The 61683-nt window shown below is 39.7% G+C and overlaps 5 protein-coding genes across 11 annotated transcripts in view; 1 reads left to right on the top strand and 4 right to left on the bottom strand.

The window, feature by feature from the left end:
• Window positions 1–1799: 1799 nt before the first annotated feature.
• LOC128610086 (calpain-5-like) lies at window positions 1800–15190 on the bottom strand. Its single transcript, XM_053629165.1, has 13 exons — window positions 14849–15190; window positions 10875–13943; window positions 8880–9011; window positions 8565–8776; window positions 6935–7127; window positions 6538–6731; window positions 6020–6097; window positions 4820–5300; window positions 4454–4576; window positions 3944–4140; window positions 3546–3664; window positions 2869–3005; window positions 1800–2736 (listed from the first exon to the last, which is right to left on the bottom strand). Exons 2-13 carry the CDS (start codon window positions 11097–11099, stop codon window positions 2572–2574), a joined length of 2256 nt encoding a protein of 751 aa, XP_053485140.1. The 5' UTR covers window positions 11100–13943; window positions 14849–15190; the 3' UTR covers window positions 1800–2571.
• Window positions 15191–15307: 117 nt separating this feature from the next.
• Window positions 15308–40043, bottom strand: phka1a (phosphorylase kinase, alpha 1a (muscle)). Of its 5 annotated transcripts, none has more exons than XM_053629158.1 (33): window positions 39313–40034; window positions 37410–37568; window positions 36627–36674; window positions 36001–36169; window positions 35065–35147; window positions 33785–33865; window positions 31955–32053; window positions 31334–31480; window positions 31193–31246; window positions 30880–31002; window positions 30173–30268; window positions 29973–30080; window positions 29806–29884; window positions 29557–29691; window positions 29367–29476; window positions 29083–29227; window positions 28109–28187; window positions 27860–28023; window positions 27002–27172; window positions 26828–26916; window positions 26606–26751; window positions 22978–23131; window positions 22730–22809; window positions 22513–22591; window positions 22285–22414; window positions 22088–22189; window positions 20386–20492; window positions 20213–20251; window positions 19849–19893; window positions 19453–19614; window positions 18113–18166; window positions 17688–17888; window positions 15308–16200 (listed from the first exon to the last, which is right to left on the bottom strand). In XM_053629158.1, the coding sequence occupies exons 1-33, from the start codon at window positions 39388–39390 to the stop codon at window positions 16027–16029; spliced, it is 3690 nt and encodes a 1229-aa protein (XP_053485133.1). In that variant the 5' UTR covers window positions 39391–40034; the 3' UTR covers window positions 15308–16026. The 5 variants fall into 5 exon arrangements, with proteins under 5 accessions (XP_053485133.1, XP_053485135.1, XP_053485134.1 ...); XM_053629160.1 differs by having other exon boundaries at window positions 27953–28023; window positions 39313–40033; XM_053629159.1 differs by lacking the exon at window positions 20213–20251 and having other exon boundaries at window positions 39313–40033.
• Window positions 40044–42695: 2652 nt separating this feature from the next.
• Window positions 42696–44553, bottom strand: leap2 (liver-expressed antimicrobial peptide 2). The gene is made up of 3 exons (XM_053629152.1): window positions 44159–44553; window positions 43801–43970; window positions 42696–43694 (listed from the first exon to the last, which is right to left on the bottom strand). The coding sequence occupies exons 1-3, from the start codon at window positions 44231–44233 to the stop codon at window positions 43655–43657; spliced, it is 285 nt and encodes a 94-aa protein (XP_053485127.1). The 5' UTR covers window positions 44234–44553; the 3' UTR covers window positions 42696–43654.
• A 4356-nt stretch (window positions 44554–48909) lies between these two features.
• bmp15 (bone morphogenetic protein 15) lies at window positions 48910–54660 on the bottom strand. The gene is made up of 2 exons (XM_053629154.1): window positions 54044–54660; window positions 48910–53774 (listed from the first exon to the last, which is right to left on the bottom strand). Exons 1-2 carry the CDS (start codon window positions 54498–54500, stop codon window positions 52945–52947), a joined length of 1287 nt encoding a protein of 428 aa, XP_053485129.1. The 5' UTR covers window positions 54501–54660; the 3' UTR covers window positions 48910–52944.
• Window positions 54661–58019: 3359 nt separating this feature from the next.
• Window positions 58020–61683, top strand: part of shroom4 (shroom family member 4) — a 42622-nt gene continuing 38958 nt past the window's right edge. For all 3 annotated transcript variants that reach the window (XM_053629142.1, XM_053629141.1, XM_053629140.1), the window contains exon 1: window positions 58020–59421. In XM_053629142.1, coding sequence (XP_053485117.1) covers window positions 59299–59421 — 123 coding nt within the window. In that variant the 5' untranslated portion in view covers window positions 58020–59298. The remainder of the gene's footprint in view (window positions 59422–61683) is intronic.

Genomic DNA, 61683 nt, shown 5'->3' with positions numbered 1-61683 from the left:
GTACACCCCTAAGTAAAAATGTCCAAACTGGGCCCAAAGTGTCAATATTTTGTGTGGCACCATTATTTTCCAGCACCACCTTAACCCTCTTGGGCATGGAGTTCACCAGAGCTTCACAGGTTGCCACTGGAGTCCTCTTCCACTCCTCCATGACGACATCACAGAGCTGGTGGATGTTAGAGACCTTGTGCTCCTCCACCTTCCATTTGAGGATGCCCCACAGATGCTCAATAGGGTTTAGGTCTGGAGACATGCTTGGCCAGTCCATCACCTTCACCCTCAGCTTCTTTAGTGTGTTTGGGGTCATTATCATGCTGGAATACTGCCCTGGGGCCCAGTTTCCAAAGGGAGGGGATCATGCTCTGCTTCAGTATGTCACAGTGCATGTTGGCATTCATGGTTCCCTCAATGAACTGTAGCTCCCCAGTGCCGGCAGCACTCATGCAGCCCCGGACCATGACACTCCCACCACCATGCTTGACTGTAGGCAAGACACACTTGTCTTTGTACTCCTCACCTGGTTGCCGCCACACACGCTTGACACCACCTGAACCAAATAAGTTTATCTTGGTCTCATCAGACCACAGGACATGGTTCCAGTAATGTCCTTAGTCTGCTTGTCTTCAGCAAACTGTTTGCGGGCTTTCTTGTGCATCATCAGAAGAGGCTTCTGGTCTGAGCACGGACAGGCTGACCCCCACCCCTTCAACCTCTGCAGCAAGGCTGGCAGCACTCATGCCTCTATTTCCCAAAGACAACCTCTGGATATGACGCTGAGCACATGCACTCAACTTCTTTGGTCGACCATGGCGAGGCCTGTTCTGAGTGGAACCTGTCCTGTTAAACCGTTGTATGGTCTTGGCCACCGTGCTGCAGCTCAGTGTCAGGGTCTTGGCAATCTTCTTATAGCCTATCTTTATGTAGAGCAACAATTCTTTTTTCAGATCCTCAGAGAGTTGGCCATGAGGTGCCATGTTGAACTTCCAGTGACCAGTATGAGGGAGTGTGAGTGCGATGACACCAAATTTAACACACCTGCTGCCCATTCACACCTGAGACCTTGTAGCACTAACAAGTCACATGACACCGGGGAGGGAAAATGGCTAATTGGGCCAAATTTGGACATTTTCACTTAGGGGTGTACTCATTTTTGTTGCCAGCAGTTTAGACATTAATGGCTGTATGTTGAGTTATTTTGAGGGGACAGCAAATTTACGCTGTTACACAAGCTGTACACTCACTACTTTACATTGTAGCAAAGTGTCATTTCTTCAATGTTGTCACATGAAAAGATATAATCAAATATTTACAAAAATGTGAGGGGTGTACTCACTTTTGTGAGATACTCTCTCTCTCTCTCTATCTCTCTATCTATCTATCTATCTATCTATCTATCTATCTATCTATATATATATATATATATATGTGTGTGTGTGTGTGTGTGTGTGTGTGTGTGAGAGAGAGAGAGAGAGAACTACCAGTCCAACAAAAAGTCCATCAAAAACCACCAAGCACGCAGACATTAACACACTCGTTCACACCTAGGGGCAATTTAGCATAACCAATGTACCTACCAGCATATAAGTGCAAAGAAACCAGAGAATCCAGAGGAAACCCACAAGAAGATGGAGAGAGCATGCACAGAAACTTCACATAGACAACAACCTGAGGTCAGGATAAAACTCAGGACCTTGGACTTGTGAAGCAACAATTCAAGCCACTACATCCCCATATCTGCAAAATCATACATTAAGAAATACAAAAATTATAGGATGAACAAATGAGTTCAAAAATTATGGCAACATGTTTTGTATTTATTGGACTCTATGACAGATGACACACGCACACACTATGAAGGGAACTGAGGATTAAAGATTTTTAAAAATCAGAAGCGATGACATCCAAGTTTGGTTTGTAGCTCAAACTACTCCACAACAGTTCCTAGATCAGAAAGGGGAAAATGTGCTCTTTTGTTGTTCATTTGTATGTGACAAGTATGCAAAATACTATTTGATTACCCAGAATAGAAACATACCTTTATTCAGAGAAAACAGAAATGCTGCTATCTTTGTTGTTTAAAAAAGGAGCTAGACAATGATTGAGAAATGTTTTCAGAGGCCTGGTTACATGAACATCATTGTCAACAGCAAACGTGGCCTAATGTGAATTCTGCTTTTAATATCTGACCAGCGGATAACTATGCTACCTAAACTAACTGCAAGCCTAACACACAATAGCAAATGCTCTTTTACTTTCTTTGGACTATTCAAAAGCACAGCATTTTGTGAGGACTGTTTTAATAGCTACAACGTTCCCTCCCTAACGCAAGGCTGACATGGATTACTGACCTACAATCACAACAAAAGACATTAACTACACATAGTCAGGCTACAGGACTTGCTATACCACTCAACAGAAGCAGCAGGTCTCATGACCAATCAGAAGCAGGCACGTGCATGACAATACCAGACTGTAAAGGAGAAACTTGCAGAAGTCTGGTCCCAAGCCTGGCTTTTGTAGTCAGTTTTCAGATTTTAGTAATAGCTCAGTTCCACTAAGTCAATGGAAAAGTCATAAGTCTGTCAGGCACTGACTGGTGGAAGTCTCTACATAGATGCAGCCGCGAGACTGACCACCTTGCAGTTCAATCACTCTGGTCCGTCCTCGTTCAGTGGCCCCTGTTTGGAGATGAGCTCTTCCCAGGAAGGAGTCAAATAGCAAACCTCTTCCCCATAGCTAGATGAATACAAACACACACACACACACACACACACACACACACACACACACACACACACACACACACACTGCTGAATGTTTCTATATTACTGAGACTTCTGTGCAAATTGTTGAAGAATCACATCTCACCTCTATGCAGATATTACTCTTAGGTTTCCTCCTGTAGAAAATGGCTTTAGTGTTAAATTCAGGACTTCCATCTTTTTTAAATACCCGTGTCCTTACAGTGACCTCCTCGCACCTAATGACGGCATATACATCTGGAGCTGTGAGAAAGAAAAATGGTAAGAGACTTAAAAGTAACAGTTCATACAGATGACTTAAAATTAATTTATGGGACATTTCAAGAAGTACTTTGTTTTGTTTTCAAGGACTAGTCAGGAGATGTAATTCATCAACCGACAGCCGAGGGCATCAGGTGCCAGTATTAGGTCTGTGTGAGTCCAAGTACAGAATGTACACAGGATGTCCTGCAGGATTTGCTACTGTCTTTGTGCCAAACGGAGTGGTTTTTCTTTTTTCAGTCATTCTGGATTAAAGTGTCTGCTAAATGACTAGATGTAAAAGCTAATAAGTAAAGTGTTTCCCAAAATCAGGAAATTAACACAAATTTTAAACTTATTATGAATGACACAATGACGCATATAAAAGGTCTTACTTTATTTTAAGCATCTTCAAGCATGAATTAACAATAAGTGCTGCTTTAAGCTTTCCAGATACCTTGTATAAATGATGTATTATGAAGAGAAATATGAGGGTGTTACTGTTGTATAACAATAGTAGTGTGGTGGTGAATTTGTAGCAACCTGGATGTTTGGGCTTGCTGACTGTGGAGGCTCTGTGAAGGTACACTGTAACAACAGCACATGGCTGAGGCACACAACACTGCCACAGAGAGGGAACAGGCAACTCCTCTTTCAGCTCCCTACAGAGAGAGAGAGAGAGAGCACTGGACCATTCACTCTTATAACGGTCATGTGTATTGGGAGACAAATGAACGTTGATTGGAGGGAAACTATACATTACATTACATTACATTTATTCATTTAGCAGACACTTTTATCCAAAGCGACTTACAAATGAGAAAATACAAGCAATACATTATGTAGCTTTACAAAATATCAAACTGCTGATAACTCATGTATTATGTGGATTCATTCTGCTGCACTCTGATGCAGTGTACGCATGGCCTGCAGCATCTCACCTGAGTTTCACATGGGTGTGTGAGAAGAGGCGGAGAAGGAAGCGGCCAGGAACCCCAGGCTGGAAAGTGGTGGGTATGAGGGCATAGCGCCCAGGGTCAAGGATTACACGCAGGGTAATACTGCGTGAGTCCATGTAGACTGAACTGGCTGCCTGCTCAGAAAAACACTGCACCCTACTCACACGGTTCACCTCGACCTGAAACAGCATTAAAAACAAAGACAATTTGAAAGGTAACGCTATAGTCACAGCAGCACATGAAAGGATGACCTAGCCATTTATATCTTCTGTATACACGTGTGTTTGGAGACAGTGACAGTGGCAACAGGCCAGCTTTATGAATATTACACAAAATGTGATAAAGCAGGGAACTCGTTGTTCCCCTCTACTATGTGGTTCCTATTAACATTTGGTTCCTATTAACATATTTGAACCTCATAAATCTGCAGGTAAAGTATATGCCTAGAAGTGATAACAGTAGCAGTAACAGATTGGACGCAGACTCTCTTACCCTCAGCACCTCAAAGCCGATTGGAAGATTTTCACCTGCTCCTTCCCTCCGTTTCATCCTTCTGTCCTCTTGCTGCAGGCATATGAGCACCTCATCCCCCTCTCCTCCCAACTCAAACATGAACTGAAGGAGAGAATATTGTGGAGCAGAAGTGAAAGCGTGGCACTTATGTGGCTAAAGGAATGATGCAAAAAAGTAATGACATTAGAAAATGTATTTTATCTGTGAAATTTTAAAGATCCTTCATGGTGCCTGTTCATTTACAGAGTATTACCATTAATTTTACTAAATCGCATGTTTTACATGGCAGCAGTCTAACTTTCTTCATATAAAGTTATATATTCACTAGTGACCAGTCTGCTGTACCTGAGGATTATGAAGAAATGTCTTTCTGTGGTTAATACATCCCCCACACCTACTTCTCCTGTCCATCTCTCTCTCCCAACTTTCCTCCACCACTCCTTCCTCTTTTCCCTGAAACTCATCTTCATTTTCCTTTGTTGTCCTGTTTCCTCTTTGTGTTAGCCCAGCTTTCTGTTCACCTTTAGCTTTCTTCTCTTTCACTGTGTGGTCCCTCCTCTCATGCAGCTGCCTTTCACTCAGCCTTTCTTCTTTCCTATTTCCTCTTGGGGCAGTAGTTGGACGAGACCACTGGGAACTTGAGGAGACCTTCTGGGTGTTGGAGGATTGAGAAGCAGTCAGTCTTGTTGAGTCTAGAGGAGCATGAGTCCACTCTCCAGAACAATGCGTTTCTCTCCAGTGACCCAAATGCCAGAACAGGCATTGTTCCACCAGCCTGCACACCACCATATCTGTGAAGTAGTGGCAGAAGTCCTCAAACTCCATCCTGGTGAGGGAAACACACAAAGGTCTGCCATAACCTATAAGAAGTTAAGATGTTTTTTTTTGTTTGTTTTTTTATCATAGAACGTAACAAGAAATACTTTAAAGTATAAGTACATTGTTTTTTGATACTTGCCAATACCAACAGCAATAGCTACTGATGCCGAAATATGTAACTACTTAGTTTTAAGAAATCAGGAACATCATGGAACATTTTATTTAGCTCTATGTATGTTGGTTGCTGCAATGAACTGCTAGCAATGAATACTTCATGAGGAGTTTTATGTTTAAGATGTTATCATTGATATAGAGCGTGAGGGAGGTTGAACTGAGCATGTAGAGCAGAATAAGTGACCACAAAGTGCCATGAATCATACTTTGAATTGTACCTCATGAGCAAAGTGTAAACAGTGGTGAGCAAGAGGAAATAAAAACATGCATCACAGTTGCTCACAGAACCCACAGCAGTGCTCTCACATCTAACAGGTTCACTACATCTTTGTGTAATCACATTCAGCACACAATTAAGTTCATTAGCACAACATACTCTACTGTAGGTTTATATTACATAGTATAACATGGTATCTGATGAGTACAAGCATGAGTAAATGGCCAAAGCATCGGACCCCATATCAGTATCATTACTGATGCATCCCTACTTTAAATTCTGCTCAGTTCTGTAGAAAACAGTCACTTTGTCAAGAATAACACTTGAATCATTACCAAAATTCGCCCACATCTCTGACAATCAGCCCCATCTTCTCTCTCTCACAGCGGCCCACCTGCTGCCATTCCTGTGACCTGCAGATGGCACCAAAATATGCAAATGATTTAGAATACACTGCAGAAACGGACAATTTACCAAGTGAGAATATCTCGAATATAGTCAGATTTGTCTAGTATTTCCTGAGATTACAATAAACCAAATATAAAATTATTGAAGCTATTTCAAGACATTTTTGCTCATAAAATAGGTTAGAAATAGGTTTAATAATCTTACGGTATATTTGGTTTACGTTAATCTCAGAATAGGAAATACTAGATAAATATGACTATTTACAAGATATTTTCACTTGCTAAGGTGTCATTTTTTGCAGTGTAATAAAACACTGACTCAAAAATAAATATACTACTTTGGTCATATCAGTGTATGGACAACCAAAATGAATGCATATGAGCCAAAAATATTAGTGCCTTGAATGACCCACATCTGCCTGCAGATATGATAGATTACTTGTTACCCCTGGCTCCAGGCCCCTGTCCAGTCCGCTGTGCCCCATGGGTTCCTCATGCGCACCATGTACAGCCGGGATGTTCCACAAACAGGTAACAGATTTTCCCCAACACGGATCTTCCTAAGTGCAGTTACACCATACGCGTGACCCTTCACTAAACCACATTCCAGCACAGACTCAACCTGCTCTCCTTCTGCTGGCTGCATAAATACAGACAGAGAGAGAAATTAAATAGTTATTTGAAGGTCAAAAAAATAAGAGAGATCAACTATGTTTAACCATTTCAACTTGCTGCTTCATTGGTGTGGGTTCTTTGGGTGTTCAGGCCTGCATATATCATTGAATCCTGTAGGAATGTGTTTGCTTTTTGCTGTCAGAGCTTTATTTACTTATTTTTTTTTACCCGTATGGAGCATGTGATGAGAGCTTTACAGCTGTGTGCTCTGGCTAGCGTCTGGAACAGCACCCTCCTTTGGTCACCATGCTGGCTCAGTGTCTCTCCATCCAAACTCAGTGGTTCAGATACTCCTCCAGTGAAATCTACCAGAGCTTCTGCAGTGTTTCCTCCCTCTAAGGCTTCATAACAGCCATTGAGCCTAACAGAAAAAGAATGAGAGGTAATTCTTACATTATTACTGCAGTATCAGTAAACTGAATCACAATAAAATATACTGATAAAATATCACACAAATAGTCTTTCTTTGAAGTTGTAGCACCTGAATATATGAATTTTTTTCAGACCACCATGAACTAAAAATGCATGCTTTAATGACAAGTATTATCGCTCATCTCTGTGGTCTAGAGTTCAAAGGAAAATGCTGCGTGTTATCAACCTGATCTAATTCAAGTGTCGAACTGTCACCTGCTATCATCTCTTCTGTCAGTTCAGAAGCACCTTTACATTTGTATCTCTTATGGTACATCCATCCATTTTCTCTACCGCTTATCCTACTGGGTTGTGGGGAACCTGGAGCCTATCCCAGGGAACATCGGGCACAAGGCGGGGTACACCCTGGACGGGGTGTCAATCTATCGCAGGGCACACTCACATACACATTCACACTATGGACATGCCAATCAGCCTAACATGCATGTCTTTGGACATGGGGAGGAAACCGGAGTACCTGGAGGAGAGACGGGGAGAACATGCAGGCTCCGCACAAACAGGGCTCCAGTGGGAATAGAACAGTTCACCTGAAGGTGTGAGGCGAACATGCTAACCACTAAGCCACTGTGCGCCCTCTTATGGGACATGTAGCAACAAATCTATTAACAAATTATTATCTGGAGATGTAATAATTCCGAAGAAAAGGAATGGATTTGAAGAAACGTTGAGATGTTTGTGCATCACTCTGAAAAGAATATTGCCAGGCTGTACTGCAGATGTAACATTAGCCTTGGGGATCTCTTATCTATACCTGCAGTGTTAATGCATAGTAACTAGATGCTGCACATCTAGAAATGTGCTTAGTTGTATATGTCTAATGCATAATTTAAAATGTGTTTTCATAATTAATAAACTTGAAAGAGATGATTCACAGCATGCATAAATGATAGCAAGTCCAAATGTCAATTAGAATGTCATTTGAATCACACTATATGGGCAAAAATATGTGGACACCTGACCATCACAATGTTGGGTCTTCCCCAACCTGTTGCCAGAAATTTGGAAGCACACAGTTGTCTAAAATGTCTTTGCATGCTGCAACTTGTAATGCAATAATTTTTCTTCACTGGAACTGAGGGGCCTAAACATGTTCCAGCATGACAATGCTCCTGTGCACAAAGCAAGGTCTAAAAAGACATGGTTTGCCAAGGTCAGAGTAGAACTCAGGTGGCCTGCACAGAGCCTTGGCTCAGCCTAAATGAACACATTTGGGATGAACTGGAACACAGACTGCACCCCAGGCCTCCTCAGTATTTGAATCACTAATGCTCTTGTAGCTGAATGAGCACAAATTTTACAGCCACGTGCTAAAATCTAATGGAAAGCCTTCACAGAAGATTGGAGGTTAAAATCTAACATGTCATACTTGGCATAAGCTTTCTCCAGCAGGGCACTCCAAAACTCCCGTGGTGTGGCTGAGCGACAGAAGAGCAGAGTTCCATCCTCACTGACCGGTAAGCGGTCATCCACCACCACATCCATCCACTGACCCAATCGCCAGAAGCGGAAGTGAAAAATTCCTGCATACAGGTGTGGGCGCTTGGGGTTCCACTCCTGCTCCATGTGATCTGGGATGACCTGGACATGGACATCATTTGTAGGGAGGTGTGGAAAATGTTAATAAATGGGCGAAAAAGTCTACTTAGCCTCCTTTTCTCAACCTCTCCTTTCACATACGCACTTTCTTCCAAAGCGATGGCTCTGTTGCAAGACAGGAAGTAGCTGCCACCATCCAGCAGTTACCCAGACTGCCCTGGTGCAGATCTCTAGTACTGATTCCATCTACGAAAAGTCTTGGATCTTTACACAGTTCCTGAGCCACAGAGAGAGAGGTAAAGAAGACGTCACAACTGATTCTCCTGGAAGTCAGGATAAATGTCTGCCATTATTTGTCATCCATAGAAGTAAACTAAAGTATAATACATTGACTAAAAGCAGTCTATTAGATTTAGCATAATTTAAAACAGCCATTATTCATATTCTTAAATATTGTGGTTAAATTTTTTGACATTTCTGTGACAGATTCTGATATAGATGTGTGTGTATATAAATGAGTAAAAGAGTGAAGTGCTGTCAGCCAAGACCTGTTCATTTACACACTGACATTGGATCCGGTCTCCAAGGATCGCTTGGTGTCAGGTTACCAATGCCAAACACAGACAAAATTTTATACCATATAATCCACATGCATTTGTTAAAAGGTTTCACAATATATAATCCAAAGATTTTAAGAAGATTACCTTAGAATGTATTAATGATGCCACACTGTGTGTTTGTCTACTCAAGAACATCAAAGTCATCATATCATTTGATCCCGACCTGGATATAAACTGAAAAGGCATTTTTGTGCCACAGAGACTGATGCTGCTTTTAACCTTCCAACGCTATGCACATTGCTCTACTGTTTATTTAACAGATAATCACTAACAAGATGATTATTTCACTCTTTTTATCCCCTTCAGTGATCGCAGTTGCTGCCCTTTAACCCAAGCATCAAGTATCAAGTTGATATCAGTTAACCAGTGTGTCAGACGATGGCGTCCTTAGATATGATCACATTCCTCTGTCCATCTAATTCTTAATGATATAGATGCTTATATTATTAGCTTTATTTACATAAATATTAGATTTATTAAGATAACGAAATATCCCATACCAGTTCTTTTATTAATGTCTTTCATGTTACTTATTATGGAAATGTAGATAAAAGATTTATTCAAGTAACCTGAGCTAATATTATGAAACTATTTGTTAATGAACAATTAAATTAATGTTAAAGACTAGATTAAAGATTAATGCTAGTCAGTATGTAGCTTAGTGCCTACTAGATTGCTAACATCTTGTGAAGTCAAAGCATTAGCGCTCTTTAATAATAAGACCGTCTATGCACAGCAGTTATATTATATTTGCAACCTTATTGATGATGAGTAGCATGGGGTCTTTGGCCAAGCTATAGCTATGTGATTTTATATCAGGTAATTTGATACGGTTCAAGTTAGCTAGCTGTTAGTGCTTTGTGTCCGAGTGTCTAACCTCAGGCCCATTTTCAAACCTCACCCAGGGCTCTACAGACCCACACAGGCAGCCTGTCTACTGCTACATTTGACTAGTCACACTTTAGCAGATACAGACACTATTTTAATCACTGACAATTTCTTTATTTATTTTTTACAGCATAACAAAAACAAACTTTGGTAATGCCTCTGACGCTGACCACACGACAGACACACTTCCAAGGTTTTAAATTGCAATGGGCTGATGCCTTGTCACCATTAGAAAGGCCTTTAACTAATCATATCTGTAATGGCACTGCTGACTGTGTAACCATATTTAGACTGGCAATAACTAGATGTCCACATAAAGACAGGAGAATGGCATGAACGTCTGACGTTCTGAACGTCTTGCCATCTTTAGCCCAAAGAAATAGCAACAATAACTCACTTTTGACAAGGTGGTGATGATGGTTCTCATATATACAGAGAAATTTACGTGTCAGAGGTTCCATATTGGGCCATATTCGTTGCTCAGGGGGCACAAGAGAAGTGGTAAGTACAACTGTACCAACGGGTGTACCATTTTCTATAAAGCCTTGTGAAACTCTAGATTAGCTCAACTTTAACTCTGGGTTAACATGAACTTATTGTCCATTTATTAAATTATTGATTATTTTTCTCACCCGTGGTCTTTTCCATGTGAGTCCTGGAGGTGGTGTTCTCTTGTAGAACAATGACTGAGTACAGGCAGGGAAGTGTGGGTCTTTAAAAAGTGCTCCATGCCTCAAACATGCTCGCTTCAGCTTGTGATAGTTCTGACCATGAAACAGACAAACTCTCTCTGGCATCCTGCAGAGGTGAGGAGACAATGACACAAAGTCAAAACAATAAGACACAAGGCATGACATTTATCTTGTAAAAGCCTCCTTCATTACTACACTTCACTCAATCAGATCTACATCAGTTTATACACACACACACATAGATTTTGTCATAGACAGCATTCAAAACCCCAGGTAACAGGTAAGATGTGTGCAGACCCTTACAGGTGTCCTTACATTTAGCCTTATGTTCAGAGATGATGAGTTTTCATGGTTTCATTTTAGACTAATGTGCATTGCAGTGGAACTGAATGAATCAGGAGTGGGTAATCCCCTTGAGAGTTCCAAAAACTAACTTGGGTTTGCATTCTTGACTGAACAATCATCTTAAATAATCTAAAATTATTAAGTCTAAAATGGGGCACGGTGGCTTAGTGGCTAGCCCGTTTGGCCTATGTGTGCAGAGCTTGCATGTTCTCTGTGCACTTTGGGGGTTTCCTCCAGGTACTCCGGTTTCCTCCACCAGTCCAAAGACAGTTGTAGGCTGACTGGCATTTCCAAATTGTGCGTAGTGGGTGAGTGTGTGTGCGGTTGTGCCACGCAATGGATTGGCACCCCGTCCAGGGTGTCCCCTGCCTTGTTCCCCGAGTCCCCTGGGATAGGCTCCAGGCTCCCCGTGACTCTGTGTAGCATAAGTGGTACAGAAAATGGATGGCTGGATTAAGTCTAAGTAAGGAGCAAGTATAAGTAAACAAAATCATTATGGTTTCTTTACTGGAAACAATCTGAATATAATTGGAAAACGATCATATCACTATGTTTTACCCTCCAAGAGCTCATGCTTTTAATAAAGCACTAATTTAGAATCCTATTAAGTGCTGAAAGTTTGCTAGTTAAATCCTTAAATCCAAGGAATAAAGTATTAGGTGGAACAACTAATTTGATTAAATCTTTGTATAACTGTAATGAAATATTAGAAACTCATGGTTGATTTGACTATGCACCACCAGGTCTGCACCACAAGAGCTCAAGTAAAATGACCAGAAATGTGCTTCCAGGTAATTAGTTGAAGACTGAATAATGGGTAGAGAAACGGAGGCAGTTATGTTTAAGAGGGGCCGTTTTAGCTGTTAAGGGTTTTGGCAGGGGCAAAGAGACAGACCTGGGGCCAGGAGTGAGTGCCAGAATATGATCTAGCACTGCGTCTGTGTCAGTTTATATGCCAGGATAATTTGTGGGTGCAAGAGTGCATGCAAATACCACATAGGCCATCACTAACACCCCACACTCTTCCACCAAACCAACCAACCTATTTACAGACAAACAGCATAAAATGCCTGGTTCCACACTTACCTTAACACACAGTGACTTCAAACGCTGTTCTTTATCACAGCAACACATGCTGGTTACGTTTAAGAAAGCAATAAAATACACTAAAAATTATTATTTTTTTAAAATCTTTTAAAAAACAAATACTTAAAATACGTTAAAAACGTTTAAATAACAATAAAAAAAGACTCAATTGTTTTAGGAAACAATGCAAAAAAAAAAAAGAAGGATGTTACAAGGAGGTTAAAGAAGGGAATTGTAGTAAAACATATATGCAATAGTATTTATTTATAAAAGTATATTTGTGTCCATATTTCATTTTACAGGGAAAGATTTCTATATATTGTACAAAATCTAGCTAAAACTACAAAATACTGTATATAAAAAATACAAACCACATTATATGAAATAACGAATTACAGAAACAAACAAAACTGGTAATGATTTTAGATAGTTTTATACAGTATTTTAAACTGTATGTTAAAAAAACAAACTTTAAAACATTTTAGATTAAACTGTTTATAGTTACAATTAAATTTTTACTATTGATAAACCTCAGAATCAGAGATTAGCCAATTAACAAACTGTTGTCAAACATTTTCTCCATACCTTTTTAAAATATACTGCAAATAAACATATTTTTTAAAAACCTGTATAATTGAAAATGTCATAATACAGTATATCTTATTTATATCTGTCAAAAGAAACACAATACCCACTGCACATGAACAAATATAGATATTTTAGAATCAGATTATTTTCTTAATTTAGACTAATACTTTATACGTGTACACTATAAATTCTACCTAGTTCAGAAAAGTTTGGAAGCCTCATTTTTTCAAAGCAAACTTAAAGAGAAAATTGAAGTTAAATTAGTAATCAGCTGAAAGTAAATTAAGTAATACATATCAAGTTAGTTTAATGTGTCAATTTCAGTTAATATACTATAGAACGTTTGCTAATGTTACTTAAGATTTAATTGTGAGATTACTTAAAACTACATGCAATTGGTTTCCACCTTTTCTTCAAGTAAAGAGAACGTGTTTTTAGTACAACTAGTACTAAGGCATTCAACACAAGTTTGAAATTCTCAACTGTTTATTTTGTAATAAACAGCTAGACAACTCTTTAAGAACATCACAATAATAAAACTATGCTGCTAAAACATCGGTCCGTGTTCTGAGACTCTTAAGCATTTCTTCTTGTTTTTGCTGTTTTAGTTTTGCTGATGTTTTACACACCACAGACTGAAGTAATTAAAATAATGATCCCTAATTATACAGATTATACAGAATAAATTGCCTAAAAAAAGAAGTTGGAATATTTTGAGACATGATAAAGGGAATGTCAAGCTGCCGGATTGAGAATAAACCTTTCAAACATCCTTCTCCAAGTATGATTTTATGCTCTGATGATTACACATTACAGTTATTAGTAAATGTGAAAATGAGCCTTGAAAGAGTGTTAGTCAACACAGACTGAGCGCTCACCCTTTTCCTTTGTCTCGATGACTGTCGTTTCAACGTTTTCTCCCAGAGCTCAGCTATATCCAGCCATCTATACACAGCTTGTCCTTAACATCATGCCATGTTGTTGAAGCTGCTGGTAATAAGAATGAAATGCTCAAAAGGTCTGCTATCTATATTTCAGCTAGACTAAGAACATGACAGGGAAACTGCGTTAGAGAGGTTGAAGAGCAACAAGTGTTTCCTTTCAGATACCTGTCTGCTCGCTGTCACCGTGACGACCAGATCCTGAGCACCAGACCAAGACCAAGTGGTAATTTTCTGAATGGACTGGTGTCCTGGCAGGAGAACACAACGCTGTGTCTAACTACACCCCTGCAGTGAGGTTAGCTTACGACACTCAGGCGCCTGATTAATCGGTACAAGTGGCTTTGCACTTGTACTTTATGTTGCCTTAATCTTACAGAAAACTCAGCACATACACATAGACGAGACATGTCCGTGGAGCTACTTTGTAAAGAGTTCACACAGTGTGTACATTACCAACAGGGGGGATCTACACTTGCAATTGTAACATCATCTCTCCTGCCACACTATCTCAGTTAACAATGTCATGACAGTTTGTCACGTCTAACTGTCTGACTATCAAATTTTGCTACATCGATGTGCAGTCCAGCGAATATTGTAGTATTTAGCAATAAGCAACAAGATAGAACCTGTTCCGGAAAGCATGTACAATCAAGCAAGAGGCATACAGACCATGTACATGTACCATCTGCTCTGTTCCTCATATTAATGATCTACTGTATATTTGACTGAGTCACTTTCACACCCACTCTCACAGTGCATTTGTTGACCTGAAGCAACGTGCTGACCAAGATCTCTGACCAAGATCCCTCTCCTCAATCTGTCGCACTACCCCATAGTCCATAACTCAGTTTAAACACACACCAGCACCTCATTCACTGCTACGTCCATTTGGCATGAAGCAATTCTCATTCCCTGGCATACACACTCAAACAAATTCAAAGTCACACTTACGTCTTTCTCACTTTTTCTCGTCTGTTCGCTCATTCACCACTCGTCCCTGTCTGTTTTTCTCATCCCCACTCTCCTGGCAAATCCATCATGCCATATCTGTTGTCATCAAACGCGTGGCAGTGACACCCGAGTCCTCCAGGGGCCTCCAGCCGTGCAACACACACACACACACACACACACACACCTTTGAGGGATATTTCCATTTACTTGATTTATTGCAGCTTCCTGAAAACCCGTAGTTTATAAATCCACATCACAATTTGGCCATGTGAAGGGTTTTCCCCAGGTTGCCACATACATAGTACAAAAATAAAAACTATTATATATTTTTTTTTCCTAGTCATTTTAATTACAGTTGTCTTGTTGACTTACATAATGGTGTCATGGATAAACATAGTATAACTCCAAACAGAAATATCACAGGAAAACTTGAGCAATAATCTCATGCTACTGAACAAATCGTGCAATATGAGCATTTATTAATTGATTATTTAAATTAACAAAACAGACTACACAAGATCCTCTTGTAAAATATCTATTCATTTTCTCTGTAACTCAATATAATGTACTACAAATAAATTATCCGTACCATGGTAAGTCAGTACCATTTCAAACATCACAAGATCTATTTTTTATTTATTTCACCACATATAAAGATATTTACTAACTTCTAAATGCATGTTCAAAGTATTTGCTTTAAAAAGAAATGATTTTGCTGATGAGGCTGAAGTAATTAAAATAATGTTTTAACTAGTAAAAGCCATCATGATCTCTGAATTATACATAATTAGATGACAAGTAAACATGCTGGGCAAAAAAATAATCAAACTCCATATATAAAATATTCCTTTGTCAATTAAGATTTTAGACTGTTATGCGTTGAAAAGGAAAAACTGAAACAGAGGACTCTCCTCTTTGTCTGACGGAACAGCTGCCTTTTCATGCAACCAACCTCATTCACATATGATCAGTAAACAAACAGTACATGATATAATAAATGAAGATGCACACAGTCAAATGTACTCACAGAGAAACTTTGCTATCACTCACAATGGCTATAAAAACTGAAACGGTTTACAGCTTGAAAACAATGAATGTTTAAACACTGTACAAATCACCTAAACAGATACGAGTTTCTTTCACATCTTTAAAGCCATGTTCTCTCTAAACTTAAGACATCACTGCAAAGCACATGAGCCACTGGGCAGAAAGTCCTGTACGTAGATAGCCACCGCCTTGGTGAGGTATGTCATTGTTCCGAAGCGGCCACTGGGTGCACTATCATACAGGAGCCGGCAGATGCCTGTGGACGTGTCTCTTTCTAAAATGCTCTCTTCAGCATTAAGAGCTTTCTGCAAGAAATAATAAGGAATTTGCAGTGTTAGTGATGAGGGTCTGTTAAACAAGGTGTCCCAAAAGTCTCTATACATAGGGGCAATTAACACTTTTTAAGCTATTTTATATATATATATATATATATATATATATATATATATATATATATATATATATATATATATATATATATATATATATATATAGACAGGATATAATCGGCCCTGATCATCGAATGTTTAAGCTATATATATATATATATATATAGCTTAAACATCCGATGATCAGGGCCGATTATATCCTGTCAATAAAAAGAGGGCAGGAACACACATCGAATTCGTGCTGTGTAAAGATGTCTCTTGTGTGAAATGATGACAAAACTGCAGTTTGTAAGCTCTGTAATCTCTGCACTGCTAAAAATTTTACACTGGAAGTGAGCAGCAGTGAAGCGGGAGATTCGGCATGGTTGAGAAATCTTACTTTAATCTTCAGAATTTAGTTCATGTTTTAATGTTAATGGGAGTAGTATGTTATCTGTTTCTGAGACCAGTTACTGTGAAACAACTTGTTGAAATGGAGAGAATAAAGTTTTTATTTGCATTTCCTTCAGAATTGTTTAATTAATTATTATTCATTTAAAAGAAGGCATAAAAGGCAGAACTATCGGTATCGGTTATCAGTATCGGCCGATATCACTCTGAATAATTGGTATCAGCTGAGAAATTTAGTGCCGGTGCATCTCTTATGTTTATATATATACGTACACACACACACACACACACACACACACACACACACACATATATATATATATATATATATATATATATATATATATATATATATATATACACACACACACACACACACACACACACACACACACACACACATATATAAAATGTGTGTGTGTGTATGTGTGTGTGTAAATACATTTTATATATATATATATATATTAGATAGATAGATAGATAGATAGATAGATAGATATAAAAAGAGATGCACCAATGTATCGGCCAGTAAAGGCTATTTTTCCCGCTATTGGCCAATAAACATCCGATGATCAGGGCCGATTATATACTGAGAAAAATAGGGCGGGAAAACACATCAATTTTCTAAAGATGATGTCTCTTGTCTGGAATGATGACAAAACTGCAGTTTGTAAGCTCTGCACTGCTAAAAAATTTACACCGGAAGTCGCAGCAGTGAAACGAGTCCACTTAAGAGTTCCACTCAAGAGTTCCACTCAAGAGAGATAAACATGACCTGTGTGAGTTCATGTGTGTGGTGTACAGATCTTCCTTCAGTATTAGAACTGACTTTTAATTACATTTTCTAACAATAGCGCTACCTGCTAAAAACGTTCATATACAGCTCCGTGCTGGGTGTGTACCTAAAACATTGCTGCAAACGTTATGCTATTTAAACCAGTTCAGTAGCAGAAGGCTTTTACATCATGAATGGTATTACATCTACAAATATACACACATGCGCACACAAGTACCTGGTCCTGGTAGAACACGTCATTCGCAATGTGGACGATCTTCTCCACATGGATGATGCTGCCGAAGCTTTGGATATCAACTTCAGCCAGCATGGTGAGCACCAGGATCGCCTCCACAAGCAGCTGCCTGTACTCGGGCTGGGGCACTCGGTTCAGTACCGTCTCCACATGCACAGCAAACTTAATCTCTCCTGGTGTCATCTGGAGAGGCAGAGCAAAAGAGAAAACACAAAGATTTTGTTGTTAGCAATAAAGCTTAATTTTATTTTTGATGCATATACATGAGTGTGTTAGCTTCGACCCTAGCCTCACCATCACCAGACACAGTCAAAATTCTGATTAAATCTTTGAAACAAATCCACACGTTTAGATGGTCTCATTAATTACAATAAACACACAAAAAACAGGCTGAGCTAGTATCAAACCTCTCTTGTAGTGGATGATGGGAGCACAAAGCCTTCAATCGACAGCCCATGACACTGTCAGAGACAGAGAGAGAGAGAGAGAGAGAGAGAGAGAGAGAGAGAGAGAGAGAGAGAGAGAGAGAGAGTGAGTTGCACTGATTGAATCTTTTCAAAGTTCTATCATTTTTTCATACAACAATATAGATGACATTCTTTAAAAGCACTTGCTCCTAGTATGGGGTCTATTTATATGGAAATCAGATTGTTTAGACAGTGCAAAAAGTAGGAGTATGCTAAACATTTGTGTGTTCTGTAAAGATTAACGGTACAACATAAAGCCCTAGACCCTATAATATTGGAGAGCCCATTAGCTACATTTACATGCAGCCTAATAACCCATTAATAATCTAACTTATAGTGCTGATAAAAAAATGTTTTATATGTATACACCTCAGTTGGAGTAGAGTACATGTAGAGGCCAATCAAACTCAATCTGTATCTGACTGAATGAGTTGGGTAATCTTTTTAATAATCCAGGAAACAGAAAAATAATGGCCATGTAAACATTTTGTATCTGATCACTTTCACTATTGGAATCTGTGCATGTGTGTTTGTTTTATTGAACGAGTTCATCATGACTCAGTCATCTAAGAAAAACAGTTTCTGTTACAGATTTTAATCTGTTTCAAAGGAGTATGAAGTTGGATGGATGGAAGGATGGACATCAAACTAAAATTTTGAGGCAGATGTGTGGTGCGAATTGAGCCTGATATATTTGGAGAATATATATGCAGAAGATACAAATAATAATAATTATAATAAAATAATAAAAAATAAAAGATTTTATTTGTATATTTATTTTGCAGTTATTCTCAGACAGTGGCTTTTAATGTTGATAACATCAGAAGATGAGTAAAGGTATGATGCCCAATGGATAGTGTGCATTACAATTTCCCATAACCAGAGTATCATGGTTCCTGACTGCTAGGCAAATATGAAATATTGAGCGTCACAAATGCTTCTTCTCACTCTCCATTCAATAATTACACTTGGGTTAGGTTTTGCCGATATGGAAATGATTTAAAGCTCATTAAAACACAAGCAGCGAAATTAACATGCTGAATACACTGTCTAATCATATGCACTTTTCGTTGTTAAGGGAATGTCGACACTAAACCTTGCTCTGTGCATGCAAATAACTTTGTATTATATGCCACATGCATATAAATGGAGATTGTCTACAGATGGCCTAGTTCAGGATACAAATAAAAACAGTTCAGTTGGAAGCGCAATTAATTCATTCGTAGAGGCTGACATCTTCACATGTAAACATAGCCATTTGTGTCTGTAAACCTGCTAACCTTCTGCAGAATCTTCCAGACTTTCTGATAAAAGCCCACTGGCACTCTGTTGAGGGCTCCATCCAGCCTCCTCCTGCGAATCCACTGGCCCTGGCGGCTATCCAGCGCAACAGGAAGACTCACAGAGTCATCAAAAGACTCGAATGAACTGAGACGATGCCTCTAGCAGTCACGAGAGAACATAAATCTTAGTAACACTGGAATACAAACACATTTATAAAAGTAGTGATGTTCAGATAATACCAACAACCATGACTTTAGACTCGTTATTTTGAAAACATTTCACAATTCATCAGTTAGCCAGTGGGTTCATAAAAAAAAAGCCCTCAGACAAGAAGAAATAACATTAAAGAATTAAGAATAAAAGGGGAAACTGAAATAACGGTCAAGACTTACAACAGACTCCGTGGGGTCGATGTCAAAGGACTGTGCTGAAAAGGTCTATAGAGGAAGGAAAAAAAAAGGCGTTTCAGTACAATTCTGTTGAAGAATCTGTTCTGAGCAATTTCAGACAAATGTCACATTACCATGCAGCTGCAGCCCCTATAAAACCCATTACTGTGATCACTGTAGCTTCTTTGTATAATGGATTACCCATTGTGAGGAGCTGTGTCGATTGTGTCAGCAAATTATGCATCATTATGAATACAAATTTTTAGTACATTGATCTCTGCAAACATGAATTATTACAGCAAGTCTGTAAATTCGGTGATTGCTCCAAAATGAGCCAGACTAAAGCGTGGCATGTTTGACATTTCACCTTACTCTGAGCCGACCAAGACAATCTCCTGTCTTCCAGCTGCAAATGGAGACACAGCTTGTTCTTACCGCTCACACGCAACAGAGGAAATTAAAGTGAGAAGTTAAAGTTCCCTATACCAACTCTACTGTCAGAGGTAGTACATAAAAAGAGGTTGCTAAGTAGTTACTTACCAGCTTCATATCACTCTTCAGTTTGCTGATGCCAACACGCTCACTTTTGGTGGCACCCACATGGCCAACTTCATGGATAGAGATGGCAGGACTCACGCCTGTATCCACTGAACACACAAAAACATAGTCAGGAAACACAATGGACAATTAGAAGCACAGCATGCTGTTGAACATTAACAGTGAAAAAGATAAGGGTGCACAAATAATATAAAATCCGACGTGTTTTCCAAATCTATATTATAAAAGGAAATCAAGCATACTAATTATAACCAAATTAATAAGTATGCTATGGGTTGGCAATATGACAAAAAATATCATATGTATGATAAATGAAGAGATTTCTATGATACATGATATTTATTGTGATATACAGGTTTACTAACAAACTGCCAGCAAAACATTAGTAATGGTTTAAAATAATGTTTGATGGCACTTATTTTATGTGTACAAAAATAAAACGCTAATATTTGAACAAGGAAAAAATAATTTCTAATATTAAATTTTAAATTATTTATGAAATTTCTTTACATTTTTAGAATTTTTAATGTTTCAGTACATCTTAACACCAAATCAACTGATCCTATCAGAGTTTGCAATTATTTAAAACAGAGATTTGTTAGGAAAAAACACAACTCAGAAGTGTAGTATGACATTTATCACAATACTGATACAAAATACTGTCACACCTCCAGGGTTGGGGGTTCGATTCCCGCCACTGCCCTGTGTGTGTGGAGTTTGCATGTTCTCCCTGTGCTGTGGGGGGTTCCTCCGGGTACTCCGGTTTCCTCCCCCAGTCCAAAATTGGCATGTCCAAAGTGTCCGTAGTGTATGAATGGGTGTGTGACTGTGAATGTGATTGTGCCCTGTGATGCATTGGCACCTTGTCCATGGTGTACCCCGCCTTGTACCCCATGCTCCCTGAGACAGGCTCCAATTTCGCCACAACCCTGTAGGATAAGCGGTATAGAAGATGGATGGATGTTTTGGGGTGCGCGTGTTCAGCATTGAATTTATTTGTGATGTTACACTCCACAATGCAGTTAATGGCTCATAGTAAAAGTAGACTCTCAGGGCTGTAAGAACTTTTTCAGTTTTTCACAAGTTTTTTTTTTGTTACCTAGTCTACTAGGTTTAAATGTTTAGTTGTGCTGTCCGTCTGACCTCTGTACCAATGTTACTGTGGAGAGGTGTGAATTGTTTGCCCAGCAGGGGGCTCACACCCCTCCACTTTCCTATCGCCTTGCTCAGCAGCAGCTAAACACAGGGTCATGATACTCTACACACAGAAACCCAAGAGTGTCCTGCGTAATCTTATAACAGACTTGCAGTGATAAAATAATTCAATTGTTTATACTGATTGAAAATATCCAATAAGTCAATTTCAAATACCAATTTACTGCTAGAAAGGGTTTAAGCTATACCTCTGACCATGTACATTTGAAAATCTGTAACTGATGTCTGATACAAAAGTGACCCAAGATGTCATGTTCAAAAACCCTAAACAAAACACCTGATAACCTTTAAACATGGGCTGATTATAACATCAAAATGCCATTAACAAATAAAAGACTGATATCTCTATAATGGAAAAACAAATTTACACTGATCACAAACTCAGAAATAACACTGAGACATTCATTTTGAAAAAAATATTCATTACCAAACCTCGCAATATACATATTGCAAAGAGGAAGTAACTAACCATGCCTCTGCACACCAAACTCTTTGCCACTGAGGATGTGATGTAAAAGATTCTTCAGCTCAGAAGGACTCAAACTCATCAGACTTTCTGTAGCTTCCTCATCTGAAACACAAACATACAAAGTCATGAAGAAATTCATTAATGTAATAGAGAACATATAAAATGTCATTTCTTTTGTAACTGTATGATTTTAGTACCTGAACAGTTAAGAGATTGGGCCAGTTCAGTAGCCATGACCTGAATGATAAGGCCAATCCTCAGCCTAAACATCTCACTGAACAGACCCGGCTGTGTCCTGATGTTCATCGCCAGGTACACCATGATCTCCTGTCTCACACACAAACACAAAAAATTCCAAAAAAATTCAGATTGTATAATTTTGCACGTAAATTCTAGATGTCCATGAGGTAAGACTGTATTTTAACCTGGGTGAGGATGGAGATTGTTATGTTGTTCTCACTGGCCTCATCTATAAGTTTAGCCAGCAGGTCAGGTGGCATTGGCCTGCAGCAAGACACAAATCAAACTCTATTTTAGCAGTAGCTGTAGACACAATGCTGAAATTCAACATCTTTAAATTGATTGAACTAAAGGGTAAGAGTTTGTCAAGTCGGTCAATGTTTACTGAAACAGCTAACTCACGCAGTGATGGTCCTTTCCCTCGGTTCAGGTGGTAAACCCACCGTTAAGTGCTTTTGATGAGCCAGTAAATCAGAGCAGGCCTACAAACACAAACACACACACACAAACAGATTAACACACTTCATCATCCACATCCTGTATATCACAACAAACAGACCATCACTGATCAACCTGAATTCAAAGCTAAATTATAAAGCATGGTAATCTCAAATCCTTGAGAACCATCAGATAGGGTAATGCTGTCTCACCCAGTCGAGCTCCTCCACTTTTTTGCGTAGCATGCCAGAGATCATACGAATGAGGCCCCAGCAGCGAAGGTCTCCTGCCTTTTCGTACAGTTCCATCAACAGCCTGTGTACTGTAGTGCCTATACCATGCAGCTGTGTGTCCCAATCTAGCCCCCTGAAAGAACACACACACACGAATATTCCCATTTGGAAGCATAGATTACTGCATCCTATTATGAAATTCCCACTTGGAATCATAGATGACAAAAAATCAAAAATTATTTTACAAATGGCATGTATTTTGCATTATGTCGGGACTGCCTTAACACATTTGGGATGAAGAGAAAAACGATTAAATGCCTATGGTCATTAGTGAAGTGGAACTTCCTGTGTATTTAACATAAACTGATCTAGAAACATCAGTAATATTGCAAAACTGGAACAGATATCTTGTCAAGCAAACAGACTATTAAAAACATACTGAGCTACATATTACAGATAATTTTACTACTAATTATCTGTTGAATATTTCATAAATCAGACATGTTGCCATTTCACTATTAGTGAATTGGTCAAAGCAAAAAGGCTGAGGGATAACAGGGAGGTGGTGGCCTAACTGAAAAGGTTGAATGAGGAAATTCTACCATGCATTAAAGGTTCGAGTTAACATCAATGGATTTGTTGCTTGTTTACACTTGATAGGAAATCATACAGGTTACACTACATTCATTAATAATGTATGTTACTCCATCCACTTCCAAGGTCAAGCTCTACATTATTTATTAAAAAAAAAACAACACACACATACACACACATATTAAAGTAGACACAATTTGGAATTACAACTAGCTGGAAATCGCTACGTTCGTGACTGCTGTGTTTTGATTATTACTGAAACCTGGCTTCATCCGAGGATACCCGATGCTAGCATGCAGCTAGCAGGTCGTACTATGCTTCGCTGGGACAGGACTGAGGACTCCGGTAAGAGCGGGGGGGGGCTCTGTATGTATGTGCATGAGAATTGGTGTAATAACGGAACAATGATAGATAAACATTGTTCCCCTGACCTCGAGTACATGTCTTTAAGATGTCGGCCCTTTTTTCTACCGAGAGAGCTAACAGTAGTGATTATCACGGCTGTGTATATTCCACCCGACGCCAATGTGAACACGGCGCTCTCTCTCCTGTTGAACACCATAAACGAACAGCAGCGGGCTTACCCCGACGGTGTTCACATAATTGCAGGAGACTTTAATAAGGCAAACTTGAAGACCGTACTCCCGAAATTCTATCAACATGTTAAGTCTTTTACTAGAGGGGCGAACACTCTGGATCATGTTTACTCCAATATTAAGCATGCGTATAGAGCCATACCTCTACCCCACCTCGGCCAATCAGACCATCTCTCCCTCCTGCTCTCCCCTGCCTACACCCCCCTGAGACGCAGTGTCAAGACCACTATAAAGACTGTTACCACCTGGCCTGATGATGCAATCTGCAGACTACAGGACTGCTTCGAACAGACAGACTGGGATTTATTTGAACATCAAGAGCTAGAAACATTAACAGGAACGGTACTGGACTATATCAAGTTCTGTATCGGAAATGTGACTGTGGGCAAAAACATTCTGGTTTTCCAAAACCAGAAACCATGGATGACCAAACAGGTCCGCACACTACTCAAAGCCCGCGACGCTGCCTTCAGGTCTGGTAATAGAGCTCTGTACAGAGCTGCCCGTGCCAACCTGAAAGGTGGTATTAAGGAAGCTAAGGCGGCCTATAAGAAGAGCATAGAGTCCCACCTGTCCAGCAAAAATAAACGGGAGGTGTGGCAGGGCATACAGAACATCACGAACTACAGAGGCCATGAGGCGACAACAGGAGACCTGAGTGCGATGCTGGCAGAAGAGCTAAATTGCTTCTTTGCTCGCTTTGAAACATCACAACAACAGCACTCATCTGCTCCAGCCCCACCTCCACCCTCATCTGGCCCCCGTACCAGTCCAGCCCTGCCTCCATCCCCTTTTGGTTCCTGCACCACTCTACTTACTGTGAGGGAACACGATGTTAGACGGATGTTTCTGGCAGAGAACGCCAGGAAGGCTGCTGGCCCAGACGGTGTACCTGGTAAGGTGCTCAGATCATGTGCCCACCAGCTTGCCCACATCTTTACCAGAATTTTCAATCTCTCCCTGGCCCAAGCATTCATCCCGGCCTGCCTAAAATCATCCATAATCATCCCAGTGCCAAAGAAGTGGCCCTCACTCCAGTTATCATGAAGTGCTTTGAGAGATTGGTTCTTCAGCACATCAAGGACTACCTCCCCCCAGATTTCGATCCTTTTCAATTTGCTTATCGTGCAAACAGATCCACAGAGGATGCTATCGCCGTAGCTGTCCACTACGTGTTGAGACATCTAGAGCAGCAACAGAGCTACGTCCGGATGCTTTTTGTGGATTACAGTTCGGCTTTTAACACAATAATTCCGGACGTTCTCATCACCAAATTGGTCACCCTTGGCCTCCCCCGCCTCACGTGTGCCTGGATAAAGGACTTTCTCACCAACCGGTCCCAGACAGTGAGACTCGGACCCCACCTCTCCTCCACTCGCACGTTGAGCACAGGTTCTCCACAGGGCTGTGTGTTGAGCCCCCTCCTGTACTGTCTCTACACATACGACTGTAGACCAGTCCACAACAATAATCTTATCATCAAGTTTGCTGACGACACCACAGTGGTCGGACTCATCTCAAAAGGAGATGAGGCAGCCTACAGAGAGGAGGTCCTAAACTTGGCAGCCTGGTGTTCAAAGAACAATCTGACTCTAAACACCAAGAAAACCAAGGAACTCATTGTAGACTTCAGAAAACACAACACTGAGTTGGCCCCCCTTTTCATTAATGGTGAGTGTGTGGAGAAGGTCCACACTGTCCGGTTTCTTGGCGTCCTTATCTCTGCAAACATCTCCTGGACGGACAACATCACAGCGGTTATCAAGAAGGCTCAAACGCGGCTACACTTCCTGAGCGTTCTCAGGAAGTACAATCTGGACTCCAATCTGCTACTGATCTTCTACCGCTCGTCCGTCGAGAGCCTGCTGACATACTGTATCACAGTGTGGTACGGTAGCTGCACCGCAGCAGACAGGGAGAGGCTTCAGAGAGTAGTAAGAGCAGCACAGAAGGCCATTGGCTGCCCTCTCCCCTCCCTGATGGATATTTACACTTCCCGTTGCCTTAGCAGAGGAAAAACCATCATTAAGGACAGTTCTCACCCTGGCTTTGATCTGTTCAATCTGTTGCCCTCAGGGAGACGTTACAGGTGCATCAAAACAAGGACTAGTAGATTTAAGAATAGTTTCTTCCCGAAAGCTATTACCATTATAAACACATACATGTACTGAGTTCACAGCATATGTATATAGTGTCTCAAAACTGTGCATTTCATAATACCTCCCCCATCCACCCCAATATCTTGTTTATTTATCTTGTTTATTTATCTGTTTATTCTTCTTGTTTATTGAATGTACGTTTGCACGGAACAAAAAGGAGTGGCTCTTAATTTCATTGTACATGTGTATAGTGACAATAAAAAGGCATTCATCATTCATCAATTATATAAATATAGATTAAAAAAGGTGAACGCTGACTTGTCTTTGAAGAGGATGTATAGGATGTCTGCCTGGTCTTGGAGACCCTGTGTATCCTTAAGCATCTGGGCCAGAGCCATGTAATCTATAGCTCCATCAGCACCACAGGGCAGGTTTAAATATGACGACACAAACATCTCTGGACCCTGAAGTGGGGAACAATTAGCTAGAAAAAAATCTTTCTTTTTTTGCATTTATGTGTATAAATGAGTGTGTGCATACCAGGCTTGGTTCTGGTCTGGATGAGTCTTTTAAATTAAGAGATGGTTGAGGAGATCGGAAGAGCTTGGTGGGCAGATACATTTGCACATCTGAAATAATAAAATTTAAAAAAATGACAAGGATGAAATGTATGTATGAACTGCATGGGCAACAATAAGCAATAACAATGCTCACTGTGTAGCTGGAGATCTTTGGCCTTGTTGACTAAAGACACCATCTCTCTTGTTTGATTGGCTACAGCCCTGAAGAGGCCAAGCCCGCTGGCCTTGTGCTCTGCTCTCATCCCCTGCCGAGGCACTGCTGTGGCCAAAAGATGATCCAAATACTGCACAAGATCATCTCCATCTGAGAAAAAAACAGATACAAAGTGTCTGCTGTTTGCTTGATGGACAACTGGATAGATATGCATAAGCGATATGTACAGAAATAAAGTAAACGAAATGAATGCTTATTTAAATAATTATATAGCACCCCAAAATATGCTTCCACAAATAGAAAACATGTTAATCTCAATTTAAACTCCAACTGCTCCCATTTCAAAACTCATGCATGAATCTACAGTATACACTGAAACAAACTTAAAAATAACTATCGCACGATAAAGATGGATGCATTCTCCACCTAGAAAATGCCAGCTATGCATTATTTGATGCAGTAAACAAACCAGCCACATAATTATCAACATAACAAATGCAAAGCTTTTCAGAAGTGAATAGTTATTTTGTATTGATGTGCACCATCCTATACTTCACCTTGTTTTGCAATGAAGTTTGAGAAATTAATCACCGGCTCAGATTTTTTTAAAAAATATATATTAGCATGCTATAAAAGATGCCTTAAGATGCTAAAGGAAATATTCAGAATCATCCTTTCATGAACACAAATGATGAAGGATTATTTGATTTTAGAGTATGAGAAAACTTTCATGGAAATAAGAAAGACTGGACTATTGTTTAAGTGTTTAAGCAAGTGTTTAAACAATGAATTTACAGTAAACTGATGGTGCTTTATCCTGTGGCTGTTCCGCCTTACCATCACTAGTGTTGACATTATGCATAGTGCCTTCATTAACGAAGCTGTATTCATCATCCTCATCCCAGCTCAGACTGCTGGAGTGTGGCTTACCACTATCCAGGAAGCTTAGATGAGCAAAACAGGACGTGGTCAAGATTTCCGACAACTTTCCTGTCTGTATCCTAAAAAAAGAGGGAAGAGATTAAATATCTGCATGAAACATGATAAAGGAAAGGTTAATTACATGTCTCACAGCTTTGCCCTTACCTTGCTCCTCCATAGTAGCCATCCTGAAGTTTCTTCAGAGTGGCCAGTACTACAGGGTCCAAGTCTGTGTGGTTCTCAGCTGAAAGAAGATAAGGAGCTGAAAGGGTATATTTCACATACCTAGTTAAAAACCTTCATGAGTCTAGAGGAAATGTCTCTCCTGGTGGTTGTGCCTCTAAAACCATCAAGCTAATCAGACTGTTGATTTAAATTTTTCGGAAGAAACGGAAGAAACATGGTTTTGGGGAGAAAATAATTACAGATGTAATGCAATGGAGAAAAAAAAAACCTGCACCTTTATGAAGTACTGATTAGAATCTCTGCTTATATAATGGAAATGCCCTCAACTGAAAACCCACCTCTCACAAATTAAAAAATTTTTAAAAAAACCTCCCTCACTTACAAAAATCAACATGAGACCTGTATACCTGCCTGCTAAAATATTGGAGTAGTTCTTTTTACTCTCATTTGTACAGGAACAAGAAAAAAAAGTTTAATAATATTTATTGAACGTTTGATTGGGAAGACAGACAGCAAAGGTTGTCTGTTTTGCAGAGAACTGGATGCAAGTCCTTATCTAGACTGTATATCACCTGGACGCATGGGTTGGCATATTCATTTTCTGCCATTTGCTTATTGTTTTTTTTTCTCCTGATCGAATCTGTATACACATGAGAGGACTGGGATCACGAATCCACTGAACCTCATTTACAGAGTCTCTCCTCTTTCTCTATAATCGGCTGTTCTGCTAGATATAGCGCATGCTACAAGATAATGTCAATCATCATTCAAACATGCGGGAAAATGTCAGCATGTAACAAGCAGTGATTCACTATTTTATCAAGTTATATGGTTCAATTAATCCTAGAAATAAAGCTAAATATGCTAAATAAACCCTAAATAAGCTTATCCTAAGCACAATAACCCTTGACCGCAGTAGTATAGGATAACATATGAACGTCAGTCCCACTCACTGAGCATGGTTTGGGAGACAGGAAAGGTGACAGTAGGCCGGCCAGTCATTCTCCAGCGAGAGGACAAGTAGGAAAGGTCAGTACGCAGCATCTCCACAATCATCCTGTTATCAAGGGCCAAGTAAAACTGCTGGTGATCAATAAACTACCAGAAAAAATAGCAGAAAAACACAAACAAAGCCACACTTAATTACCTTAATCGTTTTTTTAAGTTTTAAAAATGACAAAACAATATCCATATCCACCAAACCAAGAAGACTCAAATGTGTTCTCTGTTTCTGTACCTGAGGTGTAAAAGTGAAGATAGTTTTGCGTATGATGTAGAGCTTGGAGGTCCCTAATACACCAATCCGGCGGCATGGCCTTCCAGTCAGCCCCAGCCTCTGGTTACGTCCTTTGGAAAGAAAAACAATTAATCAAATGAATCATTTAGAATGGTCTGATCTGTTGGTCACAGCAGTGAACAGCTCCTACCTAGTCGGGCGTAAATGTGACTAAGAACTCGAGAAGGTTGTACTCTGATGGGGTGGATGTCTGCCACTGTATCCACTGCTATCCCATTCTTCAGTAGCAATGCCTTAATCTCATCATTCTCTGCAAGAATGCACACTACACAATACCAAGAACAAATAAACCTACATCCAAGGACATCACAAGAAATTGACAATATAGGAAACTCTTTTTTTATGTTGCTGGTATCATTCGCCTAAAAATGGAACTTGCCTTGGACAACCACATCAGGCTTGGGGATGGTGGAGAATCTGCGGTTGAGTGGGTCTATTTCTCCAGGGGCCAGGAAGCCCTGAAGTTTATTTTTACAAGAACAAATTTTTAATACTGCCAGTCATAAAGCAAGGTCTTTTTCTCAGGATGTGGAAGTGTACCCTCACCTCTGCCAACAGATTTCCCAGAATGTACAGTGACTGGCCCCACTTCAGAGGGCATTTGCCCATAGGGATCCTCTCTACAGAGTGAGGATTCACATACTCCTCATCTACCTAAAAGAACATTGTTCAATCTTCACGTCTAACCAAGTTTCTACAAACATTGTACTTCCATTGTAACAACATTTCATATAAATTAACCTTACCCGATCAGGAGGGACACTGTAGAGTTCGGGAAGCAGACGTATCCCATCTTTCTCTTTGATTAGTATACCTTCCAGAGCCTCTCTGTACTCCTGCACCTGGTGAGACCCATTTCAAACAGAGCAATATTTAATAACAAGTCAGAATCTTACCACAATCATCAGATTTTCCCCTCATTCATCTTCAGTAACCGCTTTGTCCTAGTCAGGGTCATATTGCATCCGGAGCCTATCCCAGAAACACTGGGTGCAAGGTAGAAACCTGAATAGGATGCCAGTCCATCATAACACACCATGCACACACACTTTCACACACTCATTCACACCTAGGGGCAAATCAGTGTAGCCAATACATCTACCAGCATGTTTTAAGGAGGTGGGAGGAAACTGAAGAACCTACAGGAAACCCATGTGGACACCGGAAGAAAATGCACAGAAACTCCATACAGGCTATGAAACTAATCTTAAATTTTCTTAATTTTATCTGTTCTCTTAAAAAGAGAGAACAGATAACCTCAGTTAGTCAACATACTCATTCTGCCTCAGCTCCTAACACCTGTTTCAGGTATAACCAGGAACTGGTGCAGAATTTTTGAATAAAAAACTCCCAGTGAGACCATATTCAACTTGATAATGGACAGCAGTTGACAATATTTTAACATTTTTTTATCTTCACAAAAAAATAAAATAAATAAATAAAATTTCTTTACCTGCTCTTCGCTGTTTAGAAAGATGCCATCAAGGATGAGGTAGGTCCAGAACAGAGGCCACTCACATTCAATGTTCTCAAACAGCTTCAGCTCAGCAGATTCATAATACAGCCTATTGGGATCCTGTGGACACAGAGAGGGTATATGGGATATACAGAGAAACATTCAGAAATGATGATACAGCATCATAAGAACGATTATATACCCAAACTGTTGAAGTAAGATCATATTAAGTAGCATTTCTGTTGGCTTCCGAACAATACTTAGTTAATAAATTCTATGTACACAATGTGGGTAATTCCTAATACCCTACCTCTTTAGGTGTTTTATGACCATCTCTGAGAAACCGACAGCAACCATATCGCCCCTACAGAACACGAAGGGCACAGCAAATTATCATTTGTATTCAAAAAATAACCATAATGTGTGTGCTTAAATGAACTACAGATTCAACCTGTAGTTTGGAAATGATTTCCTCCTTGGTGATGTTGACCAATTCCATGTCCTCCACAGCGAAGGCTGGATATGAGATAATGGCGAGAACACCAGCATCTACTTCTTTCGATGTGGACGCTCTAGGCAACATGGAGTTAAGAATGGACTGGACACAATGACAGAAGCTGCTGTCAGACTATTTGTATACTGCAGTGTTTTCAAACCATATCTGGGTTAGTCACAGTTTAAAATGTGTGTGCGAATATGAGACATACTAAAAGAAAATGACAGAGACAAAAAAAAATCAGCAACCATGTCTATAGCATGACCGTTAGGCCCTAAACAAAAACCTCTATCAAGTGGGATTACACAGACAGCTAAACATTTAGCAATCATAACCAAGGAAACAGTGTGCATTTTAACAAATGTCCCAAGAATCAATTGTAAATTGCTTCAATTCTTCTTTCTAGAAGTAAATTCTGTTCCTTTCCCTAAGTACAGGCAAATGCGGATCACACAGATCCCACTACAGGGGCAGCAGACATAGCTTGGGTTACATGCTGAAGTTCTCCTTTAAGAGGTAAAGCAACAGAGCAATGCTTTGATGAAGATTAATGAATGCATTCAATGCTGGTTTCACCTGACAGTGCTGGATGTCATCTGGCAGAGCATGGACCACTGAACTGGGCCCTCCTTTAGCCCCGAATAGATTCAGCTCATCCAGTGCCTCCAGTGCTGCCTACAGTCAAAAATACTCCATTCACACATTGCATGTAAACAGGGCTCACAGTTCAAAAGGAAATACAAAGTTTAAACCCACCTCTATGCATTTTATGATACCTAACCACTGAATTAAAATCAGAGCCATTTCACTTTGGAGTGCCAGGGTGATACAACAGACTCAGTGTTTGGGGGTTTTTTTCAGTGAAAGTAGAATAATGTTTCCATTGTCTCACTGCACAAAGTCAGGGGAACTGTCACAGTTTACTGCAGTTGGCTGGTCTTCATGGACAGAAGGGTGAAAAGAGTTTGGCAGAGGTACCCTGCTGAGTTTATAATAGGTCAAGCACACCAGTAACAGCGTCATAGGGCTGTACATGCATGAGAGAAATGCAGAAGGCCTTCTGATAGGCAAACCTCAGCTGCATTCTCAGCTGCTCGAAGGCAGTGATGGAAAGCTTGGTAATGTGCATGTGCATGTGAGTGTATGGTGTGTAAATGAGACAAGATTACAGAATAGATACAGACTTTGTGCAAATTGAATGATCATTAAATTAATTATCTTGAAAATTTATATATGTAATAATAGGGTCATACTAAACTTTCTGATCAACACATGTCTAGTCTGTTATACACAAAATCATCCAGCTTTATGCATGCTGGCTCACGACTGTGCAGCAACGCACCGCTCCGATCACATCAAGTTCGTGGATGACACGACCGTGGTGGGTCTCATCAGAAAGAACGACGAGTCAGCATACAGAGAGGAGGTTCAGCAGCTAACGGACTGGTGCAGAGCCAACAACCTGCCTCTGAATGTGGACAAAATGAAAGAGATGGTTGTTGATCGATGGCTCCTCCGTAGAGATCGTGAGGAGCACCAAATTCCTTGGTGCTCACCTGGTGGAGAACCTGACCTGGTCCCTCAACACCAGCTCCATAACTAAGAAAGCCCAGAAGCGTCTCTACTTTCTGAGAAGGCTGAAAAAAGCCCGTCTCCCACCCCTCATTCTCACCACATTCTACAGAAGAAACATTGAGAGCATCCCGAGCAGCTGCATCACTGCCTGCTTCGGAAATTGCACCATATCGGATCGCAAGACCCCCTGCAGTGGATAATGAAGACAACTGAGAAGAACATCGGGGTCTCTCTTGCCTCCATCATAAACATTTACTCCACATGCAGCATCCAGCATTGTGGATGATCCCACACACCCCTTACACACACTTAACCCTCCTGCCGTCTGGAAAAAGGTAACGAAGTATTAGGGCTCTCACAGCCAGACTGCGTAACAGTTCTTCCCCCAAGCCATCAGACTCCTCAATACTGAGAGACTGGACTGACACACGCACACAGAGATACTGAACTGAACACCATCCCACTCCCCTTGCAATTTTTCCACATTACTTTACTGTCTACCTGTACTTTTGCTGCTATTGTGCTTATAAAAAATGGTGTTATAGTGTGTTATGATCCGACACGTCCACAGTAGAACTGTGTACTGGTCAGCGCTACACTGTCACTTACTGTGCCCATTGTCTTGTGCTGTTTGCACATATTTACACATGCATTTTACATAGAAATGTGTAGGTCTTATTTAGTTCTGTATCGTCTCATGTGGTTAGTGTGTTGTTTTATGTAGCACCATCGTCCTGGAGGAACGTTATTTCATTTCACTGTGTACTGTACCAGCTGTATATGGTTGAAATAACAATAAAAGCCACTTGGCTTGACATGAAACAAACTTACTTTGGCCATGCCGATGGAGCTGGCATTGAGCTCAGGGATGCCCTGATTAGTCTTGTCTCCTCGCTCCCACATTCCATAGTCCTGCTCAGAGAAAGCGCATCAAGTTCAGAGAAGACCAGTCGCAGATAAAAGGCCTATCTACAGTACACTCATGTGAAAAAATAAGTACACCCCATGGAAATTGTTGGCTTTTTTGATATATTTAGACAAGCAAACATTTGATCATCTTTGAAACAGTGCCTATTAATAAAGCTGATATGCTTGAACAAAACCACAAGGAAAATTATCTTTTTCAATCATTTATTCAACAGAAATAACAATTAATATTCTTCTGTGGAAAAAGTAAATACACCCTTGGCCTCAGAAGCTGTTATTGCCCCCTTTAGCAGAAATAACTTCTTGTAGGCATTTTGCATAATTGTCCATCGGCTTGCTGGAATTTTTGACAACTCTCCCATGCAATACTCCTTCAGCTGCAAGATGTCTGAGGGTTTTCTTGCATGTACTGTCCATTTCAACTCCCCCCACATTGGTAAATTCAAATCCAGGGTTTAACTAGGCCATTCCATGACCCTCCATTTCTTCTTTCTGAGCCATTCCTTGGTGGATTTGCTAGCGTGCTGAGGATCATTATCCTGTTGAAAGGTCCACTTTCGGTTCAACTTCAAATTTGAACAGATGACCTCACATCTTCAAGCACTCTTTGATATGATACAGAATTCATAGTTGAATCAATGAATGCAAGCTGTCCAGTCCCTGAGGCAGTGAAGCAACACCAAAACTTAACATTTTCACCACCATTGCCAAACTCATAGGCATCCACAACCTTTTTTCTGAAGGCCTTGCAGAACTCTTTAGATCTTGGCATGATGACACCACACACCTGAATAGCATAGGGAACACCAGATGCTAGATATGAGAGGGGTATAAATAAGACAGGTTCCAGCTGCACTCCCAAAGCAGGTTCTAATCACTGGCACCTAATTTTGAACACCTGACTCTAATTTTATGGACTTGAAGGTGTGATAAATGTAAGGGTGTACTTACTTTTTCCTTGTGACGTATCTGTTTTTTGTTAATTTAAATTATGAAAATTACTACAAAATGTCAATTTTGTGTGTCATTTGAGAGAGTGCATCAACTTTATTAATAGACACTGTTTCAAAGAGGATAAAATGTTTGCTTGTCCAAATATGTCAAAAAAGCCAACAATTTCCATGGGGTGTACTTATTTTTTCACATGACCGTATAAAGCAAGTGTTTATATTAGGGAGACTTACCGCCACTTTGTATGCAGCTTCAATGTAAAACATCAGATTCTGGATCACATCCACTTCATCCTGAGTGTACACAATGTGCAAACCTAAGGGGGCCCAAGTCACAATAAATAATCTAGGTGCTGTATAAACCACTCAGAACTGGATTTATTCAAGCTCTGAGCACAAGTTCAAATCCAACATTATTTTACTAATTTAAACGTGTGAATGTTCTTTAATGAATCAAAGATATTTGATGAAGATTATGTAACAATATGCAAATGAATCATATAATCTGTTCTACCTAATCTGAAGACTATATACACTGACAGAAGTATGAACTATGTTTCACCCTTTATAAGATTCTTTCTTACTACAGACTTTGTGCAGTCTGTATGTTTTGTCCTAAGGGTCATGACACACCAAGCCAATATCAAAATGCTAGATCTAACCAAGGGCCACTGAAGTTAAAAGCTGCAAATGAAGATACCACAAAGCCCCCACCTCAAAATTGTGCACCTGAGTTAAAGGAAATAATTCCCCATACCACTAGGATATAGTGTATTTAACTTTGTAATAAAAGAAAACTGGATGACCCAGTATCACAAAAAAAAGAGCCTAAAATGCAAATCACACATAACTACTAAACGTTACTTCAAAATGGTGAGTAACAATATCTACAGTGGAAACATTTTGTGGAGTGGAATTTTAGTCAAGATATTTTGTTTGCTCTGTACACTTCCTCAATGCGTCCTTCCAATAGTGTCCTTTGCTTATTTACTGATTTCTCTTCTACCAGTCTCCAACACCAATTCAATATTTACAGTTAGCACTGATGGGCAGCAACAAGTACCAATGGAAAACCCATCAAAAACAGGCTATGACCAAACACTGACTTGGTAGATTAAGGCTTAAGAATAATCGGGTATGTTTTGGTAAAAATGCAATTGCCCAGCATACCCGAGGCAGTCATCTGTGCTAGAAAGAGCAGGAAGAGCGAAGTGGCATCCATCTGTAAATGGCCCCACTCAGTATCACCCACCACTGTGGCACAAGTGCATGTGTTGTACTTGGCATGGAGGCAGTCCGTGGTGCTCTTGCTGTACTTGAATTTCTCCACTTTTTCCAGCTGAAGAACGAAAGCAAACATCAGTCACACAGACCCTTTAGATAGCAAAGATGTCAAAAGTGTTCAGCTTTTCTTTAAACAGAGGACAGATGTAATTGTCGGATGCTTAAAGTGTACAGAGGGGAAATTTACGTTTTATATTTAAAGCATTTGGCAGATGCCCTTATCCAGAGTGACTTACATTTATCTCATATTATATAACAGATCAGTTGAGGGTTAAGGGCCTTGCTCAAGGGCCTAGCAGTGGCAGCTTGGTGGTACTGGGATTTGAACTCTCGACTTTCTGATCAGTAACCCAATTATTTCAACACTGAGCTACTACTGGAAATAGAATGGCATGTGACTGTGGGTACTGCCAGGCTCTTTGGGGACATTGGAGTTTGATAGTATGTAAATAGTTCTTAATGTCAGTGTGTTTCACGACTTAAAGTGGTAAGCAGTGACAGTGCTGGAATACCTGCCGCATGATACACTGAAGTAGGCCTCTCATAAGCTTCACAACACTCTACAGAGAGAAAAAGAAGGTTAGCATGAGTGTGGGGGAGGGGACATATAACGTGTACATATAAAGACAAAGTGTACACACAAAGACATAGCCAAATAACTCATAAGAGTATACAGTAAGGACACATTGGTTACATTGGTGTTCTTGAGAAGGGATGCTACATAGTAAGTAAATTTACTCTTCTAGACCAGAAATTATCTACCAGCTGACTTAAGCTACATTCCAAAACCTGAAAGACATGAAAAGGCAACACTTGTAGGTCTGGGCAGCATGGTGGTATAATATTAACCTTGTCACTATACATGTTTCTTAAATATTGCAGGTAAAGTTAACACTTTTATGCAGTCAGTAACAAGTAGCTGAATAGATAATAAATGCTTTTGCAGTCCAGATGAATATCAGCTGATTTCACCTCCTACAGCCTCAGGAGCATTTTGCTGCATTTGAGCATTTTGCTCAGGAGCAGCTGTAGATGAACTTTTGAGCAAAATGTCCTGTTTCGCTGGAAACTGTAAGTACTTTTCTGAACTTTGGCTACCTTGAAAAATTACTAAACTGCACAGCACAGATGTTTCAGTTCATTTCAGGTTCATCAAGTCTCCCATTCAGATCTGAAAAAGGGTAATTGGGTAATGTATAATGGATCATGTTTTGTGTTCCTGACTGACTTCCTAAATGTGAAATAGATCCCTGAGTAGATCAGTTTAAGAGGCTCAAATCCATCATGTCCACTACCTGCTCCAGCTCGTAAGCTTTGGCCTTGTCCTCGTCCCGGTCTGCATTCTTCCTGTAAGCTAGACTTAGAGCCCAAACGGAGATGATGCTGTACACGTTATCCCTGACCCAGGCATCCGGCTGTTCCTCACTCGCAGGAAGAAGACCAGTCACTGGATCCTACAAATCATCCACATGATTGAGGGTGGGGGAAAAAAAGAGACATTTTAAAAGGGTATATGCTAGATTTATAACGTGATGCAAAAGATAAATGGACAATTGATTTACATATTTAGAAAGTTGAACTTGCTGTCAAATGTTGGTTTATCAACTTTTGACTCTCTAAGGGCGATACGTGAAAAGGACTTTGGGTCTCCTTTTAGTGACAAGGAGTGGTCATCTGTTTGTGCAAACATTTTCCCAAAGAATACTTCAATTTCAGCTAAGGAACAAAATTTTTTACATTTATTCAGAAGACTTATTAACACCAGTTCGCCTCCACAAAAAGTTTCCCCAACACCTCTCAATTATGTTTTAAATGTAAAGCAACCACTGGTACTGTGACGCAGACATTTTGGGATTGTGAAAAGATTAAGACCTACTGGAAAATGATTCACAAAATTATACAAAGGATTACTGGAAAGACTTTTACCATGTCTTCGATTGTATATCTCTTGAATTGTACTGTTGTTGCAAATCTTGACGGTGATGATGAGCATGTACTGAACTTTTGCACTTTTCTGGCTAAAAATGTATACTGTTGTCGTGGTCAACTTCACAGGTACCATCTGTCAAAACGTGCACGAGTCAGGCTGCTACTCTTTTGCTGTTAGAAAAACTTACCCATGATCATCACAGATCTGACATTTTCTGGTGCGCATCCTTTGGGACTTTCTTAATGAAGACAAATGACTGTTTTATTTCAAGTATTATCCATTCATTTTCTGTACCGCTTATCCTACACAGGGTCAAGGTCAGGGTGGTGCCTGAAGCCTATCCCAGGGAACTTGGGACATGAGGCAGGGGACACCCTAGACAGGGGGCCAGCCCATCACAGGGCACAATCGCACATACACTCACACACTATGGACAATTGGGAATTGCCAATCAGCGCATGTCTTTGGCAGGAGTCGAACCCCCAACCCCGGAGGTGCGAAGCAAACATGCTAACCACTAAGTGAATGCTGTATATGCCGTCTTGAGATCCTGGTACCATTGTTGTGTTATTGAAAATCAAAGAAAATTTTTTTAATGAAAGCTGCACGGTTTGTTGATCAAAAAGCGTTAAGTTACACAGTCATCTACATACAACATGGATTCATTTGATTGTGAAAGGAATTCTTATACGTGGTACACAGAAGACTGTACTGGAATGAATCTGAATGCAGAATACAAGCCTTTTCCTAAAAAAAAAAAAAAAAAACCCAATTGACCTCAACTGAAGAAGACAGCTTAAGCAGTAGACTAATCGAGTATTCATAGCAGTGTGTGTGTGTCTTTCTAGGAACTCTGCAAGATGATATGTATGTTATGGATTACTAGGAAGTACACATGGAACAACAACTGCACAAACTTCTAGTTGGGAAAGAAACTGAGTGCAGATACAAAAAAATTTTTTAACCACACCAGCCAGAAAGGGCCATCAATCTGTGCTGTAACTGATACCTAGCCAGTGAATGCTAATGCTAAACAAAAACAGTCCTTGTTTTTACAAACTAAACACGCTTCGAAGTTAAATTATAGAGCAACTGATAAACTCAAGTGACACTAATGACAAGTAACAACATTACACGTTCATTCTGTGACAAATATCCAGCTAAACACGTGTGTGTGTTACGTGAATGAACATGGTTGCAGAAAAAGCTATATAAAACGGTACACACAGTCGTAACTTTATTCAGTTTGCTTCCCTGTATGTACTCACTTGGTGGCGAAGGATAGTTTGTTGAATTATCCGAGCATAGTTGTCGAGTTTGACTCCAGAATTGCTGCGACTCCTCATTTTCGCTTCACCTTCTTCAGTCCCCAAGTTTCACCGACATCCTTACAAAGTTTACAAACCTGCAGTGACGTTCAGCTGAAATTCTCCGAAATCTACAGGACTACAGTCACCTCCAGCCTACAGAGCTGCCAGATATACTGTACTACAAATATATACTTGCAACAGTCACTGTCTTTAGTGCGCGAGACCATCCGCCGGGCTACAAACTAACTGAGAGGAGCGGAAATGAAATAAACAAACAAACACGCAGCGCTAGGTATGGTCAAATAAAGACCGGAAGTGTGAAATGTAAGGCTAAAAGGAGCTCAAAACAGCTATATTAGACTTGTGAGTCAAATAAGCAGGTTTGTATTGTGGTAATTAGTTTTAAAGAGGCGAGAGCAGGAGAATAGGAAAAGCGCATGAGGTGTACACGAGCACACATACACAGGTCCATAAACCAAAACAAGAGCGCCAACTACGGGCTTAACACGAGAAAATGAACATAAAAGGGAAGAGACTACATTTAGTCTGTGTGGTGCTGAACAGCCAGAGAACAAGGCAATCTTTAGACTAGTGCCTTTGAAGTACTTGTTTGTGTTTTATTTGTAAGTTTTAACAGTCACCTAGAACTTTCAAAGCCTACCGTACCAGCCATACTACCAAACAGTATGTTGACAAATTTGTGGTGAGCTGTTGCTTAAGGTTCCTTAAAAGATTACCTGGTCTAGCACAGAGATCAGTGCATGCACATGTAAAACGTTTTCCTTTATGGCAGATACCCTTATCCAGAGCAACTTACATTTATATAACTGAGCAGTTGAGGGTTAAGGGCCTTGCTCAAGGGCCCAACAATGGTAGCTTGGCAGTGCTGAGGCTTGAACTCCTGATCTTCTGCGCACTAACCCAGAGCCTTTAACCACTAAGCCACCACGTTTTCAATAGGTTAGTCCCACTGGTCTCCACTTGGTTGTAGCACACACCATGAAATTGTGAAGTGCTCAGCGGGAGTAGAGGTGCTTCACTGAGGTAAACTTCTGAATCCACAGTCAAATACTGTTCTTCTGTTATCTGTTAAAAGTAACACAGTAACACAAAAAGATTCAAGTATCAAACATTCTTAACTAGCCTTATAAAATATGCATATAATCTTAAAAAGCAACTATAGCTCCTGAGATGTTTATTTAATAGGCCCTGCCATAAGAAAATGGAATATACACTCACTGAGCACTTTATTAGGAACACTGTACTAATACTGGGTACAGCCTCCCTTTGCTCCTCAATTCTTGGTGCATGCATTGCATAAGATGTTGGAAACATTCCTTTGAGATTCTGGTCCATGCTGACATGATTGCATCATGCAATTCCTGAAGATTTTTCAAGTGCACTTTTATACTGCAAATCTACCGTTCTATTACATCACAAAGTTCTTCTATTGGATTCAGATCCGGTGACTGGGAAGGCCACTGAAGAACACTGAACTTTTTGAGACGATTTTTGCTTTGTGACATGATGCATTACATGGTGCATGGTGCATTTCCATGCTGGAAATACCCATTAAATTGTGACCATGAAGGTATGAACATGGGCAGCAACAATACTCAAATAGACTGTGGCATTCACAGATGATTCATTGGTATTAAAGGGCCCACAGTGTGCCAAGAAAACGTTCCCCACACCATTGCACCACCTCCACCAGTCTGGACACAAGGCAGGTTGGGATCATGTATTCATGTTATTGAAACCAAATTCTGCTGTTGGCCATTCTTCACTGACCCCTCTCATGAACAAGGTATTTCTGTCCGCAGACCTGCCGCTCACTGGATGTTTTTTCTTTATTACACCACTCTGAGTAAACTCTAGAGACCGTTGTGCGTGAAAATCTCAGGCGATCAGCAGTTATAGAAATACTCAAAAGAGCCTGTCTGGCACAATCATCTCACGGTCAAAATCATTGAGATCACATTTTTCTGCATTCTGATGTTTGAACATTACTCCAAAGCCGCTTGGCCATATATGCATGATTTTATGCGCTGTACTGCTTCAGCACAATTTTATGTGATCCCATCAATGAATAATGTGCAATAAAGTCTGAAATGTTTTGTCCACTTTGCAGACTGTTTAGTAACTCTTATCCTTATTAACTATAAGGTCCTTGAAGACAGAACAATTATTGCTATTTGCGGTCAACTGAAAACAATGAATCCTTCACTTTAAAGGTCATAAAGATACACATAAATTGACTCATGTGAACACAACATTTATCGTTTATTTGACCCTGGACCTATCTGAGTTGTTGTCCTCGTCAAGTGATCAACACAAATTCTTTCTACATGGTACAACCAGATAAAACCGATATTTAGCAGATTGACTGTCTGCTTGCGGACGTGCCATTCTCAGGGTCATAATACTTAAGATTGCCATGGCTGCATCACTAGTATTGAATCGCATGATTTTTATGATTAATCATGAAGTACTCTGTTATTTGTCATACATACAGAATTCCTATTAAAAAGACATTGTGAATCACTGTGTGTGAGTGGTACACTAATATATCATTTTACCATAATAGCATAACAAGCATGAACTGCTAATAACAAGAATGAAAATGTCACACGCTTTGTTCTCCATATTATCTGTATTAGCTCTTAAAAAGTAGAAACATATTATGCACTGCTTCTGACCTTCATGCATTTCACACATATCCTCAGACAAATTCATCTAAACTGTTAGAGAGCTGAAGCTATTTGCCTATGCGTATTATTCTAAAATGTACTTTTTCAGTAACAGAACAATGGTAAAAGTTCCTTTATTTATATTATAGACAAGAGTAAAGTGGTACAAGTCTAAGTAGTACTGTAAATGAAGAGTGAAGAGTAAATATTAAATGCATTTCTGAATGTCCTTTGGAGATTAATATATTTGTTTCTTAGTCAGAACATATGCTTTGTAGGTCTCTGATCACTCATTCCTTCTCTGTGCTGACCTTTAACAAATCAGTATGGATAGTGGTATTCACTACTTTTGCTCTCATTCTACATGAACGCAGACCATATGAACACGTGTGTGTGTGTGTGTGTGTGTGTGTGTGTGTATATATATATTTTTAAAATCCTTTTCATAATTATTATACGTCTTGTCCTATGACCAGACCAATGTCATAGATTTTTGAATATCAGCTTCAATATTAAAATATTATTGGATTAAATGGTACATTTTATCATTGTTGAAAAATTGCAATGCTTTTAAAAAGCTTATTTATGCCAAGATCTCATTTTAAAACCCTCATATTGGTTTCATAAGACAAGACATTTCACTTACATATGTTTGATAGAACAGTTTTTATTATTGTTTCATTCAGACATCAAATGTAGCATACACAAAAGCAACTAAACACATTCAGTAATGTCAATACACATCTAAGGTAACAGTTTCAGAACATTTTCTCAGTCCCTCAAAAGCATACACTGATTCATTCAAAATAATCAAATATAATAAATAGATTATTCAGCAGAAGAATCTTGAATATTCTAACAGTGTTATGCGAGATGTATGCCAAATGTCAGGTTTGTATCAAAAATAAAAAGGCAGAAGATGTTTTCCAAATAAAAATAAAAGCACAAAAGGTTTAGCACATAAGGAAACATAGAAGTAATCTGTGCAACCGCATTAATAGTATCTTCATTTATTCAAATAAGGCCTTTAATCTTTGCACTGTTAATCACACTTTCTCTCTCTTTCTGCTAACAGATATCTGTAGTTCAATGACACTCAGGTTGAAAGTCTGCATGGACTATACGTGCGACCTGCTGCCAGCTCTACTTGTGCAGCATCCAGGCATTACATGGTCAAACACCAAGGGTTGGCTCAATACGTGTTCAGATAACCAGCTCTAGCGAGATTTTATCCATCACAAGCACCACCCAAAATTTTATATATGTACAGTGTGATAAAATGGAATATTAAATAAAATATAATAATAATAACAATAGTATACATGTAGTGTATTATACTGTAGGTTATGAGGTTTATGTTGTTAAACTGGAGAAAAAATGTTTACTTGTATTATGAATTCATGCATATACGAATATACTTGTATGAAAACTATTTCACCCTACCCTCCATCAACCTAAACAATCAACTTTACTCTTGCCACATTTCTGCCTTTAAATTGCACATTACTTTTTCTTCCAACCAACAAGTAAACCCTTTTTTATTCTATTAAATGCAAGGTTCCGGGCAGTCTGTGACATTTGGGCTGGAGAAGAAATAAGCCTTTCCACTCTTAGGAAATTATAGGTTGGCTAAAGGAGCAGTGTCCTTTCCTGTAAGCATAATAATTAACATTTGTTTTGTAAAGTGAATACACGAAACAATAGCTCTACAATTATACACAATAAATCAATCAGCAGTTTCTTGAAATATGATTACCTGCATATTCCCGTGGAACACTCATAGTTATTCTGACAGTATGCCCCATGGGGTTTAGTACCCATGATTCTCCAAAGGGGTGTCATACGGGCCATTCTCCTGAGTGACCTCTGAACTCCTTGCAAGGAGCCTAAGGCGGCCTCAATCTCTGGAACAGGACTAGAAGCTACCTAAAACAGCACAATGTTAAATATAATAATCATTTAAAATCTCAAATATCAATCTGTTCGTAGCAGCAAACATAGTTCAATGCATAGAACAGGTATTATTATTAACAATAAAATGTTAAAAACGGCTTGTAACTCATTCAAGTCTGCTCACATGAAAAAAAAAAATGCATGTAGAGATATACAAGTACCTGTTGGGCGAGTACCATAAGTACCAAGCACCAGGCTGCAACAGCTTTTCTGCTGAAATGATGTTGCTCTTTCATGCTGAGAAAATGGGTTTTAGCACAACTTTCTCCGAACTCTATCTGTAACCTCAAGCAACAGTGGCTATTGTCACGATCTCCAGTCTCATATACTTTCCAGTCACTACAGAGACACCCAGTCTGCCAGTCTTCACCTCAGTCTCCCTTTGCTTCCCTCCCAATCACTCTCTGCCTTTTTGTACCCAGCTGTGACATCACATGTTTGCTTAATATTTGTGACGGGGGGATAAGCAGTCCTCTGGGTGGCTGGGTGAAAATACAGTCAGGGTTATGGAAAGTGGGAAATGGAGAGAAAAAAAAACCTGCAAGGAGGGACAACACAAATCATCACAGGCTTATCATCAGGTCAGTAGTCAAACAACCAGACAAGAGAATGTTACTGATAAATATAGGTGATAACCATCTTACATCATTCCTCTTGTCCACTAGGTCATACTGTCTTCTTTCAAATGGGGTGTTAGGACTAGTCTTAAGTGGTCAAGTGGTTCTAGATTGCTGGTGGGCTATGGACTAATTTGGTTTAAACTTATTGTACTATAATTGTTTTCTAGTTTGATTAGTGTTTCTTCTTCAACTCAGAAGAGATTAGGATATGAGGTCTGAGCACCATTACATATGATCAGTAATAAAACTTTCTACCAATAAAAACAAAACAAATTTACTCACCACAGTCCAATGAAAGTGCAGTCATTGCAAACAATGTAAACAATGTCCTCTGGAAGGCCCCAGGATTAGATGGATATCCTCTAATGTTCGATAAGAAATTTCAGTTATCTTCACTTCTCATGCCCATGCTTCATGATAAGCATAAACACACTATTATTAAAGAATCCTGGAAAACAGCTTCCCTCAGCATGCTTTTAAAAAGCAGTAAGATTACACCAGAGTGCTCCTCTTTTACAAGCCAATACTGGCTAAGATAGGCCAAGACTGGGTGGCTTGTTATCATGGTTAATGCAGATCTAAATGGATTTGTTAGGCCAAGATATAGAGACAGTGTAAATTGTGCTTTTAATATTACAGATCTTCTCAATAGAAACACAAACCCAGCAGTGACTGTCACTCTCAATTCTAAAACAGCTTTTGATCAGTTAACTGTGAATTCTTATTAAATCCCTTTATTCACACCCAACTCCCTCATTAATACAAATAATTCTTATCCAGAAATCTCAGTTTCTGTTGGCTATTAAATCCACGTTAAAACATGAAATGTTGATCACTGTATATCTCCCTTTATACAGATGATGTTCTCTTGTATTTATCGATTACAGAGACCGCTCAAAAATCTGTTCTCAATCAGATATCTGAATACAGAAAAGTGTCCGATTACGCAATTAATCTTAGCAAATAGTTGGCCTTGCCCTTTAATATCTCCCAATGTGTTGACTCAGAACGATGCCCCCTTTTCAAATATGCGAGGCAGGGTTCAAATATCTTGGTGTATTACCCACACACACACACACACACACACACACACACACACACACACGAGAGAATTTATTTACCAATTAATTACTTACTTGTTATTCGCCAATTATGAAAAAAAAGCTTCTCAGTGTGGTACGTGTTAGAAAAGAACTCTACCTCCAGTTCCAATTCATTCCTTCATAGACAAACATGTTTGTAACTTCCTTTTGTACTGCAGTCTACTTTATGTTTCACTGTGCAGTGTAAAGAAATCTGTTTCTTATATAATTATCATTTGCTATTGGCTATTAAACTAATATCCAAAGTTCTGATTAGGATGATGGCAATTAATACATACATGTTGCACAGTGTAAATAATATGCTTGAAAAGGAAACATTGCTGGGCTGTTTTGCAGAGCCAAAGCCATACTTCACTATACAAAGTTATACTACTCGCTCACTCATTTTCAGTCACTGCTTCATCTTACTCAACCAATCCACTTACTGGCATGTTTTTGGGAAGTGGGAAAGCCGAAGAACCCAGAGAAAAACAGAAACATGGTGAGAACATTCACAGAAACTCTGCACAGACAGGAACCTGAGCTCAGGATCAAACCCAGGACCCTGGAGCCTTGAGCTGTGAGGTGGCAATGCTACCCACTGTGCGTCAGTGAGGATAAGGATGCTTTCTCCAATACTTTCAATTACTGTGACGGTCACTTTCCCTTTTTCACTACAGGCTCTCTGCAGTTCAAGGCTTCTTGGTTTTGACAACAGCTGATGCCCCAGATGTCAACAATGATTGCGTTTGGAACAATCTAAATTCTATCTAAACTATCCAAGTTTAAATTCTAAGCAACTCTTGTAAGAAAAGCTACAAACACTCAAACATCCTCAGCTCCAACACATGCAATACAGTAGCTGGCTCTTTTTCTTTGTTTACGGATGTGAAGTAACCATGTAAAGACGAATGATGTGAAACTGACGTTTCCCGCTCATCTGACCTGACAGCTCAAATTATAAATCATTTCAAGCTTACAGTTGCGAATCAGGGTAAAATAAGGAGAAAGTTTTCAACACTGTTTTTTACATACTTGCTCACTAATTGCTTTTTGTTCATTTTTAAGCAAAAAAAGTTAGATGCTGCAGCTTTAATAAAAATTTATTCTCAGCTTTTTGTACACTGCTACCATTAAATCACAGTAATTGTTGTATTGTGCAAATTGTAAAAATAAACAAATACACAGTATAGTGTACTAATATTGTATCTAGTAGAATAATAGATTACTAAAGCAAATAGAGTAGCATACTTTGGATACCTGAATGAACTTTGACATCTTTTTGTCCATCAGTTTCTCTACTGTAGTCCCCTAATGATAACATACATATTAGATTTAAATTAGATTTTGTGGCGAAACAAGTTATAAATGTTTGTATAAGGAAAGGCATATGAGCCAAAGTGTTTGCCCCACCAAGAATCCCTAAAGGTCATATGTTCTAGCGACAGCCCTGGGAGCGTTGTACAGTAGTGGAAGACAGTGTGTTGGTTTTACATGAGGTATTTTTACAATAGAGCGCTGAGCTAAAACACTGCACAGCATCACTTGTAGAAAGAATTTTAATGGCCCTCTAATGGACTCAAACTAAAAGTCAAAGCAATTACACTGTTAAAATGTCAAACCCCTGTGCTGGATGCTAAATCTAAAAGAAAACATGTAGACAATCACATTGTGGATAAATGACCACAAAGTGTACAGCAGAATTGACTATGCAAGGCTCCTTGACTCGCTGTCCTAAACCTTAAAGACATACCTTACAGTTGGCAGCTCAGCCATAGGCAATGTGCAATCATAATTAAAAAAAAAAAAAAAAAAGGGACCAGACAAAGAGTAAAATGATGGAAACAGGGGAGTTTAATTTGCTGTAACCCATAACAAAGGTTAGAAGTGACTCATGTTTTCTGGATATGATGTTCCATGCTTCAATATCAAACCAGAACTTCTCAAAAACAATTCCTCATGATTTCACAAGAGTGCGTCTTTGTTTTAAACATGTCTGGCATATTTTCAGTAGAATCTCTTGGTCCTGTGGCTAAGGTCATGCTTATTTTGATTTATGATGGATAGCTAAATGTTGTGCAAAATTCTTAGCATATCAAGAATGACTCATAATTACACTCTATGCAATGATGAAAACATGCAAAATCCACGTGCTAAAAAGCTGGAATAATACCAGCACAAAATGGAGCATGTATGATATGCAATGGATTTATATAGACAGCAACTCTAGACTGAAATGGGTGTCACCAGAGGGAATCTAATGATGAGGATTCTCAGAATTTTACGTAATAAATGTCTAAACTGTACTATGACCTCAGAGGCCTGACAGTCATACCTAGAATACACTTTGTCTATAAATGAAGTGATGTGAAGTGGATGCATAACACAGGACAGGCAAACTAGCTGAAACACAAACACACACAGAGGTGTGAAAAAGTATTTGCCCTCATCCTGATTTCTTCTGTTTTTGTGTACATCTCATACTAAATTATTTCAGAAATTAGAACAAAATCTAAGGTAAAACAAAGGCAACCAGAGTAAACGCAAAATACAGTTTTTAAATGATAATGTTATTTATTGAAGCAATAAAGTTATCCAATACCAACTGGGCCTGTGTGAAAATGTATTTGCCCCCATAGTTACTAATTCCCCAATACAACTAATATCTATTAAACAGAGTTCATAATGGGGTTCAGATGGACTAGATACAACCAGGCCTGATTACTGCCAACCCTGTTCAATCAAATCAACACTTAAATAGAACTTTTTGAACAGCATGAAGTTGATTAAAATGTCTTACCCAGTAACACTACGGCAAAGTTAAAATAAATTCCAGAAATGATGAAGGTGACTGAAATACATCAGCCTGGGAAGGGTTACAAAGCTATTTCAATAGCTCCGGGACTCCTAAAAAACAACAATGGGATGAGAACCAGGTGTGAGTGAGTTCCCCATTTTATTTGAAAAGAACTGGAATCTATCAAAGTCTGATCTTCACAACACATGGCTTTGGAGTTGTATCATGGAATGAACAAAGGATATTTCTGAGGACCTCAGAGGAAGGGAGAGAGAAAAGAAAAGGTTGTTGATTCTCATCAGGAAGAATTTACAAAGCATCTCTAAAGTGTTTGGACTCCACCAGTCAATCAACAGTCAGGTAGCTTTTGTACAAATGAAGGAAATTCAAGCTCAACAAATATCACTCCAAGATCAAGATGTGTAATAGTCCACAAAGTCACAAAGGTAACATCTAAGAAACTAAAGGCCTCTCTTACATTGGCTAATGTTAATGTTGATGAGTCCACCATCAAGAGAACACTGAAGAACAATGGCGTGCATGGCAGGGTTGCAAGGACAAAGCCTCTGCTCCCCAAAAAGAACATTGCTGCCCATCTGCACTTTGCTAAAGATCATGGGGACAAGCCAGAAGTCTATTGGAAAAATGTTTTATGGATTGATGAAATCAAAAGAGAATTTTTGGAGAAAGGAAAACACTGCATTCCAGCATAAGAACCTTATTTCTATGAAACATGGCGATGGTAGTATCATGGTTTGGGTCAGTCTTGTGGCATCTGGGCCTGGACGGATTGCAATCATTGATGGAGCAATGAATACTGAATTATACCAGCAAATTCTACAGGAAAATGTCAGGATCTGTCCATGAACTGAATCTCAAGAGAAAGTGGGTGATGAAGCAAGACAACAACCCTAAACACTCCAGTCATTCTACCAAAGAATAGTTAAAGAAAAATAAAGTTAATGTTTTGAAATGGCCATGTCAAAGTCTCGACCTTAATTCAATAGAAGTGTTGTGGAGACCCAGCAATATCCCAGAGTTGAAGCTGTTCTGCACTGAGGAATGGGCTAAACTTCCTCCAAGCCGATTTGCAGGACTGAACAGTTAACGGAAACATATAGTTGCAGTTATTGCTGCACAATCGAGTCACACCAGATACTGAACGATACAGCGCCCTCCACAAATATTGGCACCCTTGGTAAATTTGAGCACAGGCGGCTGTGAAAATGTGTGTTTAACCTTTTGATCTTTTGTTGAAATAGTTCATAAAAATACTCCGCTCTCGTGGATATCAAACAACTGCAAACAAAATGCAAATGCCTTCGTGGAAGAGCGGTGAAAGATCTCACAGCAAGAACTGACAAATCTGGTGCAGTCCATGAGGATGAGATGCACTGTAGTACTTAAAGCAGCTGGAGGACACCACATACTGACTGCTACTTTTGATATTGACCACCCGCTTTTTTCAGGGACTCATTATTCCTTTTCTGTTCGTCAAAATGTCTGTGAAACTTGTTCAATTTATGTCTGTTGTTGAATATTTTTATGTTAATACAAATATTTACACATGAGAGGACGTTTCTTTTTTTTTTTTGCTGAATTTAGATACATTATATGTAGCCCAACCTTATATATAATCATCTCTTTTGCCATAGGGCCACAAACTTCTGGCACCATTTTGAGAATCTTGGCAAGGACTCATCAGATTGCAGGGAAAAAGAAAAAAAAAAAAAAAAAAAAAAAAAAAAAAAAAAGTACACTGTCCCAACAGGAACTAGAACAGCTGCCAAAGAAGAGAAAAGATCTGTCCTGGACCAGACCAATTTCAGAGAAAATGATTTAACTGTTTATTCAGAGAAACAAATGATTTACCTGCTGCTGTCTGGACAACAGCAAGCAAATATGAGATTTTAAATTGGAATATTGCTACAGCTGTTGACCGTAAACTAGTGGTAGCTTGTAATTTATTCTTAAAATAAGAGTCTAAAATAATTAACATCGTGGCCAGATGTGTTGCTCTTATAAAAAGATACATTATAATCAATAATACACAATCTCATGACATTATTCCATCTTTTCCATAGTTCCATCTTTAAGCATTCAACAAAATGCTTGGTTGGCTTACACATGCTGAAACAGAAATGAGCCAGAAATACAAACCAGGACAGATTCTCTACATTCACTGGTACAAGGTATGCAAAGAACTGACAATTTTTTTTTAAAATTCTGGTTGTACTCTGATGTTTGTATAATCTAAAGGCCAACATGCTGGTGGAAATGAAACTAATACAGCAAATTTCATGAAAATTGTCACAAATGAACAAATAATATTTAACATGGAATGAGGGACATATTGAGCTGTGGGGACACTGCAGTTGGCATATTAACAAATTACCAGTTGTATAGCCATACCTCACTACTGTAGGTAAACAACAGGTCTTTTCCTGGGCTGATGCATCAGACAGAGGATGTACACCTGCGCCACATGGATTGGCAAATTCACAAGGAAGGATGTTGACAACTTCACTGTCCAGTGTGGATCACACAGGTGCTTACGGCCAGAAGATGTACAAATCTATAGCTGTATGCTTTTCAAGCATTGCTGCTGCTAACATGGGTGACACTGTAGCACATCAGACAGACTATACAAGCTGTGTTGTTCCACATGTTAATGTTACTGATGGGTGTTTTGTGTTTGATACCCATCAGATTATACTGACTGATCTGTTGTCTCAAATGCATGGGTCACAGTGGCACAGCAGAGCCTGGCCCCTGGAAGCAACTCCTGCATACTTGCACGTACACAGTGGATTAGACTCTTATGAATGTGTGTGCTCCATTTATACATTGGCTACATGCAAGCAAGTGGAACGTTTCACCGTGGTGTGAAATGTCTCTTGGTGTTAAAGTTTGTGCCAAATGCACCAATGGAAAATGGGAATATAAAGTGCTTTTCACTTCAGACAGCTTTTCTGTTGGTCATTATTACAGCCGCACAAGTGAGACAGATTAATTGCATGCATTCTCTTTCAGTATGCAATGTCTGCATTCAGGACTGGTGTACAAGTATGTTGCGCTGTATAGCCAAACTATGCCAATGGTATTAACACAGCAGCATATTAATAAACCCATCAATCTACCTGCTTCTAAGAAGAAGAAGAATTCTTTGTCACATATACATTACAGCACTGTGAAATACTTTTTCCACATATCCAAGCTTGTTAGGAAGCAGGGGTCAGAGCACAGGGTCAGCCATTATACAGAACCCCTGGAGATGATATGGTAAAGATAAGATTAAGGGACTTGCTCAAGGGCCCAACGGTGGCAGCTTGGCAGTGCTGGGGCTTGACCCATTGACCCTCTTGTCAGTAAGCCAGAGCTGTAACCGTTGAGCCACCATTACCCAGTCCAGTGCAGAGGATAACGTGCCCAGACCACCACTGTGTCTGGAAGTGACTGCCACCTGACAGATCAATGGGGCCAGCCATTTTATATGCTTTATGGTTCCCCATAAAGGTGCTTCCATTATTTAAAGACAAGTTAGTGAATTGGGTAAAGAAACAGACTACACAGTCCTGGATAAATAAAGCTACCTTCAAAAAGCAGAATTATTAGTACTAAAAGCTGGAAATTATGACATGATTTAACTTTAATTGAAAAATGAAAAAGGCTTTTTTTCTTTTTTTTACAAAATATGCTCTTTATTTAATCTCTCAACAGTTCTAAAACAATCATTTCATATCATGATTAATCTCTTCAATCCCTATTTAAGAAACATGTCTATGAAATTCTCTCCTCCTTAAACCATATGCACATATTTCATACAGATAAAGGACACTCAAGAAAAATGTCCCCTTTCCTTGTGTGCTAAATGCATCCTTTCCAAAAGAGGGCACAATAGCAGCATCTGAAACAGCAGCAGTAGTTATCTATTATGTCCAACCAGCCAAACACACACAGACAGACACACATACAGGTTGATCTAAGAAGACACCACAAAACTTCTCTTCATGGACCTTTTTTCTTTTTCAAAAAATCTTTTTTTTTTTTCCTTTTTTTTTGAACGAACTTTTCAACAGTTATATCAGTGCAAACATGTAATATGAAATAGTCCAATATGGAAAAAAAAACCTATAATTTTTTTCCTTTCCCCATAATCATTATAACGAACACATGAATAAGGCACACAGACAAACACAAACACAGAAAAAGAAGGATGAATAAGTTTAAAAAAATGAAGGAAAAAAAAAAAAAAAAAAAAGAACATTTGTCACAGTTGGTGGCTTTTAACCCATCTATCTGCATCAGGCAATAATTCCTTCAGACACCAGTAGCATACCTTCACAAAGAATCAGCAGATGGCAGCAGCTGGTCAAAAGTGGTGGCAGAATTGCTACAAGTTCATTTTATTCATTTCTTTAATATCCAGTTGAATTTTAAACCCACAGTCATCTACAGGTGCAGGATTCTGCAATCATGTCCTCATATTCTTTATAGACAATGCTGCCGTTCTTTTCCATCATCAGCACGCTGATAGGTTTGTATTTGTAAGGCACACAGGATGGCAGTGGGATGTCAGCAACGCCGAGCTCACTGATGACAGTCTGGACAATGGCATGGTTGGGTGAATTGTAGCCATAGTGCAGGATGCGTGGACAGTCACCCATGCAGTAGCGAGGGTTGTACATAGGGGGCGCAATGATCCAGTGGTCCCAGCCGAGGTCACGGAAGGTCACACGGTAAGAGTGGAGCTTGCACTGGTTCTTGGCCACACTGTTTTTTGCCCACTTGTAGTTGGGTATGTCAGAACTGATGCTGCCAGGTTCTTTGGACCGGCGTGACCTTGAGCCAGTGTGAGAAGTGGCTTTGACATACTTTGCCCATTCCATAGGATGCCCTTCTTCTTCTTCCAAGAAGAGAAGCAATGCAGGGGCTCTCAAGTGGTTTTGTGGTGGGAAATGTCTCTTGCGTGTTCTGTATCTTACGACAGAATGAACCGGGCTAGATTCCCAACACTTGTACTGAACATAGAGGACAAACAGGCTGCCTTTCAACAGAGACAGATGGGATGTGACATCTGATTCAGTCCACATGCTTTGAGGGCCCAGAATGACAACATCGGTATCATTAGCATGTTGCAAGGAGGAGATTCTGGCCTCACACATAAACGGAGGGTACGATGCCACCGGTGATCTCAGGTGAACGAAAGATGCCCTGTTTAGTTTGCTTAATGGGAGGTTTTCCAGTTCATATTGCACAGTGTAAGTATACAGCAGGTCTGGCCAGGGCAGGGTTTGAGCCAGAAAAGAGGGAGAAAGAGAATCATTTTCTGGGAAGCAATCAGGTTGGGTCACTTATTTAAAAACACATTCTTAGATATATTATAAGACAAATTTAACAGCTGATCATATTCTCAAAAATAAACCACACAGATACAGTATGATGTAGTCAAGACTTCCAATCACAGCAGCACATTATGAAGTCAAATGTATGAGGGAGTGAACGAATGAGGGAAGGAGTGGGTGAGGGAAATAAACACAGTTTTACCATTTGGTGAGGAATGGAAGCGCTTGCCGGTGACGGACGCACGAATCAACCTGACGGTGTTGGACCCAAACACGTTGCGTTGTTTCGGCCTGCCATCTACATTGGCCGCTTTCCTATACAGACTCCACATGAACTGCAGACTTTGGTCCTCCATTTGTCTTTTAGAGAACGCGTTAGTGTTGGGGCTTCTCTGTTTCGGGTGGCTTTTTCGGCGACTCTGTTCTGTCGCCAACACCCCGAGGTGTGACGGGGAAAAAGCCATCTTATCGGCCGCGCACGTGAACGCCGGCAACAAAAAGAAACACGACAGCACACAAAATCTGAGGAAGCCGTGACTGCCGGCGGCCTTCATCTTTGTCTTCTGGCACGGATGAGTACAACTGGCGAGGCTACCATTGTCAAAAATAGTCACCTGACTCCTGTTTGACGAATCTTTTTGCGGCCTCTCAATTAACATCTTCAGCGCGTCCGTGCCTGTTGACGTCAATCACCTGAGACACGCACCTGCTTCAAACTGGGATCTCTTCTATAGTCTATATATTTTTACTGCCACCATATTGACTTCGTACATAAGAATGGTAGCTCTAGTGGAAACAAATTTCAATGCTGTGCCGAGTGTGTGAAAAATGTAGGCTACTAAACTGTAGACTGTGGAGTGGTACTCTCAAGGGTACATCTTTTGTTCCTTTAGTGTCTTTTTTACATGATAAAGTGAAAATAACGTATAGTGCAAATACGTTTAAAAAATTGGAACTGTAAGGACCACTCTTTCAGCTTTAATAATATTTAAAGGTACACTACATTCACCTTACCGAGTAAAAGATACACAGTCCAGTAAAAGACTTAGGCTACTCTTGGTGGTACCACCCCAGTGAAAAGAAGGAAAGGTACAGTTTAGTACCCTTTTTTTCTTCGAGTGGGATATGTTTTGATTAATGATTGTAGCTTTTTAAAAGTTTCTATTCGGGACTTTGTATAAAAGGGGAAACCCATCATTTGTAGGGTTTAACATTCAAATTTGAGGGCTTTGTCATCCAGTCAGACAATCTTTTAAACCCTAATCTATGTAACCCTACTATTAAAGCCTTTAAGGTTATAGATGTAGTCTGTTTTTCCAAAATTGTAGGCCTTGTCCAGGCCCAATGTTTAGGACAACATTTCATTTACATGGTGTCAATGTAATGCCTTTACTGTATTGGCTTCACAGTTGATTTGTAATACTTAATATTGATTGGATTTAGTCAAAATACCACCAACACTGCAATGCAGATTTGAATCAACATGAGCTATATGTGATTCCTGAATAAAACTAGAATAAAAATAATTGACTTCTTAGCAGAGGCAAACCTAGATTATTACTTCTGCCAGATTTTTGTTGTTATTGTGAGTTCATGTTACCCAGAGATATAATTATACAATGTACATTTAAAAGTAGTCAAAACACATCTAATAGAACATACAGCGGGGGAAATAAGTATTGGACGCATCAACATTTTTTCAGTAAATATATTTCCAATGAGGCTATTAACATGTAATTTTCACCAGACTTTCATATTAACTAAAAAAATCTACACATATAAAGAAATCCAAACATTAAAGTCTATAAATGAAGTTATGTGTAATAAAGAGGAATGACAGGAAAAAGTATTAACCAAAATTCACTTAATACTTAGTGGAGAAGCCTTTGTTTTTAATGACAGCTTCAAGACGCTTCCTGTATGAAGAAATTCATACAGTATTCAGGTGTGATTTTTGGCCCATTCTTCTAAACATGCTGTCTTTAAAACTTGTTCAATTGGATTCAAGTCAGGTGATTGACTGGGCCATTCTAACACCTTGATTTTTTCCTCCCTGAAACCAATTGAGAGTTTCCTTTGCTGTATGCTTTGGAGCGTTGTCCTGCAGGAAGGTCCACCTACGTCTCCTCATCATCCTGGTGGATGGCAGCAGATTCTTCTCAAGAATCTCCAGTAAAGGGCTCCATTCATCATTCCTTCAATTATATGAAGTCTTCCAGTACCATGCGATGAAAAACAGCCCCACACCATGATGCTTCCACCTCCAAACTTCACTGTTGGTGTAGTGTTTTTAGGGTAATGTGCAGTTCCATTTCTTCTCCAAACATGGTGTGTAGTATGACAGACAAAAAGTTACATTTTGCTCTCGTCTGACCAGACTACACTCTCCCAGTGTTTCATAGGCTTGTCCAAATGAGTTGTAGCAAACTTTAAACGAGCTTTAACATGCCTTTTCTATAGTAATGGAGTCTTGCAGGGTGTGCGTGAGCAGTGGAGTGCATTGCCTATTGTTTTTTCTGTGACGATGGCACCTGCTGCCTCCAAGTGTTTCTGGAGCTCTTTGCATGTGGTCCTTGGCTCTTGGCTACTCTTCTGACTATTCTTCTGACTCCCTGGTCAGAAATCTTGCAAGGAGCTCCTGTGCATGGCCGGTTGGTAACAGAGTGATGTTGCTTCCACTTGCGGATAATGGTGCTTACTGGAGGATTCAGAAGTTTTGAAATACGTCTGTATCCAATTACATCAATATGTTTCGCAACAGTAAGGCTGCGAAGGTCTTGTGAGAGCTCTTTGCTTTTGCCCATCATGAGATGCTTCTTGTGTGACACCTTGGTAACAAAAATGTTTTTATAACCCATCAATTTTCTAACTGAGCTGATATTAATTTGTACAGATAGGAGGTATAATTACTTTCTAACTGCTTATTGATTTCAGCTGGTTTCTTGCCTTACCTTGCCTTGGAGAACTGCTTTTTCTTAGCGTGTTCAATACTTTTTTCCTGTGTCAACCCACTTTATTACACACAAATTTATTTATGGACTATAATGTTGTGAATAACCTCATTGAAAATATATTTACTGAAACAAAATGCTGACGCATTCAATACTCATTTCCCCCACTGTAAAGTGCTTTTTTTTTTTTTTTTTTTTTACAGCTTCCTGGTGTGTTTTACAAATAGGAAATCAAACCTCAGTGAGGAAACAAAATGTCTATCTTCAATTATTTACAGTACATTGTCACCTTAAAAACGCTGCTTACGAGCCTTAGCTAATGCGACTGCTGCCATTATGTCCTCCATGACCAAAGACCTTCAGATGTTACGTTCATTGAAATTAGTTCATTATTATTTCCATCACTTACCCTTGTCCCATTTCCTCTTTTACTCCTCTTCTTGTTTTCTCTTATGCTTCTAGCTGCTGGAGGTATGTCCTCTTCATTTTCAGGAATTAAAGCTTGTGCAACTCCAGTGTGAAGGGGTGGCACAGAAGCATAAACGAGTCTTCAAAAGAGATAGGATGTTTCTGAAAATTTCTGATTATTTAAATGATCAGCCCTTGGGGGTCCTTTCAGAATGTGGGGCCCCAGGCAATTGCCTGCTTTGCCTTCCCCGTAGCTACGCCTCTGCTTCTCATACATGTGATTTGAGGTTAGAGTTGTGGTGACAAGGCTTATTTTAATGGCCTCTGCAACCTTGTGCCCGTAGGTTAGTGGTCATTAGCTCTTTTTAGGTGTATGTTGTTGATCTAATGTTGGCTTGAATTTATTTTGTTTAACAGGAATCTGAGGAAAAATGTCAAGGATCCTATCGGTTTCTTTTTTTTCTTCTTCTTCTTTTTTTTTTAGTCAGTTGGCTCCACCAGCTGTAAAATACCGCCATTGTAAATGTAGTGAATGAATCAGAAACTCAGAAGCAGTACTAAGAATAAAGAGTAATTGTTCAATGAGCCCATTCCAACTTACCAGCCAGCTCTAACCTTTCATACCACAGCCACCCATCAGTTGTAACAGATCCTTCCTTTCGATACATATATAGTGAACCAACCACATCTTTTCAAATTGCTGCTCATGCTATATCACAGGCCAGCATAACACACTATAGGAGGAAACTACTATGTACACTCTTCTGAATACATAAGCTCACAGATGCCCACAATTGGCTAGTGTCCCTGTGGCTGACCCAGAACAGAGAGTATAGCATCCTTCCCATCCAGAGAGCATGTGCAATTTTACTCACATGGCTCCTGGGTAGAGATGACTGGGAGTTGAATTAGTAATCTCCTGAAAATAGGAAATCTGTTTCGCCCCTTACTTTGAGACCCTCCTAACTATTTTTATTATTATTATCATTATTATTGTTGTGGGCGCACGGTGGCTTAGTGGTTAGCACGTTCGCCTCACACCTCCAGGGGTTCGATCCCCACCGTGGCCCTGTGTGTGTGGAGTTTGCATGTTCTCCCCGTACGGGTTTTCTCCAGGTACTCCGGGTACTCCTCCCCCAGTCAAAAGACATGCATGGTAGGCTGATTGACATGTCCAAAGTGTCCGAAGTGTATGAATGGGTGTGTGAATGTGTATGTGAGTGTGTGCCCTGTGATGGATTGGCACCCTGTCCAGGGTGTACCCTGCCTTGTGCCCCATGCTCCCTGGGATAGGCTCCAGGTTTCCCCGTGACCCTGGGAAGGATAAGCGGTATAGAAGATGGATTGATGGATGGATGGATGGATTATTGTTGTTGTTGTTGTTGTTGTTGTTAAAATAAATGAAGAAGGGCTCTCTGTATGGATAGCAGTTCTAAAGCGGTTCTACATAGAAACTTTTCTACGAGGAAAGTGGCAGGGTTCTACATTCTCCTCAGAGGGCCAAATGGAAGAACACTTAATGGTGCTAGATTGAACATTATTATTATATAGTGTTGTCCATAAAGTCGTGTCTAAATCGTGCAATTTCACTTCAACTAAAGCTGAACTGATTTGTATTTTGGGAAAAGGAAAAAAAAATTGCTTTGTATGGGTAGGATTAAACACATCCTGCCTACAGTGGGAAGTTTACTTTTGTATGCTGACCTAGGTGCAGTTTTGACACAGTTTTTTAACAGTTAACTGTGGGATTCGCGTAGGAGGAGCTGCTTCACCATCCGCGTAAAAGCTGCTGGACAACGGACAAAGCAGCGGTTAGCCGTTGAACAAAGTCCCGCCCCTTTCTCCGTGTTATATTGGACTATTCCAGTGAAACTCGACCCCAAACGGTCGTTCCACCTGTCAATCAAATGGACTTTTAAGCCTGAAGCATTTCCTTCACGCGGAAGCTCGGCATGCCCGTCCTGAGTAGAACATCCCTCCTCCCCTATCCCCTCCCCTGCTTCATACCGCGGCTGCCCGAGTTGTTGTTAGTGATGGAGAGACAAGAGTTGGTGGTGTGAGAAGTGTGAGGCTCGACTGAAAAGGTCCCGGAACCAGCATGGAAACCGTGGAGCAACTCGTCACCTTTAATCACATCCACGTCGAGCTTAACGGAGGCGCTCCGTGGGGATTCACGCTGAAAGGAGGACTGGAGCACGGAGAGCCGCTCATCATAACAAAAGTAAGCGAGCAAAGTTTTTCTGAACTTTTATAACCTGCATGATCAGGGACATTAGTCATTCCACAAGGAAGCCACGCGCTTATGTAGTGATACACTGGAGGAAGAAGAAGACATGTAAAAATGTTCGGCGCTGCAGATTATCATTCAGTTACTTAGAAGAAGAAAAAAACAACTTTGTAACAAACTGACTGGGAGTCTGGTGTCAGATTTCAGCACGACTTGTCTGCTTGCATCTTACATGCTTTTAACCTTCAATTTTGGCCACTTTGATTCTGTTTGTAGAAGTGTTTTGCACTCTGTTGAATGAATGACTTGAAGGATTCCTGAGCTCTGCTTCCTTAATAGCCTACATCCATGTGAACTGATTTGATTATTTATTTATTTATTTATTTATTTATTCGTTCTCTCTCTCTCTCTCTCTCTCTCTGTCTCTGAATTGGAGTGTGATTGTGCAAAATGTCTTTAACTATGGAGTCCATCTGAACAAAAGGAAAACTGGCAAATATCACGTGTTAATATTGGAGTATTAGCAATCGGAATTCGTTGTTCTTATTTACTTTGACAGGTGAACTACATTTCCAACTCAAATATTAGCTATAAGTACATTTCCTTCAGAGTTTTGTTTTCAATTTTTCTGCTGCAAGAGCTCAAAAACCTAGATGACATTTTGCAAGCAGAAGCTGCTGTTTTTATTTCCATGTTTGTGTATAGCACGGTTGTGTATAGTTCTTTCCTGGCACATTTCCCAGGTGTTGGACACCGCTCTTTAAAAACAGCACATGAACACAAGGCTATAAACCAGGCACCCTGGGAGTATACCTATGCATTGCACATTGCTAACTTTTTAATACACTACATCGTACGCAATGGGAAAATGTTTTCGGTATTTGATATTAAGCCACCTTGGGAAAAAGGATATTTGACTGTACAGTTACGTTATCAAACTCTGTATAGAATGTAACATCTGTTCGTGTGTTATAGTTCAGACTACAGTGTTTATACAGATTTTATTTTCCTGCGGACGCAGTCTACACTCTTGAAAAACGACTGGGTTGTCCCTAGGGTTAATTCTTAAAGGTTCTGTGTGGAACCATACAACTCTATGTATCCCTTTCAAAAAAGCATTTCAAGTAGAATCCCTTTTATGAACTGGTGCAATATTTTCTATTCTATACATATATCCATGTTGGGATAGGTGAAAGGCCTGGTTAGCTTCTGCAGATTTTTGTTAACATTGCAAAGAGATGAACAAGAATGTAGACATTTATTTAGTCTCTCTGTTCTAGTCTCTGGTCAGTAATATATTCAGAACATTTGTCTGTACTGCTTTCCCCATACAGCCTCTGCACTTTTAATGAATGAGGTCTGTAGGTTTCAGTGCAGGAGGTGATGAGGGAACTGTATTCGATTTTCTCTCTGCATGTTTCAGCACTGCTGTGTTCTGTCCAAAGTGTTGATTTGTTTTACTTGAATAAAGATGTTTTAGTGTACAAGAGCCACAGAGATCACATTCCCAGACTCACCCCCCTGAGCTGATGGAGGGGGAGGGGGAGGACGCTGGGAGAAAGAGGGAATGGTTAGGGAGGTGGGGGAGAACCCAGTGGAAGTATGAATGTAAGAAGAATTCTGCTTACTTCGCTCTTATTTTCAGCTCACATAGGGAATTGGGGAATATATTTCCTTTTGGTCTTTTTTTTTGCATAATCCAGGACATTAATGCATCCTTTATGTAATATTATAATGTTTCCTGCAGAATATTTTGTTTGTACTATGGAATTGGGACACAGTTCTAGAGGATTACTGGATGGGCTGGATTGATTTCAAGATTAGCATTAAATAACCTTGTAGGAGAAAACATCTGTGTAAGTGTACCCAGGCTTTGTGGGTATTGTATACCGTTTTTCATGGTGTATTGATGTGGTGTGCCCCTCCTCTTCCAGATGGTATCATGTGCTGCATGACTGCTACTCCACCCAGTCTCAGATGTGTCCCACTGACCTCAGGGCCTTTATTATGACCTGAAGTGTGACTGGTGCAATAAAGAAGTGTTACAGATATTCACTGTATTCTGATTCTGGAGCTTCACATCATCAGTGTAATTGAACTTGCAATGATAGTAGCATTTATGGATTGAGGGAAGTCCATCTGTCCATCTGTGTAGTCTGCTAGTTCTATTATCATTTACAACTTCTTTTTCAAATAAAAACCTTAACTTCATACAAGGCTCTGAAGATGTTCTAAATCCAACTAAATGATGGTTTT

This window comes from Ictalurus furcatus, chromosome 7 (genome assembly GCF_023375685.1).
Source record: "Ictalurus furcatus strain D&B chromosome 7, Billie_1.0, whole genome shotgun sequence".
Lineage (NCBI taxonomy): Eukaryota > Metazoa > Chordata > Actinopteri > Siluriformes > Ictaluridae > Ictalurus > Ictalurus furcatus.
This window is presented reverse-complemented; position numbering and strand designations above follow the sequence as displayed.

Coding starts and splice junctions, on each gene's coding strand:
- bmp15 (XM_053629154.1), bottom strand. CDS start 54,500: ATGTTAATTGAGAGGCCGCAAAAAGATTCGTCAAACAGGAGTCAGGTG. Junction 53,775..54,043: donor CTTCCATTCCTCACCAAATG/GTAAAACTGTGT, acceptor TGCCCTGGCCAG/ACCTGCTGTATACTTACACT.
- leap2 (XM_053629152.1), bottom strand. CDS start 44,233: ATGAAAGAGCAACATCATTTCAGCAGAAAAGCTGTTGCAGCCTGGTGC. Junction 43,971..44,158: donor TTATGGTACTCGCCCAACAG/GTACTTGTATAT, acceptor GTGCTGTTTTAG/GTAGCTTCTAGTCCTGTTCC. Junction 43,695..43,800: donor TGTTCCACGGGAATATGCAG/GTAATCATATTT, acceptor TTATGCTTACAG/GAAAGGACACTGCTCCTTTA.
- phka1a (XM_053629158.1), bottom strand. CDS start 39,390: ATGAGGAGTCGCAGCAATTCTGGAGTCAAACTCGACAACTATGCTCGG. Junction 37,569..39,312: donor AAACTATCCTTCGCCACCAA/GTGAGTACATAC, acceptor GATGATTTGTAG/GATCCAGTGACTGGTCTTCT. Junction 31,003..31,192: donor GTCATAAAACACCTAAAGAG/GTAGGGTATTAG, acceptor CTGTGTCCACAG/GATCCCAATAGGCTGTATTA.
- LOC128610086 (XM_053629165.1), bottom strand. CDS start 11,099: ATGTCATGCCTTGTGTCTTATTGTTTTGACTTTGTGTCATTGTCTCCT. Junction 3,665..3,943: donor CACACCCATGTGAAACTCAG/GTGAGATGCTGC, acceptor CTCTCTCTGTAG/GGAGCTGAAAGAGGAGTTGC. Junction 2,737..2,868: donor AGAGTAATATCTGCATAGAG/GTGAGATGTGAT, acceptor GTATTCATCTAG/CTATGGGGAAGAGGTTTGCT.